The 72,089-nt window shown below is 42.0% G+C and overlaps 3 protein-coding genes across 3 annotated transcripts; 1 reads left to right on the forward strand and 2 right to left on the reverse strand.

Annotated features, from left to right (window-relative positions):
- Positions 1-6,362: 6,362 nt before the first annotated feature.
- BLOC1S6 (biogenesis of lysosomal organelles complex 1 subunit 6) lies at positions 6,363-16,851 on the reverse strand. The gene is made up of 5 exons (XM_075276198.1): positions 16,441-16,851; positions 13,674-13,818; positions 12,548-12,635; positions 9,805-9,891; positions 6,363-7,476 (listed from the first exon to the last, which is right to left on the reverse strand). The coding sequence occupies exons 1-5, from the start codon at positions 16,514-16,516 to the stop codon at positions 7,357-7,359; spliced, it is 516 nt and encodes a 171-aa protein (XP_075132299.1). The 5' UTR covers positions 16,517-16,851; the 3' UTR covers positions 6,363-7,356.
- A 113-nt stretch (positions 16,852-16,964) lies between these two features.
- Positions 16,965-34,937, forward strand: SLC30A4 (solute carrier family 30 member 4). Its single transcript, XM_075273403.1, has 7 exons — positions 16,965-17,424; positions 19,027-19,173; positions 22,268-22,421; positions 23,083-23,290; positions 26,385-26,490; positions 31,193-31,327; positions 33,500-34,937. Exons 1-7 carry the CDS (start codon positions 17,061-17,063, stop codon positions 33,646-33,648), a joined length of 1,263 nt encoding a protein of 420 aa, XP_075129504.1. The 5' UTR covers positions 16,965-17,060; the 3' UTR covers positions 33,649-34,937.
- Positions 34,938-35,030: 93 nt separating this feature from the next.
- On the reverse strand, positions 35,031-54,084 carry AFG2B (AAA ATPase AFG2B). Its single transcript, XM_075273384.1, has 9 exons — positions 54,040-54,084; positions 44,039-45,094; positions 41,137-41,322; positions 40,231-40,389; positions 38,554-38,763; positions 38,252-38,473; positions 37,073-37,207; positions 36,784-36,909; positions 35,031-36,403 (listed from the first exon to the last, which is right to left on the reverse strand). Exons 2-9 carry the CDS (start codon positions 45,092-45,094, stop codon positions 36,251-36,253), a joined length of 2,247 nt encoding a protein of 748 aa, XP_075129485.1. The 5' UTR covers positions 54,040-54,084; the 3' UTR covers positions 35,031-36,250.
- Positions 54,085-72,089: the final 18,005 nt, after the last annotated feature.

Genomic DNA, 72,089 nt, shown 5'->3' on the forward strand with positions numbered 1-72,089 from the left:
TTGCGGAAATGCAGCTTTTTTTGTTTTATATTTTGTTGCGCTTTTTATAGAGCCAAAGCCAAGAATGACTACAGAAGGAATGGGAAATAAATAGGAAATACTTATACTTCTACCTTCTGCTGAATCCACTCCTGGCTTTGGCTCGAATATCCGCAGCAAAATCTGCAACAAAAAAAGCTGTGTATACGCAATGTGTAACCTTAGTCTTTTTAAGGTTGTGAAAAAAATTCAGGCCTCACATTGCAGCTAGCTACATTTATATTGCAGATTTTGCTGCATTTTATTGAATCAAAGTCAAGCGTGGCTTCAAATGGAATTGGAAATATAAAAGAAAGCTCTTATACGTTTTCCTACTGCTGAAGCCACTCACCCCTGGCTTTGGATATAAATAATATCATTGGGTGGTTTGTCCAATAAAATTAGTTTATACTGTTGAAGACTCCCATTGATTTCTATTGGTTTCTGCGTGGAAAACGGAACCCATTGAAGTCAATGGGAGGCTTTATTTCCGCACACATTCTGACGCAAGTTATCACGCCAGAATCAGCGCCAACTTTCTCTGTGTGAATGCCCTCTAAGAGCTGCAGTCAGACCCCTGCCAATCTATCTAAACCTGATGTCCAGTTGTCCACAAGGAAATTTTTTTTAAGATGCTGATGCATTGGTACAACACGCCAGCTCTTCTCCATTCCTTTGATGAATCTGTTCCAGATTGCTGCTGGCGTTGTGGTACCTGCGCACATCTTCCATTTTTTTGGTCCTGTCCTTGTCTCCAGCCCGACTGGTGCTAGGTTCGGGATCTCTTGGAACGAGTGATGGGGGTTAGTTTTCCCTTGTCTCCTAGGACCTATCCCCTTCACTTGCCCCCCGTCAAATTGCGTAAACATGCCCTATGCCTATTTTTTACTCCTTCTCACCTCTGCTAGGTGCTTGATTGCCAAGCACTGGCATCAGCCGGCCCCCCTACGTTTGGGGAGTTGTATTCTAGGAACAGGAATGCGCAGCCACTGGAGCATCTGACAGCTGTGCTTAACAATGAGGAGGAGAAGCTCTGTGCTGTCTGGAATTTGTGGGACATGTTTTGGGCCTCTCAGCCTATGTGATATGCTACTATCTGGATCCTCCTTTCCCCTGTCATTGGTTTCCCCTTGTTGTCTTGCTCCTCCCTTGTCTGTGTTTTTTTTTTTTTTTTTTTTTTTAAAAAGGGGCTCTATCACTAGGAAAAGTCATTTTTAACTAATCACATCTTTGCATAGCCTTTAGAAAATATACACAAAAAACTAGGGCAAAAAGGGCAGAACTATATGAATATTTCTACTGTGCCTGAATCAGGCGAATTGCCATAAACATCCCAAAAATTGTGAAAAAATGTTGTACTTTATTAAATTTAACACATTAAAAATACACAATAATAAATGTACAGGGGATAGTACAAACCACATAATACATGGAGGTTAAGTTGTAATACTGCATCAAAGGCTGTAGGTGTAACTCTTGTTACATATATATATCAGATATCATGGTATATCTGTGCGTCTGAACAGCACTTCATTAGTTTAAACGTGGTTTACATAGAGTATATACACATAAACAGAATTAAGGTCTTGCAGGGTTACATTTACCTATAAGTAGACCTCCATGTACATGAACGCGCCCCGACGCACGTTTCGCCACTACCGTGGCTTCGTCAGGGGGAAAAAAAGATGATGATTTAGGAGAGAGGAGGCTGCTGGGAACTTCCTGTACTGGCTGAAAGCTCATTACCATATGAATAAAAACGGACTTATTCAGACACCACTGAGGCAATTTACATACTAAAGGTAAGTGTGAAGTAGCATTTCTAAAGCCTATGCAAGCATGTGATTAGTTAAAAATTACTTTTCCCAGTGATAGAGCCCCTTTAATGTAGATTGTGAGTGCCATATAGGGATTATAATGTACATTTTTTTCCTCTTAGTAAGTCTTTGAAGAATGGGAGATAATTCACGCAAACACGGGGAGAACATACAAACTCCTTGCAGATGTTGTTCCTGGAGGGATTTGAACCCAGGACTCCAGTGCTGCAGTGCTAACCACTGAGCCACCGTATTGCCCCAGTGTGTTTTTTTGTGTGTGTTGATCATTTTTCTTTTTTTTTTAACTGCCTGATACTGTTTGATTTGTTGTTACAGTCATGTGCTTTGCAGATTGATACAGGCTTATCAATCTTGTTGTTTATTGTTAAAAACCATTAGATAAACAATTTAAGGCTCCATTCACACAGAGTAACATCAGGCGTCATTTGTGTGTAATTTGTGTGTCTTTTACGGCCGTCATAAAACGTTTACATAGAGTTCTATAGGAAAAGACGGCCGTAAATGACGGCCGTAAATGACAGACGTCTTTTCCTATAGAACTCTATGTAAACGTTTTATGACGGCCGTAAAAGACACACAAATTACACACAAATGATGCCTGGCGTTACTCTGTGTGAATAGAGCCTAAAGGGGCTCTATCAGCAAAATCATGCTGCTAGAGCCCCACATATGTGTGCATAGCCTTTAAAAAGGCTATTCAGGCACCGTAAAAGTTATATTAAACTACCCCCCCCCCCCCCCCCGTTTTAAAATAATAACCTAAAAAAGAATGTGCTCTACTTACCGAACGTGCACGCTGGGCGGGCATTCAGGGTGCACCGTCTTCTTCATCCACGCCTCCTCTTCCTCTTTTGTCTTCGGGTCCCGTCTTCCTCCGGCGCTCGCGGACACTGATAAAAAAAAAAAAATAGCTTGGGTGCATGCGCAGTAGCACGCAGCTTCTACTACGGCTACTGCGCATGCGCCCAGGCTATTTGTTTTTTTTATCAGTGTCCGCGAGCGAGCGCTGGAGGAGGACGGGACCCGAAGACATCGGAGGAAGAAGAGGCGGGGATGAAGATGAAGACACACCCTGAATGCCCGCCCAGGGTGCACGATCCGTAAGTACAGCACATTCTTTTTTAGGTTATTATTTTAAAACGGGGGGGGGGGGGGGGGGTAGTGTAATATAACTTTTACGGTGCCTGAATAGCCTTTTTAAAGACTATTCACGCATATGTGGGGCTCTAGCAGCATGATTTTGCTGATAGAGCCCCTTTAAAATTGATGTCCTATCTTATGGATAGGAAAATAAATTGAAAACTTAGTGAACCGCTTTAGAGGCCCCTACCTAGCCCTAGTATTTGTTTGAGAAGTATTTCAGATATGACAAACTCAGACAGGTTGAGGGCGGGTTCACATCTGCGCCCGTGTGTGCTTTAGCCAATCCAGCTGGGTTTCTGTCTTCTGCCCCAAGAAACTGGACAGGAGAAGGAAACCCGGCAGTCAGTTTTCAAACCCATTCACTTGAAAACTGACTGCTGGGTTTCCGTCCCCTGTCCAGTTTCTCAGGGAAGAAGACAGAAACCCAGCTGGATTGGCTAAAGCACGCACGGGCGCAGATGTGCACCCGCCCTGAGGGATGCCGACAATGTATGTTGCTCCATGGTAGTTCAAATAATGCAGAAACATTTTGGTAGGTGTAGCAGGGAGTCAAAATACAACAGTACTATCTGTCTACAAAGAATGTACTGTAATACTAAAAGTTGTCTGAATCCAACATGGCAGAATTCTGCAGATAATATGACTTTAATCATGTGTTTATGCAAAAGGCATAAATTAATGCCAAATAATCATTTGAAACAGGCAAAAATCACTAAAATGCTGCAGTCTTCTTTCCCTAACAATAGACAAAAAAAAAAAGAAAAAAAAGTACTATTTCTGAATTCATAATAGGTCATGCTGGATATGGCAGGTTTGTTCTTTAAGAGGGTTTAGCCACTATAGACACTTATTCCCTATCCATACGAATGGGGATAAGTGTCCAATCTCTAGGGGGCCCAGTTATCAAAAATCTCCCTTAGGGAGCCTTCACACGGAGTAAACGCGCATGTATTTTTGCAAAATACACGTGTAAAAATAAGACTCCCATTGACTTTAATGACATTTTACAGGCATATTTTTACATGTGTAAAAAATATCATTGAAGTCAATGGGAGTCTTATCTTTATACGTGTATTTTTACATGTGTATTTTGCAAAAATACATGCGCGTTTACTTCGTGTGAAGGCTCCCTAAGGGTGCATTCACACTAAGTAAACGCTGAGCTGATTCTGAACGTAAAGCACGTTCAGAATCAGCGCGTACAAAGCAGATCCCATTCATTTCAATGGGAGCCGGCATACGAGCGCTCTCCATTGAAACGAATGGACTGCTTTTTCCCCTATTGGTTTCAATGTGATACGCGCGTATGCCGGCACCCATTCAAGTCAATGGGATCTGTTTTTTACGCCACTCACTCTGAGTTTTACATTCAGAATGAGCGAGCGTAAACTCTGTGTGCAGGCTCCCTAAGGCCTCCTTGTGAACAGAGAGCTGACACGCTTGTGCGACTGATGCTGTTAGGACTGTAAACTCCAGAAGCCTGCATCTCCATAGATTTGAATGCTGCAGCACTCTCGCAGAGGCACTGATGCTCTGTTCACAAGTAGGCTTAAGGGCTCGTTCACATCTGCGCCCGGGACTCCATTCTGCAGGTTTCCATTTCCTGCACAAAACAGGACAGGAGACGGAAACCTGCAGTCATTTTTCAAACCCATTCATTTGAATGGGTTTGAAAAGTGTCCGGCCGTTAGCGGCGGTGAGCATTTTATGCAATCCGTGGCGAAACAGTTTTTTTTCAACTGGACACAGAGTCGGACATGCAGTACTCGGTGTCTGGTTTAAAAAAAAACGGTTTCGCCGCGGAGAGCATAAAACGCTCACTGCCGCTCACGGCTGGATTCGGCATGACAGGTTTCAGTCTTCTGCATGCAGAAGACGGAAACCTGATAACGGAGTCCAGACGCTGGAGTGAACCCAGCGTGAAGGGGGACTTTCAGTCTCTCATCCACCTGACCACAGAACCAGCGCTCAGACACTTATCCCCTAGGATGGGGAATAAGTGTCCATACCAGTACAATCCCTCACACTATCCAGGAATTCACACATTTTCTCTAGATGTAAGCAGGTACTGTATGTAGGGGAGACTAGAGAGAAGTTGTTGTCCACACAATGTTAATTCTTCCATATGATCTTGTACAATCCCAGTAAATGCATCATCTAGATCATGGGTCTCAAACTCAATTTACCCGGGACCACTGGAGGTAGAGTCTGGGCCGCATCAGGCTTTCCACAAGCTATGCGCGCTGTGGCAAATTTAGCCCCACCCACTTTTGTTTTGACTCCACCTATTCTCACTCATTTTTTCAGGTGCCCCCCCACATACACACACACACAGTATAGTCCTCCTACAGTCACCAAAAAATTAAGATAATCCTTTAAAAATCCCACAGTGGGGAAATTTCAGTATGTTACAGCAGCATAGTAATACAGTTGCAGTTAATGTCCCCACATTATAATGTTCCCTTCCAACTGCCCCACAGTATTAAGTCCCTCTCCTGGTGCCCCAGTTTAAACTGGGGGAAACTAGAGGGGACTTGAAACTGGGGCAGCTGCAGGGCGACATTAAACAGTGGGGAGCAATAAATTAATGACAGCTGAAGTGGGACATTAAACTGGGGTAACTAGAGGGGGACATTAAACTATGGCAGCTAGAAGTAGACATTAAACTGTAGGGGTAGCTGGACGGTGACATTAAACTGGGGGCAACTAGAGGCAGACAGGTCCCCCTACAGCTACTCCCACGGTTTAATGCCCCCTCCAGTTGTCCCCAGTTTAAGTGCCTCCCTTCATCTCCCTCCACCATTTCTCCCCAGTTTCATATCCCCCTTCAGCTGCCCCATTTTATGTCCCCCCTCCATCTGCCCCCAGTTTTATGTTGTCCCTCCACCTGCCCCCAGTTTTATGTTGTCCCTCCACCTGCCCCCAGTTTCAGTCCCCCTCTCCATCTGCCCCCATTTTCATGCCCCCCCATCATCTCTGCCCCCAATTTCATTCCCCCCCTCCATCTGCCCCCATTTTCATGCCCCCCCATCATCTCTGCCCCCAGTTTCAGGTTCCCCTTCTATCTGTGGCCCTAGTTTCATGTCCCCCCTTATCTCTGCCCCAAGTATAACGTTCCCCTTCCGTCTCTGCCCCTAGGTTACTGAGAGACACACACACATTCTCCACCCTGCATCTCACATTCCCCTCCCCTCTCAGTACCTTTAGATGGCACATCCCTTCATCTTCCGGCGGGCACACTAAGACACGTATCCCTAGTCACGTGATGTCTGACGTCACACATAGGTCCTTCAGTTTACAGTAGTACAAGCCTTCCACCGATCACCCATCGCTTTTATAAGATCAGGGGGAGATCGGAGGAAAGTTTGTTATTATAACACTAAAGGGACATAGCGGGACATGCAGAGAGCTGCGAGGGACAGGAGTACAGGAGTATAAAAGCGGGACGGTTGGGAGCTATGTATTGAAGTGGGACCGCAAACTATTGTCCCAAGGGCCGCAGTTGGCCTGCGGTCCCTGAGTTTGAGACCCCTGATCTAGATAGTTAGAACTTGGGTCACTTCACCCCTTTACCCACTGTGTAGTATGTTACACAAAACTTCAAAACATATAGAAGAAATGTTGGCATACACAAAATGAGGATGTTACTATAAAGCAACATTTATTTTAGGCTTAGTATTTACATATAAAATGGATTGTTCTCGATCCACCTGACATACAGTTGGAATATATTAAGTCTAACCATCAATCTAAAGATTATCATGTAAAACCCGAAGTGCAAATGGTTTCATCCGGGTATAGGCCTTTAGGAAATATTGTGCCACCTGGTGTTTAAGCAGAAAACTGCTGAGCACATACTGTATGATATCAAACTAAAACTGTCTTCTTGATGGCACCAAAATGTCTGAAGGCTTGGGCCTGGATGTATGAATAATACACATGGCTTTAGTTTAAAGTGGGATATTTTCATATTTTTAGATGCAACTTAACTTATGTATAAAGCTAATATCTGAAGAGTAGTCTATGGCTCAGAAAAAGACTTCTGTATTTTTTTTATATATAGAGTCTTGTGGAGCTTGTACCTGTGGAACATTATATTCAGAATCCATTACTACTAGGCTTTTCACCAATAGCAGTCCTGCAATGGAGTAAATTCTATCTGGCTACTAGGCAGTGTAAACTAGGCAAGCATGCAAACAAAATGATAGAATAAAAAAACCCCTAAAATCTGATATTCCTCATCTTTAAACACATTATAACATACAACAAAGAGGGCAAGATAGAGCAGTTTTTCAAGGAGTCTTAAGTTGAGCTTTGCATTAACTGGTGTAGGTAAGGCTGAAGCATATACTAGGTTTCATGTCCTTTTTGCTGGCTTAGCAGTTAACTGTTTCTCCCTTTCCAGCTCCCGTTCTCTTTGCTGCTCTTGCTTCAGGTTTTCCTCCTGCTTTTTCTGCTGGAGCTTCAATGCTCTCTTCTGTCATAAAGAAAGAATATCATCAGTACCATGACTCAGATTCAGACAATGGGGCTAATTAGTGTGCAAAACCAGTGCAAAAACAAAGTTCAAACCAAGACAGAAGCCCCAGGCTTGGCCTCCGACTATAACCATAGACATCAGGTTTTTCTAATGTGTATTTTAGCTTTGTCAATATACAGTTTAAAGGGAACCTGTCAGGTGATTTTTTTCCACCATAAACTGTCCCCATCATATACAGGATGATGTAACTCTCTGGAATCTTACTGTTGCAGCAAAGTGAAGTTATAAATGTATAAAATCATAAAAAGTCATATGTATATTAATCTAAGCAGTCACAGTGGTTGGGGAGAAGCTTCAGCCTAGTTACATTGTCTTCTTGCTAAGCGCAACTCCTCCCTATGATTTCAATGTCAATCATGCCCAGGACACGAGATTAGAAACAAGATCACATGACGAGACTGCTCCCCATTTTTATAGTTTTAAACATCTATAATTTCACTTTTCAGCAACAGAGAAATTGATCACCAATGGTCACTAACATTTGGCACACGATAGGGCCAGTTTATGGTGGAAAAAGCACCTGACACAACCCATTTCTACATGTCCTGGCAGGAAGAAGAGATGACCTGTACAATGGCCTCCCACAATGGCAGGCTTGAACCATCCATGTATCTGAATAACCACTATCTAATACTACACAGTGGCAGCTGCAGGAGAAATGTCTGCCTGGCTACTCCCCAACAAATTCATGTTCATCAGAGACAAGGAAAAGTGTTGCATGTGCAGACTGAGCACATCAAGTTACTGCAACAAGACAAGTCCTTCACGGAGACTGTTATGAAATAACTTATGACAAACCAATTAAAAGGGTTATTGAGTTTCAGCAAATAAATGTTATTTTTTGTATAATGATAAATTTTCCAATATACTTTCTGTATCAATTCCTCACAGTTTTCTAGATCTCTGCTTGCTGTCATTCATTCTGCTTTTTCCCAGTTGATTAAAATCAATCCATGGTCATGTGATGTATACCGATGCACAGCTCGTTAGTCACAGCCCAGTAATCAGACATCTTCCTAGTAACGAGTTGTGCACCTGTGTGTTCATCACATGACCATGAACTGATTTTTATCCACTGGACGTAAGAAAAATGACAGCAAGCAGAGATCTACAAATCCACAAGGAATTGATACAGAAAGTATATTTGAAGATTGTATAGCTCTAAATTTTTCAAATAAGATTTATTTAGAAAAAAAATCTTTAGGGTCAGTGGACATGCAGTCTTTTGGCACCGATTTTAACGCCTCAAAATCAGTCCCCCCCCCCAAAAAAAAAAAAGCCTCCCAATAGAACTCTATTGGGAGGCTTTTTTTGGAGGCTGATTTTGAGGCGGATTTAGGGTGCATTCACACTACTGATACGCTTCCTGATTCTGAACGTTAAAACACGTTCAGAATCAGGGCGTATTAAGTAGTTCCCATTCATTTCTATGGGAGCCGGCATACGAGCGCTCCCCATTGAAATGAATGGGCTGCTTTTTTCACTACGAGCGCTCCCATTGAAGTGAATGGGAAGTGCTTGCGTGTACGGCTAGCTCTGCTCAGTCCGAGCCATACACGCGAGCACTTCCCATTCACTTCAATGGCAGCGCTCGTAGTGAAAAAAGCAGCCCATTCATTTCAATGGGGAGAGCTTGTATGCCGGCTCCCACTGAAATGAATGGGAACTACTTTATACACGCTGATTCTGAACGTGTTTTAACATTCAGAATCAGTCAGTATATACTCAGTGTGAATGCACCCTTACAGTCAAAATCAGCGCCAAAAAAACTCAGTGTGCACTGACCCTTAAAATGTGAAATATTGTTATTCACAGCTCTGGGAATTAAAGCAGGTACTTCGGTTCTTCTGCCTGGAGCTGGGTATGTCCAGAAACCACTCTACTAAACTGCACCTGCATTCAACTAAATCAAGAAAGAAGTCCACAGCCAGTGCCAAGAATTAGTGCTTTAGTATATTTACAGGGGAAGCTCAAACAGTGCCTGGAAATAGTGCTACAGTATATGTATACAAGAAGTACACAGACAAAGCCGAGAATTAGTGACACAGTATATGTATAAAAGAAGTACATAAACAAAGCCAAGTAGTGACAGTATACGAACACAGAAAGTACACAAAGCCAAGTAGTGACACCGCACATGTACACAAGAAAAGGCCAGAATTAGTGATACAGTATATGTACACATGAAGTCCAAAGAGAGTGCAGTGGATGTTATTGCGATTTTTTTGTGTTCAGTACAGAACAATATTACAATTTAAAACTTACTTTTAATTTGGAAGTCTTTTCATGCAGCAGTATCATTTCTTTCCTAATGTTCACTAACTTGTTGTGGTAATACTTGGCTTCTGAAAACTAAGCAAAATTTAACAGGAAAACATATATATTTTAATTATGTTGAGTAAATGGAATATATAACAATTTAAAGGGAATGTCTAAGATTTTAAAAACATGACATGACTTTCTTCCACTAGCAGCACTACACTTGTCTGTGCTTTTTTTCTGATATTGCAGCTCATCAATAAATAAGTAAGCAGAACCAAGCTGCAATACCACACATAACCTGTCGACAGGTGTGGGGCTGATTTTAGAAGAAAGCAGCCATGTTTTTCAATCCTAAGCAACCCCTTTACGTTTTAAATATAGCACATGGTGTACATTAATCTCAGTGCATTGTAATCGCTAAGGTTCTACGATAGGCTGGCTAGAGCAGCCTGTAATAGAACTCATACAATTACAAGTCTAGCAGCCTTCAATAGGTGAAGGTTGGGAAAGGGTTAAAGCTACGCATACCCTTTTGGTTTCTAGTGGATAAATTTATAACATACCTCCCATTATTTTAAAAAAAAAATTAAAATAAAAAAAATCAGAAATGAATAGTACAGGCGAAAATAAGAAAGCACATCAAAAACAAGAACCAAGACATTAACCAGCCGCCTTCTGCTGAAACCATAATGTATATCACATATATGTATATCACATACAAAAACACAAAGAGGGAAATAAAATAAAGCAGAAAGCCAAGGAAAGAAAATAAAATAGAAAGAAAAGGGAGTAGAGGGCAAAAATATAGTAATCTATCTCATCTTATTTGACATATATGTTGTCTTAATTTATCAAATTGAATTAGTTTTACAAATTAGTCTACAGAGAAGGGAGGGGTAGAAGGATACTGGAACACACACAAAGATGCGAATACATTGTGCTGTTCTGTCATTGAGGGGGTGCTCCCTCAATACTACTATGCTAGAGATAAGAGGCTACCAGAGCACAGAATGAGGCAATAAAACTATTAACAGAGTTCTGTGTGTGAGCAGGATACCCTACTGATTCTATGCAAACATACAGGAGGAGAAGGAAAAGTAGTCTAAGTGGAAAAGAAAACAGATCTTTTTATCTGATCAGATTTATAACTAGAGGTATTCTTTAAAGTCATTTCACTTTTTTTTTTTTTTTTTAACTACTGGTGTCTGGTGAGAATTTTTGCAATGTACTTTGTTAACCTATTTTACTTCTTTTCAGTTGAAACCAGTCTCTAATGTTATCTGTATCAACACTCTAAGGGACCAATTAACACGGGCACAGAAGGGGCGGATTATGGCATGGAATCCACGTCATAACCTGCGCCCTCACAATGGTGGTTTGTGGAGACCGCTCACAAATCTTTTTTTCTGCTAGCAGCATGTTGTCGCTAGCGGGAAAAAAGAAGCAAGCTGCCCTTTCTTCATGCGGATTCCACGGCTCATTGAGCCGCGGCATCCGCCTCGCAGCAGCAACCACAGGAGTCAGCCAATTCAATTGAGCCTACTCCGGAGGGAAAAGCTGCGACTGTTGGAAGCCGCGTCAGTCGTGGCAGGCAGATTTTGGACTAAGAGTGACGCGGCTCCCTGCGTCACTCTCAGTGCCAAAATCCACCCTTCCGCTCCCTGTGTGAACGGGGCCTAAGCGATGACAGGGTGATATTTTCTTTATTCACTGTGTATTGCCAACACGTACAAAAACTGTGAACTTTCTTTTAAAGCACAGTTCATAATGTGTTGGTTTTTTTTAGTATGCAGCATATAATAGTGGGTACAGAGGTAGCAGTTGCTACCGGGCCCTGAACCATGAGGGAGCCCCATAGGTTCCTCTGACTCCTAAATTATACCACTTTTGTAAATGGCATATAGTAGGTAGGAGCACCATTGCAGATTTGCATTAGGGCCCAGGACCTTCATATTACACTTGTGCTTGAAAATATTTGACAGCTTCCCCCTTTGGCAACTGCGATGTCACTTTAAATAGCAGTAGAAAAAGGTTTCTCGCGTCATATGACAGCTGAGTTTTTTGTTAAATACAGTGCCTTGTGAAAGTATTCAGCCCCTTTGAACTTGCCTGGTGTGTTCCTTGGTCTTAAACAGAACCCTGAGACTATCACAGAGCAGGTGCATTTATACGGAGACTTGGTAACACACAGGTGGATTCTATTTCTCATCATCAGTCATTTAGGACAACATTGGATCATTCAGAGATCCTCACTGAACTGAACGGAGTGAGTTTCTGGGACTGAAAGTAAAGGGGCCAAATAATTTTGCACGCCCCACTTTTCAGTTTTTTATTTGTTAAAAAAGTTTAAAATATCCAATAAATTTCGCTCTACTTCACAATTGTGTCCCATTTGTTGTTGATTCTTCCCCTAAAAATTAAAATTTGATATCTTTATGTTTGAAGCCTGAAATGTGGCAAAAGGTTGAAAAGTTCAAGGGGGCAGAATACTTTTACAAGGCACTGTATATGCTGCATATAAAAAAAACATCCCCACTGTGTTTTTAGGGATTTCTCAGTTTTTGTTGTAACTCAACTTCAATCTTAGACTCTTCGCTTTCTTATGACACCAGGGGTACATTTCTGGGTGGCAGAGAGCCGAAAATTCAGCTCTGAAGTGACCCCCCCACACACACACCTTGGCTACTGTTATAAGACATTTCTATATTCACACATGCATTACAAAATAAAGTTATAGAAAACTTACCAGAGCATTAATATCAAGAATTGAATTACACTCTCTAAATTTGGAAATTTCTTGCTCAAGCGTGTCTAATAATACCACTTGATTTTGCCTGCAATAAAATACATAGTAGTGTATACTGTAAAGTTTTAAAAAAAGTTAAAAGCAATAAGCAAATTTTATACCAACTTCTGAAAATCACATATATGTAGCTTCAGTGATTCTGTTGTAGTGGTCAAAGAAAAGGGGGGGAGGGCAACCCAGGGGCTGACTGCTGTCTCAAATCACATGACATTTTTTTTTTTTTAAATTTTGTTACAAATTCCAGGTTAATACCTTGAATAGAGAAAATTCTAATACATTTTATTAAGGGAAGTATTCTATTTTCATGAGAAAACTTAGAAAAGATCTAACTTAGCACTGCTAAAATCCAGTACACACCATAGCTGCAGTTACTGTGCACGCAAAAGCTGTTTCTTCCATCTGCTGTTCCTAACATAACAAATTTAAACCTTCTTCCTGCCTCTGCTATAAAATGAGTCTAAGCTATTATCCAATGTCTATACCTGTCCCTGTGACCAATAAAGCACACTGATGTCTCTCCCTTACTGGAGCTCAAGGACATAAGAATTGCAGCTTCCTTTACAGCTCATATAGACATAGATAAAAGTTTAGATTCATTATTTAAGTAACTTAATAAAGGCATTAAGGAAAGCAAAGGCAGGGAAAGCCTCTCCATGTACAGTAACTCCAAGACTTAGACTATTGCTAAGGAGAAACTTCATAGGCAGCTTGTTCATCTAGGTTAGGGCTGCATTACAGATTGATTTTAACTACTGAGTGACAGCAGCAGCCCACAAAAATAAATACAACTAAATGCATCCAAGTGGTCTGCAGCTATAGCGCAATAATTAAAATTAATCAGCAGTGCTACAAAAAGTGTCACAATGTAGCCCGGCCTTAATAGGGTATACCTTCATTAGAAAAATACGGCTGCTTCTGTCCAGAAACAACTCCACAATCCTTTAAAGTGTATCTTTCATTTGGATGACACTTGTTAAAATGTTATGAATTTTCCACCTGCAAACCGGTATGGAATATTTGCTGTGTGTGAACATAGGCTACGCAGATTAAGTACCGTAATACATACGTGAGTTCCTGTAAAGCAAGCTTTGAGTTTTGAAGATTGGGCAAGTAATGGGAAATGAGTCCTTCACTCAGCTGTTCCACAGTGCTTGAGTCCAGTGAAGGCAGATCGTCTGGTAATCCTTCATCAATGACATCAAGACTTTCCCCTGCAAAAAGAAAAATATAGAATTTGAGCAACGAGCATAATAACCAGAAGATGAATTATGTAGTTCACACCATGCAAGGCTGTGGAGTCAGAATGGGAGAGCCGGGGACAGTTTTGGGAGGAGAAGGAGTCGGAAAAGAGTTAATGACTCTGGTTTCAAAATAAAATGATTAATTATATTATACAATTATTGATTATTGATATTATATGATTAAAGGGGTTGTCTGGGACTGTCATAGTGATTGCTGTGCTTTGGCCTACCAACTCCACAGCCCTGCACCATGTACTAATAATACAGATTAGACCTTATAAGGTTTCTCATACATTCTCAGCCCCTGTTCACATCTGCATTCGGGTTTCCGTTCGGGGGGCCTGGTTGGGAACCCCTCTCCAAACAGAAACCTATCTGCATAAAGCAGTTACCTAAGGAAACCTGCAAAACCCATAGACTATAATGGGGTCCGTGTGGTTTCCACACAAAAAATGTGGAGGGAAAAGTGCAGCCGGCAGGACTTTTCTCTCCGCATATTTCATGCCGATAGGGGAATGGAATAGCCTGAATACAGATGTGAATTGGGCCATACAATTAATTTTCAGGTGTGTTTCATAAAGCAAAACATACTGACTTATTATTTGAGACTAAAAGGAACAGTACATTACATTGTTAGAGTAATGAAAGAAAAAGAACAATCAGCAAATATCAAAAGTAAAAATATAAAACCTACAGTATACTCATCTGTTCAGTCCCCTGCATCGACACTGATGCTTCTGTGGTCCCCATCAGGCTCTGTTTACTGACTTTCAGCAATAGACACATAGCCGCTACAGTCAACCACTTGTCTCAGCATTCACATACACCCTACATGCCTAAATCATTGCTGAGGCCAGTGATTGGTAGATATTAATACAAATGCAAGTGTCTGAAAGAACAAGCAGTAAATGCCAATTCCCCTGCTGATCTATCAGCCATCATATAGAAATTTTGCATAAATTAGGAAGCGTGAGGTTACTTATAGCACCACTGAGGCTCTGTTCACACCACATGTCAGCATACCCAGGAAAAATCTAATTCACTCAGCTTTCTCTTTTCTCAGCTAGGTTCACACTACCGCTGGGTTCTCCATTATTCAGATCCGCCAGGCGACCTGTACAACGGAGATCCAGTTAGCTAAAACAGCGGTTACCCGAAGATCCCATAGACTATAATGGGGTCCGTCATGATGTTGTTAATGGTTTACTATAGTCATAATGAAGCTATATTCATGTTTCCATTAAGGCTACATTCACTCCGTTGCAGATTCCGACAAAAATCAGCGGGTAGAGAAGTTCTGCATGGAGGACTTTTCTTTCCGCTGTTTTTATACTGAAACCTGCAGACTGTCGAAGATGTGAATGTAGCCTTAATGAAAACATGAATAGAGCTTTCTTATGACTATAGTAAACCATACACAACATATGATCAGAGAGAAAAAATATGCACCCATCCACTGTCACAAAAGAGCCATTATGTATGTACAGAGGCACAGAGTTTTTAAAATTCCCATGTGACGGAGTAGAGCCATGTTTATTTCATTACAATATGTTAGCCCATTGGAAAGAATTAGCAGTCTGCTGAAAGGGTAAGAGGGGAAAGAGTCCGTCAGCTGGAAAATCGGTATCAAACTAATGACAGTACCTTATAGGCACTTTCCATAGATGTCTTTTTTTTTTATTCTGCATTGTCATGAAAATCTGTGTTTTATTTTCATGCCAATTAGCTGAATAGGTCTGAGTGTTTCTTTTACTGCGAAAGAAATGACCCTAAAAAATTTTGCAACTAATTTGCATAATAAGAATAAAAAACTGATTTTTTATAAAAATAGAGCTGCAGTGCAGAATAATGCAGACATCTGTGGAAAGTGTAAAAGCTTCCGTACAAGCTACTGACATTAATTTGATATCAATTTTCCTACTGACAAACTTTCTTTAACCCCTTCCCGATATCTGCCACAATAGTGCATTGGATGCTGGGTCTTTCAGCACCGGTCTCTCCTGCAACCAGGAGCGATACAGTGATGTCACTTCATCCCAACAACTGCTCCCAAAATACCAACAGCAGAGACTGGAGTGGACTATGGGGTCGAGGAGAGTATTATTGATTTATCTTGTTTGCATTTTACTATTGGGGTTACAAGGGGATATTATTTATACTCTGTGGGGACCACAGGATGGGAACATTACAGTGTGGGGACCACAGGATGGGAATATTATAGTGTGGGGGCCACATGGATGGGTCATTACAGTGTGGGGACCACAGGATGGGAATATTACAGTGTGGGGACCACAACAGGATACTTGTACTGTGGGGAGAGTTGGGGAGACTGTGGAGAATGTTATATTGTGTGGGGCCACAAGGGGGACATGATACTGTTGGGAGGGATGTTATACTTGGTAGGGTCACAAGAGGGGGAGCATTATACTGTTTGGGGACCCACCAGAACTGGGTAGGATTAGGTGGGGTATGGATGTAGCTTTATCCCATACAATATCCCATCTTGTCAATGTCTGCTGTACTGAGCATCTACTAATACACAGAGGATATCTATTTTTCCAGCAAGTGTGCATTACAATGCCATACACCAACCTGCTGCCGCATCGTGCCCTTGGGAAGATGTGCTGCTATCTACTGCTTGGCCATGACTCTTTCCCCCTTCCTCCATGAAATCCAGCCCTTGCTTCCTTGGAGACGACACATACAAGTGATTTCAGCTGCAGCCCGCCTGTGATACGTGATCCACGGGGCTAGAAACCCGGAAACAGCTCGTTTACTTTTTCATACGATTATTTCTGTTCATTTAGAGTGCCTTTCAATAAAGCTTGACCAAAAAAAATGTTTCTCCTCGCTAAATCTAAATCCTGTACATACGCCTATCCACCACCAGAGGTCTCCAATACACGACCGTGATACATAGAAATGGAGCGTCTCCGATACCGATCTATTCCGCCGCTGCGCGTTCCCGAGCTGTCATGTGAAGCTCCTTAAAGCGCGCACACGCGGGCGAAGGACTCTTCCTGGAAGACAGCATTGCGCGTCCCCGCTAATCATGTGACAGGAATAGTCATCTGATCTCTTAGCAGGGCGTGGTCACTGTGTGGTCATGTGGTATGTTGTTTGTAGCCGAAACCCGGAAGTGGCAGTGCCAGGCACGTCGGGGAGAGAGACGGACGGGTCTCCGGTCTGCAGAGTGCTGAAGTCCGGCTGCCATGTGGCGGCCTCACGCCTGGTGGAGCGCTGTACGGTTAAAGCTCCGCAGAAGTGACCAGCCTCCTTACCTCAGCGATGACGCCGGCTTTGACTGTCCGGATGAGGTGGCCGATGAGGACGAGCTCCCCCGCTTCAATAAGCTGAGGGTACTGGTGTCGGACGATGCTCCAGCCGTCAATGGCGGCCCCCAGACCTTTTCCTCAGATGACGACTCTCTACTGGAAAGAGATACCCCGCAGCCCCGGGCAGAACCTTGTGAGGGCTGCCGGCAGGAGAGAGACAAGAGGAGGCAGAGCATGGTGAAGAAGAGGCTGGGGCTGGCGGCTGTCCTCTACCTACTCTTCATGGTGGCCGAGCTGATCGGTGAGTCTCCTGTACAGATTGGGGTGGGGGGTCTGCTGACCCTGGACAGACTTGGATCTAAGGATTTAGAATGCTGTGTGCCTGGGCCAAGGCTGTCCCGTGTGACCTGTCTCTATAACTATCCAGAACAGTAAGGCTCCTGTTAAAACATGTTCACACTGCTCCTTTCCTTGTGGCTGCTGGTGTGTATTCTGTGCTGAAATCTGGCCACACTTTCCCAATGGTGTCAATCCAAAATCTATACCGCTGTTCACACAGTACTGATTGGTTTTCTGTGAGAAAGTGATTGAACAACTCTATGTAGTAAATCCCATGTGGACGTTATCCGTTCTGCTATAGGAGGCTCAAAGTCGCATGTAGTCTAAAGTAAAATCCGTGTCAAGAATCCTCAAGTCAGCCTGTGTAATAACCCCAGTGACCGAGCCTTCACAGCCACGTTTGTGGTATACAAATACAATATATATATGTTTGTGTGTGTATATATGTATCCATAGAGCTCCATTTATTGGACAAATACCATGGGTCGTCTTCGGCATCGGTCAGACTGGTATACGTTGCCCATAGACGCAAATCCAATCACAGTTACCGCCTCACACACAGGTCAACAAATAAAGACCGTGATCTCATGGGTCAGCAATGACTTTACATGATACTCTACTTTTTATATTTTGTGGTAATATTTAGAATGTGTTTCAGGGGTTCCCAACTTGCAGCTCGTAGTTCCAATCCCCCTACCCCCAAACATTTGGATCCAATGCTTGTCTTTTTATGGTTGCTATGTCAGAGAGAATGGTGTCCCATGTTTGGCACTCTATGGCTGTTAGTGGTGGTTGACTATGTATGTGACACATGGGTATATATGGTGTTCTCATTGTAGTGCTATTTGGCAAGATGGGGTCCTCTATTCTTCCAGTAGGTGGGAGTTCAAAGAATGAAGCCTGCACCCGTCAGACATTTTTGACACATACCTACAGGATATAACAAGTGTAATACTCCTATAAGTTTTATTGCAGCCTTTGGTTGTTTTTTAATATGACAGTGTGGCCCTTTGACCAGAAAAGGTTGTGTAAAAGTGCTAGATTTGGATTTTTAAAAAATTTATTTTATATATGGTTTTGCATAGAGATGTGATGTGTGCACACTAATCCATATGCAAGTTTCCCATCCCATATATTCCTAAAACGCCTACTCATTCACATTTTGGAAACTCCCCAGGTCAGCAAAATATTAATTGCAGCCAAATACTGATTGCAACAGAAAGAGAAAGAAGTATCTAAAAATAATTGTTACCCTTGTTCTCCTCAAACAGGTTTCACTGAGTGAGAACGCCTTATAGTATCTTTATAATATGTCATCCGATCTATGATCTAACAAGGACACCTTACTAGATGTCTGGGAATTTGAATAAAATTCATGCTTGGTGGTGTTTGATGCCCGGACAGAGGTTCCTAGCACCCTATTCAGTGACAGACCACCTTTGTTTTCAGTAGGGCCTTGTCTTCCTTGCTCGATGCTGCAATTGTTACATAAGCATCGTGCCTGGTAACGTCTTATTGAAAATCTAATTTCAGCGTACTTAACTTTTTAATCCTTTTATTACAGGCGGTTATGTTGCCAACAGCCTTGCGATCATGACTGATGCACTCCATATGCTTACTGACCTCAGTAGTATTATTTTGACCTTACTTGCTCTGTGGTTGTCTGCAAAGTCTCCAAACAAGCGTTTTACCTTTGGATTCCATCGCTTGGGTAAGTTTACATTGCATTAGCTACAGGGGATGTCTCGGTGGAAGAAGATGTTCTAGAAACGGTGCAGAACTCATTAACCAACATGAAATCGGCATTACTCACCTTGACAATTCCTAGGCTGTTCTGGTGCTGCCTGGGGCCACCTGATGTCCCCTACTGCCTTGTCCCTCTGGACACTCCAAAAATGACTGGTCAACCAGCCACCGTCCACAGCAGTGACCCGCCACAGCCAGTTATTGGTTCAGCACACTTTTCTAGGCATTTACTAAGTGTATACTAGACCAGAAAGTAGAGACTAGCAGGGACTCAGCAGGTGTGCATCAGTGAAAGAGTAAGATGATTGATGGGGTGAACAATAATTTTTTTAACCCATTTTGCACCTATTCTAAAAACACGTTATGGCGCGGGACTACCCTTTTAATTGAAATAAAATATTTGTCACACTTATCACAGGTCTTTATGACTTATAATGACTTGTCCAAAGCCCTTCAGTGCATCTGGGATGTAACATTTCTAGCCTATGTGTGATCTGACGGGTGTAACACCTGGGATTCCTCTCTGGTTAGAAGTGGTACCCGTGAATTTGTCTTTGAAACTTGAATAGGGTAGTGCTGTAGTACAAGACAAACCTAGACGGGACTGTGGTTATTACTGCACTGAAGAGGCCCCTTTGTTTCACCGATGGGTGTGGGTGCCAGTCATGCACTGATTACCTTTCCTAGGAAGAAGCCATCATTGTTCTATCCTAGAAAAATCCTGTAAAGTTGTTGTCTACTATAGAACACCTTTTAACCGAATTCTGAGCTAAAATGAGTAGGTCTTTTATTTGTGGCCGTCATTTCTTGGCCAGGGTAAGGAGCAGTTACAAAGAGCTTTTCTTGCTTTGTAAGGACCTGGTTTGTCCTGGATTACACAGAGACATTTTTGACTTTAGTGGGTGCTGTGTATTGCCTTTTCCTGTGTTGGCACCGGAGGGAAACGAACCATTTACTGCCAGGTTTTTATAGAGAGGTCTCCAGCAGAGGGGACACTGTTATCTACGTATGTGAACTAATGCATCCAACCAGTAAACCTCTCTCTGCCAGGAGAACTTTAACATTTTCGAAAAGCACAAATAAAATTTTAAAATAAAACAAGTACTGTATATTATTCAGTTTTTTCCAAATCATAGCATTTTGACACACATAAGCACCTGCTAAAAGTAAAATTTCAGAAAATGCAAAGATCATACATGTCAGTAATGCTTATCTCAGCGTGCATATTTCACAAAATCATCAAAACAGAATTGACAGATGTTCTCGTAAGTAGGTGAAATGGGTAAATAGATGTTCCCACTTCTTCAGCCTATATATTGGTAATAATTCTGATACCAAGGAGAAAAGCTCATGGGTTGCCAACCCAAACCCAGTCAGAGTCACTGGAGGGTGTACAGAGGGAGAGATGATGCCGCTTGTTGCTGTTCCTCTTCCACCTCTCCATTACAGAGAGACATAGAATATTTTAGTCCTCACAAGAGTTTAACATATGGCTTATGAAAGGGTTAAACATACCATTAAGGGCTTTGAGTATCAAAATGGGCCTGGGTAATAAGTGTCTATGTTGCCAGGGCTGTGCAATCAGTCATATAGTCACGGTTAGTTTTGGGTGGCATTGGAGTAGATACTGTGTAGAGCTTGTTGCGTACTTGGTTTCATAGGAATTTAGGCAAGTTTAGAAAGGTTACTGCTATATATGCACCTTATGTATTGAAAGTCTGATGTCCTTCTATACAATTGATATTACATTTCTTCCAGAGATTTCTTCCTTTTTTGGCCACTTGTTGGAGGTTTTCATAAGAATTCCTGAATTAGAGAAACTTTGTTCCTACTATATGAGCCTGTTTGCCAAGACTCCTCACTCCCATGGTGTAGGCTGAATAGGCAAATGTTCTTTCACCGTTCAGCACCGTTCTGTGACATGAGTTCTGCAACCTATAGATATTCACCTCTTCTTGAAGCTCCAGATGCTGTTTCTAGATAGTTGTCTTGTATGTGTTTAAGAGGACCTTTCACCACCTCCACCAAATCCGGTTCTTAGCATCTGTCAATAGGCTCCACTGTTTCCAGCACATTTGTAACTTTCTCTCTAGCCCCCACCGTTCCTGAGTAACAAGCACAGTTAGTGGAGCCGCAGCTATTGTTGTAAGTACCTGGACTTGTTTGTGGTGTAAGGTCCTCTATAAGTCAACTTCCGCAATTCTTTCACCACCTAGAGTGGTGGGAAGATAGCAACTTTTGCTATGCTATGGAGAAGAAGAATTCTGAGTTAGAAGTTTGTCTTACCAGAAGCACAATCTTGCATATTACCCATTCCACTGGGTAACATACACTAGAATAATAGAATCCTGTTACTTTAGCACCATATAGATTACAGAATAGTCTATAAGATTATTGTAGGTTGATTTGTCTCCTATGGCATATAGAGGACAATAATGGAAATGTAGCTTTATTCAGATGATTGTGTTATAGCTCCCAGTGGGCGATATGCGTTTTGTTTCTGTCACAGGTTTTCAAATTAGTTCATACCATAAAATCCAGAGTTATAGAACTGTAGACAGCAGTTTTTGGGGGTGTTTTCACCTTGTCAGTACAGCGTAAGGTTATTGGACTGCTGGATGAGATGCCTTAGAAGCATCAGGGGGGCTGCTGCTCATTGATGAGACACAATGGCGTGTATAGACCTATTTTTCAAACAATACTCCATATTTTCCAAAATCCCCCTGACTGGATCTCAGCCCAGTTTTAGAACTTCTTCATCTGCATAATTCCCTAATAAATACAGCCTTGTCCCTTCCTTGACTAGCAGGAGTCTTTCTGCTGGCGGCGCCATCTCATGACCCTGTCAGCAGACTGCCAGTTTCATTAATCACCTGTGTCTGCTGATTCATGGAGAGAAAAATTGCAAAACACTTACTTTGTCAGGCAAATATTTCTTGTATTGCCATAGTACAGGATACCCAGAAACCCATCAGACTCACCTGATCTATTTCTGTATATATGTAGTTGTTTGTACATTGTCTTAGCTTTGTCCTCACTTTCTCTTATTGTCCTTGCAGAGGTGCTGTCGGCCATCATCAGCGTATTATTGGTGTATGTTCTCACTGGGTTTTTGCTGTACGAAGCAATTCAGAGAACAATTCACATGGACTACAGCATCAATGGAGATGTAATGCTGATAACAGCAGCTGTCGGTGTTGCGGTGAACCTCATGTAAGTTAGTAACTTGACATGTGAAAATGATTTATAATACAAGTTATATTATTTGCGTAGGATGGCACCACCTGGGAGTCAGATTGCCTCACATCTTTTTTTGCTATGCTGACATGTATGCTGGGTCAGCTGTCTCCAAAGCCAGGTCAGTGTAGTGAATTTCTGCTTACTACAGAGCAGACAATGGAAAGTTTTCTGCTTTGTTTGTCAGGGAGGGAGCAGAGCTTCTGTAGTAGAGACTCCATTGCAGAGTTCATTAACAATTATCAGAGGAAAAAGCCCTGTGCAGAGGATTTTAGTTGTAAAACAATGGAGTTCACTGTGCTCAGTGTGTAATCGCTGTTTTAGTGGTCTGTTTCTCCATTGTTTGGGGCCCCCCATGGACCCAGAAAAAATATGAAATGCAATGCTAGTGTGAATATAAATGAAAACTCCTCTGAAGGGGGTAAGATGTTGGCTGTCAGAGGAGGAAAAGCGGCTGGTTCTGTACAGAGCCTGCCCACTGCTACACCTCGGGGGAACACCTGGAAACTAATGCGACAAATACAAATATGAACCTTTCAGAACTGAGTTATAGGATAATTTCACTTCTACTATAAATCTCTATCTGTTGTGAAGGTAACCCTTCACCTTGATTAAAAAACATATTTTATTTTTACAGAATGGGATTTTTGTTGAATCAGGCAGGACATCCTCATTCACACTCTCATGGTGGTCCTTCACAGCCACCCGCCACTGCTCACGGCCACAGCCATGGCCATGGCCACAGTCATGGTAGTCTGGCAGTACGAGCTGCATTTGTGCACGCGCTTGGGGACCTTGCTCAGAGTGTCGGTGTACTTATAGCTGCTTACATCATTCGTTTTAAGGTAAGAGTCCAATTTGTAAATTGAAATCTAATACATTTGCATTGCAGAGTGCGCACTCTATTGTATTCTACTTGGCCATGTAAGCAGGAGCAGATCCAATCTCAGGTTAATGGATTAGCTGTTTACCAAGCATCAGTAGTGTGTATCAGTTTCAGGATTATTTGTTACATAACAATTCATGTCAGAGTCACTGAGCGTTATGATCCTGCTGGCAGGTATACAATACAAAGGGTGCAAATTAACCTTTCTGGCTGCTACAAAGAAATTTATGTTGATTGGATCCTTTATTATTGCTCATTGTCAATCAGTGGAATGGGAATCAGAGGTGTGAGATGTCCTTTGTGTGTGGACTGTTTGGAGATCCCTTATGTCTTAGGGGCATCAGGTCATCTGTAATGGCAATCTAATGAATACTTACTCATAATTGCCCTCCTTTTGTTCAGTGCTCACAATGCAGGGATTCCAACTGGTACTTGCACACTAGATCCCTCTTGAAGACCCCACTTTACGGGTATGTGCAGAATTGTCTTGATGAGTGTGAGGAGGCTCAGTAGATCTATGGCACTTGTAGAAGACATCCTCAGTGTAGTGCCCATGTCTGGCATTAAGATCTCTGGGATGAGCAGATGGTATCTAAAATGGGTCAGGATTGAGGTCCAGCAGCACTATCAGATTGTGCTCAAACATACCGTTTATTATTAAAGCTACTGATTTACCAATAGTATACAGCAACATGTATGCTATGATGAATATACCCCAATAGTGGTAATGGACCTGATTCTGCTGCATCTTCACTTGTCCCTACCACAGTGTAAGACAAAGCTTTCTTGTCCTACTCTACAGCTGCACTCTGCTCGGCCTGTTAAGATCACCATATCCGGTGATACAGAACAAGGAGATAGGTGCCACACAGAAGAGTTCAGGGTGGGGGCAATATACTCACATTACAATCGCAGTCCTGAGGATAGCTTTGCTGGACTGCCCATTTTAGCCTCTGATTGGAATAAATATATTTAATTGGCTGGCATCAGAAAAAAAAGGATGGAGACTTCTGTGGAAACCAAGGATATGGCAAGCCTGGCTAAGATGGGATTATGCAGTTCTTTCTGACTGTCAGGTTGGATGTTATCGATACCGCTTCACTTCAGGAGATCACAGAAGGATAGCATGAGATTAACAATTTAAGGCTGGGGGATTGAGAAAATAATGGTTAATGTTTAAACATGTGGGAACACCTTCAACCATCCAAACGGGGGTACACGGGTTATGGGCATGACACATTTACAAGGAAGTGATTCAAGTCCTCCAAAACTCACAAACAATTCTTGTCTTTAATGTCTTTCTCTTTTCTGATAGTTTGTGCTTGTATAGAACTATTATGTCAGGCGATGTCGCCTATATTTAGGTGTTGGTTTTGCTTTGTACCTCCTGTGAAAGTTTTATTAAAAATGTCCATCCAGACGGTATGGCCATCATGTTTAAGAGATGTGTTCTTCTATATGCTTATTCCAATTCTTGTTAGCTAAGAGTATTAAATGGGTTGCCTAGCCAAGAAAAATGTATTGGCAAACAGTCTAGCTTGTTATAAAATTGCAAAAGCAACTTTACTGGTCTTGCCAGTCTCTGCCACTCCTGTTCCATCATATCCAGGTCGCTTGCTGATCTCTGTTCTTCCTGGTCTAGTAGTGATGTTTCAACAATGTTATTGGCTGGAGTGGTCACATGACCATGTCAGAACCTCACCCCTAGACCAGAAGTACAGATACTGGCAGAGGATCAGAAGGTGAGGGTCTCTTTTATTGGTATGTTAATAATCTGTGATGCTGTTTGCCAGTACATTTTTCTGGATTGGACAACCCTTTTAACCCATAGACATTGCTAATCTGCCTTTTTATGTCTCTTTATCTGATGCCCAGTGCTGCAGTAACTATTTTTTTTTTTTTTTTTTAATGTAGTTTGTGAGCCCCATATAGGGATCACAATGCACGTTTATTTTTTCCTATCAGTATGTCTTTTGTAGACTGGGAGGAAATCCATGCAAGCACGGGGAGAACATACAAACTCCTTGCAGATCTTATTCCTGGCAGTATTCGAGCCCAGGACTCCAGCGCTGCAAGGCAGCAGTGCTAACCACTGAGCCACTGTGTTGTCCCGGTGCTGCAGTAACTTAACCTGGAATTTACTGCTGGATAAGTGCGGGCATCTCCGTGCTGAAGTTACTGTCCAGGAGTTACTGTGATAAGGGAAGCTTTAGGACTTTTATCATCACTTTTATCAAAAAATGTAACTCTTTATGGTGATCTATAAAGTGAAAGACACTTTCCACTCACATTTGTACTAGCAGGACTTGCTCCCCTGTCCCCTCTCACCATCACGTACTTCCTGGATGTGTGCTCAGTCTCAGCAGGGAGCCTAGCCAAAGATAACACCAGCAGTTTACAGCCCTCTACTACACTAGACTACTGGTTAATTTACACATGGACTAGAGGTCCAGAAAATAAACCATACTGAATATAAAAGCTCATTTTTGTTGAAAAACTATATTAAAAAAAACACTATATAAATGTGTAGCCCCTGTGATCAGAAGAAGTAGGAAAGCGAATTTTAATCCATTTAGATGCAATAGTATATATAAAAACAATTTTGTTTTAGGTAAAAGAAGCAAAATTTACTTTTATATTTTATTTTTTAAACCATTCTTCTACTTCTAGCGAAAAATATATTCAACTTATTTAGCAAATAAAGCTAGTTACTTCAAACCTTATGTGTCCTGGTAAAATAGTTGAGATTTGCAAAGGCATTAAAAAGATAAAACTATGTAAAGCGATGCATACAAAAGTGCTAAATTTAGCCTGAGCACTGGGGCATCAATATCACCTGTAAGGGTTAATGAATGTATGGATAATTTTGTACATCAGGGTTGGCTCAAGTTCACTGTCCTGTTTTGGCTGAAAATTTAGTTTTTTTCCTATTAATATATAGTTGCTTTTACGATTTGTCGCATGTGGATATTAGATAAAGAGATACAAACAAATTTAAGGTCAGAAATTTTCTACAAATGATGGCTAACCTAACGTTCATTTTTCCACTTCAGCCAGAATACAAGATCGCTGATCCAATTTGTACCTACATATTTTCAGTACTTGTCCTTTTCACTACCGTGAGACTTGTAAGAGATACTGTACTTATTATACTTGAAGGTGAGTAGATATTTTGCTTTATTTTTACATATTTATGATCAGACATGGCAGAACAAATCTGCAGCATTATAAAATGTAATATTTGGTTGGGAACACCAACATACATGCAACGATGTAAAGTATAAAGCACCATCGTTTACAGGAATCAGACTTGCAGTTCTTTTTAAGGTATGAGCCTGGATCTATTGTTAGGAGACACCCCGATACATAACTTGAAGCTGCTGGTCCCCAATGCAAAATGTGTAATAGGGTCCCCACTTATAGTGTGCAAGCTATAATACAGCTGTCTAATTATGTTGTCAAGAGACACTTGGCGTCCCTTTAGGCTCCAGGGTCTGGTAGTGATTGTTACCTGTGCACCCCCTATAGCTATGCCCTTGGAGACCCACTGTATAATATGCTTATTTTCAGAATACTGGTGATTACAGGGTTATAGGTGATGTAAATAGAAATAATTTTCTAATGGGATTTATTTTTTTATCATGTACAGTTACTCAGCTATACTTTCTCCTCAGATAGAGCTGAAGAACTCAGCAGAAGTCTTAAAGGAGTTTTCCAGGATAGATATAGATATATCCCCTGTCCCCAGTGCTCCGGTGTCTCCCACTGCAGTCTGGTCCTCATGCTCTGGTGTTTTCTTCTAGCAGAAGGCCCCCTCTGCACATGCCCACTTAGGCTACCATATTTTACGGACTATAAGGCGCACTGGACTATAAGCCGCATTGCCCATGAGCGCCTTATAGTCCGTCTCGGTTCATATATAAGGCGCACCGGACTATAAGGCGCAGTCCGGTGCGCATTATATGTTATTGAAAGCGGCGGCAGGCAGACTTTGCCAGCGGCCGCTTAACCCCCCGCGTGCCAGACGCTTCTATTGGAAGCGCTCGGCAGGCGAGGAGGGGCTCTATCAGCAAAATCATGCTGATAGAGCCCAACCGTAAAAGTTATATTAAACTACCCCCCCCCCCCCGTTTTAAAATAAAACCCTGAAACAGAATGTGAAACTTACCGAGCGGTGCAGGGTGGGCGGGCATTCAGGCCTCCTCTTCCTCCGATGTTCCGTCCTCCTCCTCCAGCGCTCGCTAACTGATAATGGCCTGGGCGCATGCGCAGTAGCCGTAATAGAAGCATTATGATATTGCGCATGCGCCCAGGCCATTATCAGTTCGCGAGCGCCGGAGGAAGTGGTCAGGACATCGGAGGAAGAGGAGGCCTGAATGCCCGCCCGCCCACCCTGCACCGCTCGGTAAGTTTCACATTCTGTTTCAGGGTTTTATTTTAAAATGGGGGGGGGGGGGGGGGGTAGTTTAATACAACTTTTAAGGGTGCATTCACACTACGGAACGCCAGCGTGTATCACAGCCGTATACGCTGGCGTTACAGCAGGGCTGCCAGACACTTCCCATTCATTTCTATGGGAGCCGGCATGCGAGCGCTCCCCATAGAAATGAATGGTCTGCTTTTTTCCATTCATTTCTATGGGGAGCGCTCGCATGCCGGCTCCCATAGAAATGAATAGGAAGTGTCCGGCAGCCCTGCTGTAACGCCGGCGTGTACGGCTGTGATACATGCCGGCGTTCCGTAGTGTGAATTCACCCTTACGGTGCCTTTTATGTATGTATGGAAGCGGCACGCAGACTTTGCCGCCGCTTCCATCCATATATAAGGCGCACCGGACTATAAGGCGCACTTACGATTTCTGAGGAAATCGTAGGTTTTTATGTGCGCCTTATAGTCCGGAAAATACGGTAATAAGCGGCCTAAGGAAAGGGTCATGGGCGTCACAGTGCGCCCAGCAAAATTACACAATGGATGCAGCAGAACCAGTCCACACTGGGAGACACTGGACACTGGAGCATCTGAGGCAGGTGAGAGTGTTTTTTTTTTTTTTTTTTTTCTTTTTCTTTCTCCCACCCCACATTGTCTGGCCTAGTATATACAGATGATCCTGGACAACCTCTTTAAATTGCAAGCAGTGGAACTAATGCTATGTTCACCCTAGCATTCTGAGTCTGTGTAAGAGATTCCATCTTACATTCCACTTAAGCTCGGCAGAGAGAAAATTCCTACAAGGAGGACTTTTCTCTCTGTCGTTTTCAGTAGAACCTGGGAGACCCCATTATAGTCTATGGGGTCTGCACGCTTCTGCATATAACCATTTTTAAAGCAGATAGGTTTTCTGTCTTTCGGATTCACAAATGGACACGAAGGATGGAAACCCGAATGCTAGTTTGAACCAAGGATAAGTTGGAGCGGTCTCTTTAGTCCCATAAACGTCATGACAATAGTTAATGATCATCTTTTACATTCAGAACGCTAACTTTTATTGGTGTCTATGGCCAGTTTAATTGGTAATGTTTTAATATGTCTGAACAAACAGATCACCTAGTAGTAAGGACTTTGTCATCAGTTAGAGGGTTGTCCAGGATTTATTTTATTTTTTTTAAAAAAGCAATTTTTCTAAACTGGAACAATGTCACTCATGTCTTTGGATATTTGCTCTGTTGCAGTTAATAGCGTTAGACCTGCGATCGGGACTGTGGAGTCTGAATTGGAAAAACAGACTGGCTTCAAAATAAAATTATTTTTTTCATTCTATTATACAATTATATGCATACTTTGTTGTAGATTTACTTTCATAGAAATTCAGTCACTAGCTAATTCATGAATTAGAGGAGCTTTCCTTTTTCTGGCAGACCATGCCTTTCAGCCATTTGTGAAGGAGTAGATTTAGCCTACCGACTCCACAGCCCTAGCTGAAATACCACAGACAACCTGTTCTAGTTGTGCCACTGCTTTTAGAATAAAGTCACCATTTATTTTTAACTAGCATCTGACCACGACTTTGTCCACGTGTTGTTTTCGGCGACGACCCGCGTATACGCCTGCAGTTGTTGCTGGCGATGATCTGCCTGTGCCCGTGTCTCGGCTCTGCTACATCTCTGTATATGCGCAGTATACCCAGGTGTGCCCTGGCCCCCCACATGCGCAGTTCTCTTGCTACCTGCTGTACAAGGAGCCACCACACAGCAGAATACATGTATTACTATCTCTATTGCATGTAAGTCATGAAAAATAGCACATTTTTTGCGCAGACATTTGACTTTTTCTGTTTTGCGCCAACCTCTCCACTTTCCTGAAAGGGAGCATGGCATAGGCAGGGCCACCAGCCACACCAAGTATATGGTCATATTCCCTTATAAATGAGGTGCACCCTATGCTGGTGCAGAGGAATATATATCCTGGTGTTAAAATCTTGCTCTGTAAGTTCAGTTGAATAGGCTTGGATTGCAGTTCCCTTCACATCAATCTCTTGTTCTCAATTAGCAGTGCACCACAAATGGCCCTCTCGTCTTTTATCCCTAGCTAACTACTGCCCTCTCCTCTCATGCCTGGTTGTCTCCACTTTTTAGCATTATTTCCTTGATCCCACTTTCTTCCCTTGTATTGCCTCATAACAATGCCCTTTGTATGTTCCTCTCTTTGGTGACTTCATTGCCAGCTTGTTTTTAATTTCCTTGGACTTTGCATTAATTAAATTTCCGTACCCCCTAAGTACAGCTAGTTTATAAGCGATGGATAATAACCTAAGTGCTCATGCCAGGAATCTTACACAAGCAGCTAATAGTGTGTCTGTTGTACCGAGTACTTGCGAAATCATCTTAAAGACATTGCAGGAGAGCTACTATGCCAAGCGTAACAGAATTCTGGCTTTAAGGTGTTTTCCAGGACTATCATATTAAGCTTTACTTCCTTTTCTCAGGCCAGTTACAACAGATCCATTGGTTACATGGCTTTCCTGCAATACCAAGGACAGTCCCTATACAATGTATGGTGCTTTAAACACTTTGAGTGCAGAATATGTTGCCACTAAATTATCTAAATTCCCTATCAGTATCTCATTTGGAGTGTAGAAGGAAACGGGAGGGGGACACCAAATTTATCTTCCAACAGCAGCCACTATGATATATCATATACTGTCTACATATTGGACACTCTTCATGAATCTGCCCCACTGAATGTTTGACTTTAAAGGGGCTCTATTATTGGGAAAAGTCATTTTTTAACTACTCACATCCTTGCATAGCCTTTAGAAAGTCTATTCCACATCTACCTATAGTATGTAGATTGCCTCAGTGGTTTCTGAATAAGTCCGTTTTTATTCATATGCTAAATAGACTGTTGCATGATACATCGTGCACTCCTCTCCTGTTGTTTCCTATGAGAGGCTGCTGCTGCTGATGACTGAGCTTCCTGTTTGCACACACACATAGGAGATAATAGCAGAGAGGAGCCTGCTGGGAACTTCCTGTACTGGCTGGAGGCTCATTACCATCTGAATAAAAACTGACTTATTCAGAGACCACTGAGCCAATCTATATACTAAAGGTAAGTGTGGAATAGCATTTCTAAAGGCTATGCAAGGATGTGATTGTTAAAAATGACTTTTCCCAGCGATAGAGCCCCTTTAATGTTCTGGGAAATATGCAAATCTGTTTTCCATTATGTCATTAGGAAAACCCCTTTTTTGCTGCCTCAGAGGTTTTCCTAATTACATCATGGAAAAGAGATTAGCATATTCCCCAGAATCCCCCAGTGGAGCATCAATGGCTTGTAAATCTCCATACGCCTACAAATGGCACTCTCCTTAAGGAGTTTTCTTAGTCCCTGAACCTTTAATGTTCTGATAATTTTTTTCCAGGCGTTCCAAAACACCTAAATGTGGATCAAATCAAAGATGACTTGATGAAAATAGATGATGTATATTCAGTAGAAGACCTCAATGTCTGGTCACTGACAACCGGAAAGTCCACTGCTATAATCCGTTTACAGCTAAGTAAGTACATCCCTTGCACAGGACCTTACCACATTACTCTGCATGATACACCGAGCTGTATATAGTCTGGGTCATCTGGTTGTCCCCAGTAAAGCCTGAAAGTAAAATTTAGAGAATGGACAGCTTTGTAATGGTATATAACATGCCTGTATTTAAAGGACATGAAAGGTCCTATATAAGAAGTCTATCTGTGCAGGCCACCTTTCCATGTACAAAGTACTTACATTTTGCATATTCGTTCTCCAGTTTTAACTAATACAGTGTATTAATGGCATGACTTAATGGCTGAAACAAAAAAACATTCCCTCCAGGGCCACAACCCTGTAAAGTCAGTGACATAATGTCTTACGTCATAAGCAGTACAAAGCCATCTGTACAATAAAGAATTTTTCTATAATACAATGAGATATTGCAATCCCTTTAAATGGGGTTATCAGAAATGAGCCAAAATGTAGGTACTGGGGATGTTGTAAGAAAAACCAAATAAGCGTTACTTACCTAATGAATCGCCTGCTGATCTAGTCCTGCAATATCTGTCATCCCTGCTGGTCTTTATATACAGTACTGCATTGCATCTATGACAAGTGACTGCTGCCTCCAATCACTAGATCAGGGGTAGGCAACTTTTTTTTGTACAGCATGCAGATTTATATTTAAAGATGAAGTACTCAGAGCAGCGGACAATAATTATTAGGCTGACAACTCCTATACCAAAGTTATATACCACAAATCATAGCACAAACGTGCTGCCACGAGATGCTTCAGGACACATGCGCTTACTGCTGTTTCCTGGGACTCAGCTGTACTTTTCTAATAGAAGTTTTGAGTGTACATGTGCAGCCTTTCGTGGCAAATGTATGTGTCCAGGAGCACTGTATAGCAGCATCCTTATGGTAGAAACACACTATGTATCTGGATGCAACTATAGTTGCATCCAATCCTAGGTCACTGGTAGTTTCACGTTACTGTAAAGCTGTATGGTGCACAAAAAAATCATGCATTTTTATTGGAAATGTGCCTGCGTTTTTTGTTCAAAAACATACATGTGATGGGGCCACACGGTGGCCCAGTGGTTAGCACTGCAGCCTTGCAGTGCTGGAGTCCTGGTGTTCAAACCCCGCCAAGGGCATAAAACCATCTGCAAGGAGTTTGTATGTTCTCCCGGTGTTTGGATGGATTTCCATCCCATATTCCAAAGACATACTGATAGGGAAAAAATGTACATTGTGAGTTCCATGTGGGGCTCACAATCTACATTTGAAAACAAATAAACAAAACCAAGCATTTAAACACCGCCCCCCCAAAAAAACAAAACAAACAAAACAAAACACTGATTGGCTCTCAGGGGACAGGTCGGTGTTGTTGTCATGCGTCATGACATAGATGTGACCCCTGAGTCCCTATCGGCGCCCTCTGACGTCCGGCGGAAATGCCAAAGAGGACACATTGTTTTTTTTTTTTTTTTATGTGTCAACTCTCCTGGGCCCACAGTATACCAGCAGTTTCATTTTGGCTTTGTTTGGTCCAATGAAACTGGTGGGTGAGTTAGTCTAAGTGCCGTCCCCTCAGGTGGCTGTGCCAGAGAAATATGCCTATCGTGCCACTCTTGGCACATGTGCTAGAGGCCAATAATTGGCTGCAGCAGTCATATGTTGTCTAAAATGCCACAGAACAATGTGAATCCATATGTACTAATCTTTAGGCTTTTTTTTTTTTTTTCTTACAATACCAGCGTGAAATACTTAATGAGTGCCACTTTGTCTTGCTCTGCATCATGTATAACAGGGTTAGGAAAAAGAACACAACTGAATTTTTTTTTGACACACACACAGGAACGATAGGCGTGTTTAGTATACCATGAATTATGCCAATTGGATTATAGAATATATGACACCTTGAGAATGTTGTACCTTAACAGTGATGATGTGAGTACTGCGCTCCTACAGTCTTAAATGGGACACAACCTCCACAATTAAAAGTAGGGTGATGTAGCTTATACAACAGCTGCTCTGGGGGCTGATCCTGACACTCTCCTGGGTAAAACATGTAATATAGGGAGTTATTTATTTATTTTTGGAAGGGATGAAAACAATTCATAAGCTCATTTAGCAGTAGGATGAACTTGGCCATTTTCTTCATTTTCTCTCATTGTTGTGCCTTCTCTTCTTGTAGGTCCAGGGTCATCATCAAAGTGGGAAGAAGTGCAAAACAAGGCCAGACACATCCTGCTAAATACATATGGGATGTACAAGTGCTATATACAGATGCAGAGCTACAGACAAGAAGAGAACACAACATGTGCTAACTGTTCCAGTGCCTAAGTCCTGTGGCTTGCCGCCTTACCACACACCCTCCAGAATACAGCAATATTTCTGACCTTGGAACTTCTCACAGAAAGGGATTGTGTATGTTGCAGTGCACAGTGCCAGCAGAAGCACAGAGGTTTTTCTATTGTAACCTGTCTGAAGTAAGGAGTCACGCTCCACCATGGACTCGCAGGCCATTTTTAAAGTGCTGTTTACAGATTAAAGCAAGTTTGCACATATCTCAGATCTAGGGTGCCTAAATAAAGCCCTGCTCTGAGGACACAAAGTACACTTTTGTGGTAATCATATCTAGTCATTAGTTTTATTAATTCTGTGGTTTATTTAATAGAATATTGGTTTGTAGCAGCATATAGAGGTTAGTACATAGGAGCAAACCAATCGACCATTAAACTCTGCCTATTTCCACGTCACATGCCTCTGAAAAAGGGCAGATCCAACAAGAGCTTGTATATGACTGCATTCCAGAACATGCACGCCCTCCATGAGCTACCACACAATAGCTTACGAATATACCTTTATAGCCTCAGGAGGTCATGGTCACAAACCCTATATGGGACCTTTGATCGTGTATTTTCTATTAGTGATACAGCAGTGATATAACCTTCCCTATCTTAAGGGCCCACTTGTAAATCTTGTGGTGTATATTAACTACGCTTAGATTTTTATGCTTTGGGATGAACCAACTCAATGCCAATAAGGGAAGCTGAAGTGTCTTCTTTCTCAGTGTTGTTGAACTTTGCACTTAACCACTGCTGTTAATATACTGACCGTGAAACGTACAGCATAGCGTAAGTAAGGTCATTGAGAACAGAATGGACCTCGAAGGTGCTGTCAAGTGTTACACCGCTACAGTTTGTATAGAGTAGATCAGACCAGTGTTATGGTAGCAGAAAGCACATACACTCCGTATGGCTCGGCATGTGAACTGTACCAAGATTATTTCTAGTAGTATTGAGTTGGACGTTTATAATAATTTACTTGGCCACTAAGTGGCGCTGTTCTGAATTAATGAATATTTCATTTTATCCTTCTAGAGCAAGAAACATGACTGCTCACTCTTATTCGTACAGGAAAATATGCTGCAAACTAAAAAATACTGTACAATAATATTTCCACTTCTCTCATTAAGTATGTATACCTTAAAGGAAATAAAAGCACATCTGAGTCGGTTCATGTTCAGTGAGCACCATATATTTTACCAGTATTATACCCAGCTGGAAAGACTGCATTTCTAGGTTGTTGTTTTTTTGTTTTTTTTTTGGTATGTATGACAAAGGTTCTTTTCAGTGAGTTCAATAGTGGGTAAATATAAGCCTTGAATTTACACAGTGTGTGCACAGAGGAAAACAAATGGATGCCAACATTATTTTTTTTAATTTTTTTTAAATTGATGGGATTTATAGAAGACATGTGGCCACTTTTGACATTAATACATCAGTACGTGCTTGCATTCTTCATGCAATAATAGTGGGACATCTTTTCTTAGAATTTTTAAAGAATATATTAAACACTGCTAAAGTGCTATTTTTTTTTTATATAGTAAATATGTATTCTCCAGGAAATCTTATCTTAGAACTCTGTTAGGGTCCATTCACACAGAGAAAAATGGTGAGGAATTTGGTGTGGAATTTCAGTGCTGAAAAAAAGCCTCCCGTTGACTTCAATGTGTTTTGTTTTTTTTCTGTGAAGTCAATGGGAGGTGTTTTTTTTTTTGTTTTTTTTTCAGCTCTGAGATTCCACACCAAATTCCTCACCATTTTTCTCCGTGTTAATGGACCCTTAGACCGTTCCTCTGTTTTTCCTCCTACAGATTTGTGAATAAATGGACAACTGGGGGTTACTATTCCCCTTGTACAGGGATACAGTCTGCCACTGCCAGTACTGAAGGAAGAGTGTCAGACCCAGTTGTCATTTTATTCATACATTTCTAGAAAGAATAGCACAGTGTAAAACTCTAAGACGAGATGAATTTTATAGGCATACAAATCCAGTATTAAAAAAAATAAAAATTAAGCCTCCAGGTCCTCTTAAACAACTGCGTGTCACCAGTTGGGCTGTCCAGACACATTTCAGTATTGTCCAATCGGTACCGACTGTGGTGACAAAGGACATGGTAACATTTGTCAACCTATTCCTAAAAATTTAGGAGGTTTAAAAGAGAAACTGCTTAAGAAAAGAAACCCCAGAATTATTTCTTGAGAAATTTGAGTATTTACTTGCACAGACATGTCCTCTTTATCATGATAGGAATACAGCGAGCTGCTCTTCTTGTGTGACATGAAGCCTCCCGTCGTCTTCATCTTTTTTTGAAGTACAAGTCTCTATATGCACTGAACAGGTATATGAAGTCTTTAGTGATGCAGATACACCAGGAGAACTATTGTAATTTCTGTTCATTGATTGTATCAATAATTACTGATAAATGTTCTTTCCTTTGCAACAGATTTGCTATGTAAAAATTTGGAAATTTGTACTAGAAAGTTACTGAGTTTATTTCTGTAACAATGGAAAAGATGGCATAGATGCTGCACAATAAAGTGTGTTATAATAACCTATTTGTTGCATGGCATCCATGAAGCTGGCAGTCATTAACTGTCTATAGGATTCCTGTATGGCCACAAAGTTTTTTAAAGGCAAGGAGGTCCTGAGCCTTCAAGGATGGGCTGTTTGTTGCTAAAGCTTGTTGGAAATGTTCTTTATTCACACATGTAGCTTGTAATCCACTTGTATTTAATGCAGTTAGTGCAGCCTGCAGGTAAAAAAAAAAATCAAAAAAAAAAATCATCAGTTTCATACACCCAACCCTGTAATCATTTGCATCTCTACGTACATTGCATTATGACAAATGCACATACAGAATCGTGGCTCAGTTTGTGACAGGAAGACACATTTTAAGCAGGAAGTGGTGTAGCTTGAAATGGGATACTTTGCTACACAATTTTGTAACAAAGTAAGCCAACAAATAGATGGTGTAATGCTAAACAAAGGGCTCTAAAGATGCATCCGATTTATTATATGGCGAGACTTGGATTTTCCGCCACATCACTGTGTGGAGCGCAGCAGTGGATAGTACAATAATGGCGATATTCTTTAAGCCATCTAAACATCCAACCAAATCTACAATCTCACCTCTTTACAAAGGTTTTGAAGGTCCGCTCCAGAGTAGAACTGTGTAGAGGCGGCCAGGTTCTCCAGGCTCACATCGCCGGCAAGTGGCACATTTGTAGTACATATTTTTAGAATTGAAAAACGGGCCTATAGCACATAAGGATATAGCAAAAAAGGAAAGAACTTAAGAGACGTTATGGCACCATGGGATTTCTGAGCAATTTTAAGAAGTGGTAACTACTTTTATTCCTTTTTATGAATATAGTTCTATGAACATTTCTTGGAAATTATGGCATCATGCCGGTTTTACCTTCTCGTCAGGGGGTGGGACGTAGAGGAGTTTGTCCAATCTCCCTGGCCGCAGTAAAGCGTCATCTAAGACATCTGGTCTGTTTGTTGCTGCAACAACCATGACAGATTTATTCAGAACTTCCTTATACTCGAGCTGAAATGTAGAGGGAAAAAAATAGGAGAAACAGCTGTCATCTAGCAATTAAAGGGGTCGGTGAGGATTATAAAAAAAAAAAAAGGGTCTTCTGTTTTCCCAAAACAGCACCAATCCTGTCTATACATTGTCTGGCATTGCCACTTCTACCCACTGAAATGAAAAGAACTGAGCTCTGCAATACTTGACACATCTATAGACAAGATGCTGCTTATGGAGGTTACATTTATCAATCAGCAAATCAATAAGGTTGTTTTGCTGACATATGGTTAAGAATTTCTGACATATTACCACGGTTTTGTAGTAAACATTGTTGTCTTTTTCAATGAGCATTACAAGATGAGATTTAGTGATGTCTGTTAGTTTATGCTGACAATGTAAAAAACAATCTCTGTGCTATGACTGCTTGAAGTTACAGGGCCAAATATGAGCGCACCGATTTCCACAATGCCGCATGCAGCGTTCTACCAACCAGGTCCCACAACACTCCAGTCAGCATATGTACCCATTAGGAGAGGCTAACTGACACTGGGGATATTATTATACAATCCATGGATCACTTGGAGGACATTGGTTTCATCATTATAAGGAATATGCAGTAGTCTATGTTTGAGCTTGAATATATGACCTTTTCTTTACAGTCTGAGGAAGGCCTGGATATTGGTCGAAACGTCATGTACTGAACACTCTACTGTACCACGTATACTGGAAATAAATAACAATAAGCATTTTTGGAGTGGAAATAAGTGCCTATTCACCGACAGAGAAAATGACACACTAGCAGCCTTCAGCCATGGACTGGCTCAGTAAGCATTACCTGTGTGTGAAGAGTAAAAACTGCTAAAGTGTCAGAATCGGTGTTGCAGGTGATATATGAGGTATTGCTTCTATTTATTTTTAACCCATTCTGAGCACTTTGACAATTTTTTCTCCATCAGAAAACCTCTTGAACATACAGCAGACACTAAACTGTCAGAAAAGACTAGTAAACATAGCTTGCATTGTCACTGTCCTCTCCCACACTGGGATGGTTTGTTAACTAACCTCTTCATTGTGGCAGTGGTCATGTTCACCCTCTAGAAGTTTTGGTTTGCCCCTGCGTTCAGTAACCTTACGCCCGACTCCATCCAGTTCATTTAGTAGCACAGAAAGAATTCTCTCTTGGACTCCAGACCCCGTTCTAATTTCTGAGCGGCACCCCACTATTGCATCTATCTCGTCTAGAAATACAATCGCTGGAGTGCTTGCTCTTGCTTGCTGGAACAGCTGTGAAGGTAAAATGAACCGTGGTACAAATCCATGTACATGTGCCAAATCTTCAGCTGATCTGTAGTCAATATTCTTACCTGTGCTAAAGTCTTTTCTGAGTCCCCCACATAAGGTGAGAAAAGCTCTGCACCACTAATGGAGAAAAAGGAACAATGGCAACTGGTAGCCACAGCTTTCACCAGGGTGGTTTTGGCACATCCAGGAGGTCCATATAGTAGAACTCCTTTGGGCAGGGTTAACCCCATCCTCATGAAAGCATCGGGGTGCTTCATGGGCCATTCAATGCTCTAGAAAGAAAGACAGACTTACATAACCATATACCAAGTTATCAGCGCTATAGAGGAAAAGATCTGGCTCCATGGCAATAGAGATGTACACGTTAGGAAATACTATATAATGAAATACCAACAATTAATCTGAAATACTTTAATAAGATGAGTATAGATGTAACAAATCCCTGTCAGTCTGCATAGTATTTCACTTGTTAGGCTTCAGGGCTGCTCTTAGTACTGTAACTGTGGATAGGAAGCTATCTACTAAAGATCTGTTTGTCAATCCGTATATTTGAATATATGTTTTTCACATCTTCATACAATTCCTACATATTCTGAGTACAGTGGAAAAATCTGAAAACTGTTACAAGTTATGCAAATAAGTCAAACAAACAACTTTGCTAGTAATACTTCATGTCACAATAAGCTGTGGGCCAAACAGTATATGCAAATATCAGGAATAAAGCCCACAGCAACATTATTAATATAGAACATCTTTACTTATACAAACGTAAAAGTCAAAAAGAGACAGTTCATAAAGGGGGAAACCGGGAATCAATCCACATACAGTTATGAAAATAAGCTCTCCGTGCACCAAGGACTTGGCTGTGTCTACTAGAACGTGTTTGTCTGGTCGCTGCCCATCACCACCACCGAACAAAGATTAGCATGTCCTGATCTGTGGTGACCACAGGCAGAAATGGGTCCTCTGCCCAGATGCAGCCACACTCCAGGTGAGCCAAATAGCTCATACTCTTACAGATTAACAGTCGATTTCCTTGGCACCGAAATGGAGCTTTCAAAGATACATTCACTATGCCACAAACATTACTACAACAGTATATCAGTGGTTTAGAAGTGATTTTGGTGGCTGTCGACTTCCTTTTAGGCCCTGCACAAACCATCTTTAGTCTGTGCTGCTGGTTGTGCTCTGCTGCCTTAGTAACTGTATTCCCGCAGTGCAGACTTCAGGGGGTTTGACCAAACGTTTAACACTTTACTGCAATAATTTAGAAAAACAACTATAATGAACATTTTCGCACTATAATGAATTTTCTGGTGCTTCAATGTTTCCACGTTCAGAAATCTGTTGGACTAAAAGATCCAAACAAATACCTACAGTGCAACATATATTGCACAAAACCAAGTCTCAGACAAGTTGGTTGGCCAAAACCATCTGTGCAACCTGTATTGCAACTTGCTGTCACATGACTATTTTAGGAGCTGCAGTTTGACAATAAATAAAACAAAAAACAAATCAAGCGGAAGGCAGGACACAGTTACATGTGCCTTGTAGACTATGATGGCAAAGTCACAAACAAAAATTGGAGTTGGATTTTGTTTTTGTGACATTTGCGTTGCAGTTGAACCAGTTAGCATGTGACATTGCAACACTATTGAGAGTTATTACATGGGATGTTACATTGTGACTTTGCAATCATTGTGTCACCCTTTGGCCCTAGCGTAAAAAAAACCTGTTACCTGTTTTAATGAACGTTTAATATCTTCTAAGCCACCAACTTGATCCCAGTACACGGGCTTAAACTCCACCTTTCCTACAGCACTACGTGCAGATGTAGGGCGAATCTTCTTGACAGCTTCATAAAAATGTTCTTTTCTGATTTGGTTTACTTGACCGTCCTAAAACAGAACATAGAACTCAATTTTTAATGTAGTTTTACTTCTGGATAGGATTACAGAGAAACCAATTATTAAGCATCCCATTATATATCTCTAATACCTAGGAACATCTATGGTCGGCTGCACCTCTCTACCACTGGGGGTGGAAGTTATTACCATACATTTACAGTATGTCATGAGAAAAGTGGCCCAAAGACTTTGGAAGAGACAGCGAGCAGGATTTGGGGCACGTACAAGTGTAGTCCTAGAAAGTCGACCAAGCTTACTAGTAAGGAACTACAGGTGCCACTGTATGGCATATTGTATGAAAAGGTCTGTGTTATAAAGCATACAGGTTACATCTTGTTCAGGAGTTCAAGCACTGAAACATTGTGACTTTTGTGTTAACTTGCATGTCTGGGTGGAAGAGGACGAATTTGCTGATAGGCTGGTGTTGAGTGATGTGGCTACCTGTCACCTCAGTGGAAAGGTCAATCATAGCCACAACATTAAAATTTGGGACACATAAAAGACTCCCCCAAAGGCCAACGCAAGTCTACGGTCTTTTTTTTGCTGAGGATATTGTCACTGGCCACTCCTACCTGGACATGTTAAAAGGAATAACTTCTGCTACAGACAGATGACAATTTACCAAATGTAGCCTATCAGCAGAATGGTGCATCTCCACATTTCCGTGTGGACACTCACTAATGGGCCCTATGTATGACAAGTAAACGTCCCCTTTTATAGAATGAACGTGCTTCTTACCTGTTGGGTCTGACGTACTACTTGCATGGCAGCATCTCTGCAGAGGGCAGTAAGGTCGGCTCCTACATAACCCACCGTCATCTCAGCCAAAGCATCTATGTCCACATCACTGTGTATAGGAAGGTTTGACGTAAGAACTTCTAGGATGGCTCTTCTTTGGCTTATTGTAGGAGCCCCAATAATGACCTGGAATGAATAAAGCATGCACATTACATTACAGAGCAGAACATGGATTTCTAGCAGTTACATTATTTTTAGTGTCTTTATAATATTTTATTTCTTCAGTTTGAGAATATGGAAGCAAATTAGTCGGTGAGTTTTAATTTAATATGAGGGGCTGTACAGTACAGTGGAGACATGGCTCTGTAACAGCCATATGTATTATAAGCTTGGAGCTGCACATTCTGAAGAAGTCAGACATATTTGAGGCAGGCTTCCTTGTCCTATCATCCAACTATTGAGTTCAGTAAAGAAACTGCTGATCATAGTTTGCCGAGGCTGCATGGAATATATCAGACTTTTGGGCAGGGCTAAGAGCGATTTCATGATGCTGAAAATCAGAATTATTCTTGATTGAAATGGTGAAAAAACTGAATTCAATGAATTGCTCTCGTGGGAATCCATCCTCAGGCCTCATTCACACGGCCAAACACTGACTCTGTGACATGTGAGTTCCATGCTATTCACAGACCACACCCCATCCTGCTCATTTGTGGGTGGTGCGCTTTCCATGGTTGATCCACTTTACATATCTGTGAAAAGCAGATTGACATGAATGTCATCCATTTTATTCACGGACCATTAGACTTTCATTGGTGCAATGCGTCCATGATGCATCAACAAAAAAAGGACACGGTCTCTGGTCTACAAAAAAACCACGGATGTCTGAATGCACACACTGAAATTAATGACTACGTATGGCATCCACATGTACAGGACTAAGGCCTTTGAAAAGGTTTGTGAACATCACATAGTTGCAAAAGTCATCACTGACTGCAAAGTCTGAGAAGTGAAACAGCAGGATTAGGAATACATGTCAGGTGAATGGATCTAAGCTGCAGTATCAGACAAGATTCTTGGACAGGAGCGGGGCTGTTTCTGGAAGAAAGCAGCCATGTTTTTCAGATCACGGACAAACCCATTAAAAGAGAAATCCTTGCTTCAAATTGCATAAAGCCGCAGCAAAACGTGGTAGTGGTTCAGCTTAATACAAATGTAAAGGAACCCTAATAGGTTACTGTTACTAGTTTACAGCCAACCCACAGTCACCAAACTGGATTACAACTAACTTGTGCTGCACCTACAGGATGGGTTTATAACTACAGTAATGCCTGGCATGTGTATAGTAAATAGCATTAAACTGAAAACCTAAGGTTTACGGCTTATCGTCATATAGGTGACAGGCCTAGTAACATGGGCTACTCATTACTACAGTTAAAAACAGCATGCAGTTCTTCAGCAAAAAAAGTGCCGTCTAAACTCAGCCATACTTGCAACTAGAAGCCAAGGCATGTAGAGGCGTTTGTGGAAATTAGTAGTAATTTGGCTTCAATCCACAGGTCACAATAACACTGGTAAAAGCAACTTATGACACTTCCTGAGAAGAAAGTCACCACGTTTTCGAAGTCCCTACAATGGATTACAGAATCTGTTATAGTCTACACAGATCACGTTTTTACGTCTGTTTAGCATACATTTACATAAACATCGATTTCACAAAAAACTGAACACTGATCTGATTCTCTCTGTTTTTCTTTTTTTATGAAGGACACAAAAACATATTATACCATATGGTTAAGTCTGTTCACAAAAACAGACAGAAACATATCCATTGTTTGGGGGTTTTTAGGCGTTGAAATTTTTTTTTTTTTAATCTGATTGGACATGTTCTCTGTCATTGGCGAGGCTTTTTATCCCCTATGTGATTTGTTAATTACACTTGCGCCCCCACAGGTAGTGACATCTCAGGCCTTTTGCTGAGGCCGCTGATTGGCCTCAGCGGTCATGTGTGACTTGGACTAAGACCGGACCGCACTGGGAGGCACCGGAGCATTGGGGAAAGGCGAGTATACATATTTTTTCCACTGCCCCCAGCCTATTTAAATAAATGTAATATCCAGTTTTACCTGGACAACCCCTTTAAGGCCAGAATTCAGACACTGCCACCATGGTAAGTTCCAGTTGACATAAGTTTCTGGGATCATTTACTACAGTAAACTGGTGTAAAAAATCTTAAGACTGGTGCACCCCCTTCAAGGAAAATGGTAAGGGGAACCCAGAAATTAAAAAAAAAAAAAAAAAAAACTGGCATAGAAGGCATAAGAAATCTAAAATGTGTTATTGTTGGGTCTGACTTATGTTACACACTAGTGTCTAGTATTGAAGCTCAAAACTAGTTAGTAAAACCTAAGTTGTGTGGGAAAGCATTACTAATGAGAAGCGCGGTCCGTTATCCCTAGATTGTGGAAATCCATGACGCCCTACTTCTCTGTTGTCTTGGTTTCAGGAGGTCTTATGCATCCAGAGCATGCAAACAAGACGATAGAGCCCACCAATAAACATGGCGTCTATGGAATCATTTTTATTACTCTGCTGAGTTCCAGTCTGCCGTACCCTCTGTGTCTTCTTAACCTTCCTTTCTCCCTGTTCTCTAATCACTTTCTATTTTATTACTACGATTTACCTTTCCCTTTGTTCTTTTTATTGGATTTATTGTTTGAGTCTGGTACGACACAGCCTTTTTTACTCCCAACCAAGCCATTCCCTGTTGCCCCCTGATATTCCTTGCTCCCCCCTCCTTTCCCTTGTCCACTCCTATGTAACACCTCAGTAGAAACTTTGTTAGATTTGTTTTTTGTTCTTAATGTTAAATATCTTAAGGGAGGATATACAAGCTATTTACCTCTCTACCAAATCTTCCGGGTCGCCTGAGAGCTGGGTCTATGACATCTGGCTGGTTTGTAGCAGCAACAATAACCATCTTGTTGTCACTGTGAATCCCATCCATAAGTGTCAAAAGTTGGCCGACAATTCGAGCTTCAGTGGAATTATTAGAGTTCCCACGTTTAGGACACAAAGAATCGATCTCATCAATAAAGAGGATACAAGGGCCAATACAAGAAGCTTTTTTGGCTTTTTCAAAAACCTTCCTTAAATTCTCCTCAGCCTCTCCAGGTCTTGATCCATGAATCATCGGCCCATCAAGGCTAATAAGATAAGCACCTACTTGTCTTGCAACAGCTTTTACCAGGAGAGTTTTACCAACTCCGGGTGGCCCAATTAAAAGCAGACCTTTAGGACACACAAGACCGAATTTCGCTATGGTCTTTGGGTAAAGAAAAGGTAGACTAAGGATCTCTTTTAGTAATGAATACGCATCATCCATTCCAGCAACCTGATATTGAGAGCGACTGTCCGATACGTTCTGCAACCACTCCAGTGTGACCGTCTCTTTAATATACACACTTGTTTTTGCTGTTATTAATCCTGCTCCTTCTGTTACTGGGTCTATGTCTAGAATTTCCACATTTGCAATAGGTGAATTTGTTAATACATACTTAGGTAAGACATAAACATTTCTTAATAAGTCCTTGACAATCTCAAGCAGAGTGGTTTCTGATACAGTTATTTTCTCTTCCATATTTTTCAGTATAACTTTCACGGTCACTTTTTTTAACTTGACAGATTCAATTTTTTTTAGGTGATTTAGAGAAACAGAGTCTGTATAATCTATGACTGGTTTAGGTGATGTGGAACACATGAGGTCAGCTTGTAGGAAGCCATTACAAAGATCTTTTCTCGGCCAAGCAGTACAGAGGCAGCTGCCACTGGGCAAAAATACGACAACTGGGAATCCAATCTTAAGTCCCAGATCAGACATTGCTTTGGGTCCCATCCTACATCGTTGGGTTCCATGGTCTTCAGGATTTAGAGGCAAAAACCTAAGCGCCATGTCCATCTGTAAAAAAATAACACTATAATTACTTACAAAAGAACAAATATTTTCAACATACTGTACAAAATCCGTATGCACTATTCCTGCAATGCTCGAGTCTGGCTGTTGTGCCCTACCTTGGATATAAATCCCTAAACAACTCTGTCACCTGCTGGAACCTGCCCCTATACTTGAAGGCTCTACCTATTATTTATTATGCTTACTTATATAGCGCCATCATATTCCACAGTGCTTTACAGATATTGACGGTCACTGTCCCATATAGGGCTCACAATCTAAATTCCCTAACGGTATGTCTTTGGTGTGTGGGAGGAAACCGGTCCCCGGAAGAAACCCACGCAAACACGGGGAGAACATACAAACTCCTTGCAGATGTTATCCATGAAAGGATTTGAACCCAGGACTCCAGCGCTAACCACTGAGCCACCGTGCTACCTATCAGTCGCAAAAGAGAAAAAGATTCCCATATACCATGTTTTGCCCTTGCGAACAAGGCTTATCAGGGGATAATAGCTAAGGGACAGTGGAGACTAACACCAATACCTAAAACATGTGTGGTCAAATTCTGCTCTTCCTCTCTGCATTTGATTGCACAGTCTGCAGGTGCCTGGGTCACATGCTCAGTAGAGATGGCACTATCTCAATCTCTACTGCGCAGTAGTCACAGGTGCTTCCGGTCTCTGCACATGCTAGGAGAGTGAAGGAGAAGTGTCTCCAGCCTGCGCACAGTAAAAAGAACGAGCCGTCTCTCAGAAAGGAAGATAGGTAAGTATGATGCTACTGGTGGTGGTGGGCTGAGTTAGTTAGTTAGTAGTGAGCAGGATAGCTTAGCTAGGGAGGAGGTGTAACTGAGTAAGAGAGGAATGGCAGCAGTGAGAGGGAGGTAGTGTGGAAGGTACACAGGAAGCTACACCATGTAAACAAATGCAGAGAATGCCAGGAGCTTCCATAGACACCCAGAAATCACTCAAAACACTGCTAAAGGTATATGGGTAACCCATTACTAACACACCTTTAAAAAAAATAAAGATTTTTTGCCCGGAAAGTCCATTTAAGGGTGCATTCACACAGAGAAAAATGGCAAGGAATTTGTTGTGGAATTTCAGCGCTGAAAAAAAAAAGCCTCCCATTGACTTCTGCTAGCAGAAAAAGGAATCCATTGAAGTCAATGGGAGGCTTTTTTTTGTGTTGCAATTCCACACCAAATCCTTACCATTTTCCTCTGTGTGAATGGACCCTAATAAAGAAATTTGTTTCCTCCTTCTTTTCACTCTGTTCTTTAATAGCTTTTGTATCCATCTTCAGCCTCACATACAGAAGTCTGTGAGGAGAATTTATTAACTAATTCTGTGCAGTGATAGAGTCTTACGCTAGGTTCACACCTGCGTTCAGGTTTCCATTCTTCGGGTCCACTTAAAGACCAAAAAAAAACCCGGAAACCAATGTGCTTAAAAAACGGTTACCCGTGGACCCCATAGACTATAATGGGGTCCGAAGGGTTTCCACTTGAAAAATGCAGAGAGAAAAGTCTTGCAAGCATTTTTTAAACAGAATGGGGAACAGAATCTCCCAATGGAAACCAGGTGCAAGTGTGAACCTAGTCTTAGGGTTGGTTCACATCTGCGTTTGGTAATCCATTTAGGGAGTCTGCATGGGGACCCCCCACCGAACGGACTACCAAACGCACTGGCAAGCGGTGTGCAGTGAAAGCACACGGACCCCATAGACTATAATGGGTCCGTGCGCTTTCCGCAAGATCTCCGCACAAGTCATGCGGACAAAAAAGTAAATTGTGAACTACTTTTCTGTCCGCATATTCCGTGCAGAGGTCGCGCAGAAAGCACATAGACCCATTATAGTTTATGGGGATCCCTGTGCTTTTACTGCACATCGCTTGCCAGTGCGTTCTGGGGGAAGGGGTCCCCACACGGACTCCCCAAACGGATTACCAAGCGCAGATGTGAACCAACCCTTAGTCTCCCCTCTCCATAGAATTCTATATAAAAAGTAACTGATAAGTGAAGGAAACATTTTTTTTAACCCCTTAGCGACCCTTGACGTAACTGTACGTCATGGGTCGCATGGGGATGTATGGAGCAAGCTCACACGCTGAGCTCGCTCCATACACGGCAGATGCCGGCTGTATAATACAGCCAGGACCTGCCACTAACAGCAGCGGTCGGTGCCCGAGCTGATCACTGCTGTTAACCCTTTACACACTGCGGTCAAACGTGACCGCAGTGTGTAAACGGCGCCGGCGGCACGGGCGCCGCCATGTTTTGCCGATCGCCGCCCTCCTGAACGTCACAAGAGGGCGGTGATCGGTTGCTATGACAGCCGGAAGCCTATTGAAGGCTTCCAGGCTTGTCTCTGCACGAGATCTATTAGACGATGCCAGAGGCATCGTCTAATAGAAGTGCTGGGATTCTGCTATTCACTGCAGTACTGTAGTATTGCAGTGAATAGTATGAGCGATCAGACCCCCTAGGTTTCAAGGTACCTAAGGGGTCTGATCATAAATGTATAACAAGAAAAAAAAAAGTTTTTAAAAGTATTAAAAAAATTAAAAAAATATAAAAGTTCAAATCACCCCCCTTTCCCTAGATTAGCTATAAAAGTAATTAAAGAACATTAAACATAAACATATTAGGTATCCCCGCGCTCCAAAATGCCCGAACTATTAGAATATTAAAACATTTATCCCGTACTGCGAATGGCGTAGCGGCAAAAAAAATAAAAACAGCCAAAAAGCGTTTTTTTCAACACTTTGCCTCCTATAAAAAATTGAATAAAAAGTGATCAAACCATCAGATCTTTCCCCAAATGGTATCAATAGAAACGTCATCTTGTCCCGCATAAAAAGACACCACAACCAGCTCCATACATGGAAATATGAAAAAGTTACAGGTGTTAGAACATGATGACACAATTTTTTTTTTCTATTTTGCAAAGTTTATCATTTTTTTAAAAGTATCAAAACATTTCAAATACTATATAAATTTGGTATCAGCGTGTTCGTACTGACACGTAGAACACAGGTAACATGTCATTTGTACCAAACAGTGAACGCTGTAAAAATTAAACCCATAAGAAAATGGCGCAAATGCATTTTTTCTCCAATTGCACCTCATTCTGAATTTTTTTCCAGCTTTCCAGTACATTGCACAGCATATTGAATGGTGCCATTACAAAGTACAATTTGTCCCGCAAACAATAAGCCATCATGTGACTCTGTGAACTGAAAAATGAAAAAGTTATGGCTCTTGAAATGTGAGGAGGGTAAAACGAAAATGCGAAACCAAAAAATGGCCTGGTCCTTAAGGGGTTAATAACATATGTTACAAAGTTTCTTGTATTTTGTACTATATGTTTATGAAAAGATGTTATAATAAAAATTGTCTGCATCCTGTTATTTTGTGACTATTAAAGCTGTGATTTGTCTGTAAAAGTTAAAAAAACAAAAATAAAGATTCAAAGTGACAGCCAAGTTGCAACTGAACAGGATTTGCATGTGTAAACTTTACATAACTGGCACCTCGGGGCCAAAAATCTATTTGACTTTTTTGCAACTGCTGTGTTAGAAACACGTTAGTGAACATTCTTACTACCATTATGGACATCCGTTGCTATCATCCATCATAGGATGAAAGCTATGGACATTAACAGTAGTAAAGTAAAACACATAGACAGAGCCCCCTCTGTCTGGTGTCTGTTATCATTGTATAAATATATATATATATATATATATATATATATATATATATATATATATATATATATATATATATATAGTACAATAGTACAGACCAAAAGTTTGGACATACCTTCTCATTCAAAGAGTTTTCTGTATTTTCAGGACTATGAAAATTGTAGATTGACACTGAAGACATCAAAACTATGAAGTAACACATGTGGAATTATATACTTAACAAAAAAGTTTGAAATAACTGAAAATCTGTCTTATATTCTCGGTTCTTCAAAGTAGCCATCTTTTGCTTTGATTACTGCTTTGCACACTCTTGTCATTCTCTTGATGAGCTTCAAGAGGTAGTCACCAGAAATGGTCTTCCAACAGTCCTGAAGGAGTTCCCATAGATGCTTAACACTTGTTGGTCCTTTTGCCTTCACTCTGCGGTCCAGCTCACCCCAAACCATCTCGATTGGGTTCAGGTCTGGTGACTGTGGAGACCAGGTCATCTGACGTAGCACCCCATCACTCTCCTTCTTGGTCATATAGCCCTTACACAGCCTGGAGGTGTGTTTGGGATCATTGCCCTGTTGAAAAATAAATGATGGTCCAAATAAACGCAAACCAGATGGAATAGCATGCCGCTGCAAGATGCTGTGGTAGCCATGCTGGTTCAGTATGCCTTCGATTTTGAATAAATCCCCAACAGTGTCACCAGCAAAGCACCCCCACACCATCACACCTCCTCCTCCATACTTCACAATGGGAACCAGGCATGTAGAGTCCATCCGTTCACCTTTTCTGCGTTGCACAAAGACACGGTGGTTGGAACCAAAGATCCCAAATCTGGACTCATCAGACCAAAGCACAGATTTCCACTGGTCTAATGTTTATTCCTTGTGTTCTTTAGCCCAAACAAGTTTCTTCTGCTTGTTGCCTGTCCTTATCAGTGGTTTTCTAGCAGCTATTTTACCATGAAGGCCTGCTGCACAAAGTCTCCTCTTACCAGTTGTTGTAGAGATGTGTCTGCTGCTAGAAATCTGTGTGGCATTGACCTGGTCTCTAATCTGAGCTGCTCTTAGCCTGTGATTTCTGAGGCTGGTGACTCGGATTAATTTATCCTCCGCAGCAGAGGTGACTCTTGGTCTTCCTTTCCTGGAGCGGTCCTCATGTGAGCTAGGTTCCTTGTAGCGCTTGATGGTTTTTGCAACTGCACTTGGGGACACTTTCAAAGTTTTCCAATTTTTCGGACTGACTGAACTTCATTTCTTAAAGTAATGATGGCCACTCGTTTTTCTTTACTTAGTTGCTTTTTTTCTTGCCATAATAAAAATTCTAAGAGTCTATTCAGTAGGACTTTCAGCTGTGTACCCACCTGACTTCTATACAACACAACTGATGGTCCCAACCCCATTTATAAAGCAAGTAATCCCACTTATTAAACCTGACAGGGCACACCTGTGAAGTGAAAACCATTTCCAGTGACTACCTCTTGAAGCTCATCAAGAGAACGCAAAGAGTGTGCAAAGCAGTAATCAAAGCAAAAGGTGGCTACTTTGAAGAACCTAGAATATAAGACGTATTTTCCGTTGTTTCACACTTTTTTTGTTAAGTATATAATTCCACATGTGTTAATTCATAGTTTTGATGCCTTCAGTGTGAATCTACAAATTTTCATAGTCATGAAAATACAGAAAACTCTTTGAATGAGAAGGTGTGTCCGAACTTTTGGTCTGTACTATATAGTTGTTTTTTTTAATGTTTCATCTTCTAGGACGTCCTCTGGGATTTATCAATTTCTGGAACAACCCCTTTAAACCACATACCCTTTTAATATAGTCTTGAGAAATGGCCTATAACTAGACATTGTGCTATTTTAGGCCGCAACACATAGTATGGTCCCTTAATATGCTCTGTCTGACAGGGGAAGCCTCAATTGTTGTGGCCAGTGGGCACATTGTTCCTTTAGAGCTGTCATTTTCATTCAAACAGGATGTAAATGAGGAAGAGGAGCAGAAGTAAAGCCAAAAGGGAAACACAATGGGGTAGATTCATGAAAACTGGTGTTACTGGCTCACAGATTTCTGGCATAAATTATGAGAAAATCAGCTCCTGCCTGTCCCCTTTTGAGGGAATTGGCGATGTTGGCACAGAAGTAAAAAAAAAAAAAGGTCACAAAACGCTGATTTGCACAAAAAAAAAATTGTGACTTTTTTTTTTGCGTAATAGGTATAATATAATCTGCTCCAGTGAGTGCAGGAAGTTAAAAGGGTTGTCCGAGTGCTGTTGATGGGCCAATAACACAAAAAGCCATTATTCACTTCTCCTCAGTCCTCCATTTTCAGCAATTTCACACAAAGTCACACAACCGTCTCCAAGATTTCTCCTGTGCATCTCCCATACTCTGGAACTCCTTACCAAGACACATAAGACTGACCCCCACAATCACAGGATTCAAGAAGGCGCTGAAGACTCACCTATTCAGGAAGGCCTACAACCTCCAATAACACTATCACCGCACTGACATCTATACAGTCTTCCCCTCTCCTTCTGTCTCTATCCCCCTTCCCTCATAGATTGTAAGCCCTTGCGGGCAGGGCCCTCTACCCCACTGTGCCAGTCAGTCATTGTTAGTATTACATCTACCTGCATATTCTGTGTACTGTATGTAACCCCCAAATGTAAAGCACCATGGAATTAATGGTGCTATATAAATAAATAATAATAATTTCAGTTCTCACGTCCCCTGGCTGTTTGTGTGAGGTGACCACTGCTGCCAATCACAATCGGCATGTAAAGGGATCACCACTGAGGCCTGTGAATGGCTGCAGCAGTCACTTGACACAAATGGGATGTCACAACTGACATCCAATGGAGCATGAAAATAGAAGACTGGTTCTACTGCCGCTGGTAATGGGGGATTGAGGAGAGGCAAGTAATTTTTTTCTTTATGTTACTGGACCTATCAGCAACACTATTCTTAAAAATATAAGTTGGGCAACCCCTTCATTTTTGAGTCTAGTAGAGTGCACAGACACCGTAGATCACAGCAGATTACAAAGTCCTGCATGTCCGACTATGTGTCCGGTTAAAAAAAAACAAAAACGGTTTCACCGCGGAAAGGCACAAAACGCTCAGCAGTAGAGATGAGCGAACAGCACGCACCCATAGAAATGAATGGAAGCACCTGTGACGCCGGCCGGCCGCCGGCAAAGTCAGCGTGCCAGGTGCTTCATTCATTTCTATGGGTGCGTGCTGTTCGGATCGGCTGATCCGAACAGTGTTCGCTCATCTCTACTCAGCAGAATTGCTTAAAGCGCACATGGGCGCAGATGTGAACCCGCCCTCACTTGCTTTTTTTCCCTGCTAGTGACTTTTCAGCTAGCAGGAAAAAGAAGTGGCATGACCTATCTTCCACATCTCGAGACTCACCCTGGATTAGGCCCATTCATCCGGGCCTAATCAGGAGTGGGATGCCGTGTGGAAAATAACACAGGATGGAAAATGTTTCCTCTGTGTGAACTTAAATTGGATGGTATTCATAGTTGTAACAAATTTGTTACTTAAAAAAAAAAAAAAAAGTATCCTTATGGAAGAATTGCAACTTCCTCGCATAGTGACAAATGGAGAGGTATTAGAAATCAGTAGATTAGACTAGTAGATCATGATGCAGTCATAGGAAGATTTCGATACTAATATCACACATAGCAGCAATATTACATGACTGCACTGTGTAATACTATTGCCAATATTATTTTGATAACATTCCACTCCTAGAAACACTGCCGTGAAATCCGTGGCGGTTTACAGCACATGCAAAGTGGAAAAGGTTCTGGCTGCACAGAAATACCCGTAGTGGTGGAAATGCTGCAATATCAAAAACACTGGCATTTTTGTAAAACGCAGCATGTCAATTATACCTATTGAAATGTTGTAGTCTTTTCCGCAGTGCCACGCATGCCCTTAGCCCCCAGGTGGCGGAAAAGAAGCTTTTTATTGTTCCAGACTTTTCTTTTGAGCCAATGCCAAGAGCAGCTACAATAAGTATAGAAAATATATAGGGAATACAAAATCTGCAACAAAAAGAAAAAGCAGCTTTTCTGCAATATGGGGGCAAAGGGCAGGTTCACACCTGCACCCGGTCTCCGCTTTCAGGTTTCCGTCTTCTACAGAGACAAACTGGACAGGGGACGGAAACCCGGCAGTCAGTTTTCAAGCCCATTCACTTGAATGGGTTTGCAAAGTGACCGCCTGTGTGCATCTTCTGCCTCTCCACGGCAAAACTTTTTTTTTTTAACCAGACACAAAGTCGGACATGCAGGACTTTGTGTCCGGTAGAAAAAAACAAAACATTTTCGCTGGGGAGAGGTAGAAGACGCACATGGGCAGTTTCTCTTGGTAGAAGACAGAAAACCAAAAGCGGAGACCGGGCACAGGTGTGAACCCACCCTTAGTCTATAGGTATATTCCTACCTATAGAAACTGTGTAACAAGAGTTGTTGTTTTTTTTTATGCTGTAAAATACACATCATACTCATCCCCCACTACTCCTATGTAAGGGGGCGTTCACACTACCGTCGGTGTCCGACATGTAGTGTCCGCTCCAAATCTGTCACGGACACTAGGAGCGGACACTAGCTGTGTCCGTGACAGCTGTCATTTATTTCAATGGGCATCGGGTGCGTTGTTTTGCACTCCGTGCCCGTCCTTTAGAACGCACCCGATGCCCATTGAAATAAATGACAGCTGTCATGAACACAGCTAGTGTCCGCTCCTAGCGTCCGTGACAGATTTTGAGCGGACACTACATGTCGGACACTGACGGTAGTGTGAACGCTCCCTAACCACTCAGTTTCTCTAACCTGAGCTCCAGTAATGACATTTCAATCCAGACAAGCAAACACCATGTAAACAAATACACAAGATGCCAGGAGCTGCCACAGACACCGAGCCATCACTGCTGAAGGTATATGGGTGCACTTATTAACCCATTACTAGCACTAGCAGATCTTTTCCCCGGAGAACCCCTTTAAGCACTTCATTCCAGCACGTACTAACATGGCGAGTATGACTACTGTTATTTCACTGCAGTCTAAAGCTTTGGATGAAGACTTTCCTGGACTGACACCGCCTATAACGGGATGTATATGAGAACGTTCGATCATGTCCAATACTTGAGGCGACATTACATCTACTACATTGCTACTACAGCCCGACCCCACGTGTACTCCACCCGTGCACGAGCAGTATCACGCCTTACCACAATGTCGTGCGGAGCTGCGCCTGTATGTATGACGGCACGGGAAGGGGCGGAGCCTCTCCAGGAGGTGGGGGTTGCCTTGGTAACCGGTCAGCGCTGAGTACAGGAAGCGTGAGAGGAGCACGAGCAGCAGTGGGGCAGTGGGGGAGGAGGGCGGTGCTGCTGCAGAGGGCTGTATAGCGGATAGGCGTGAAGGGACAGGCCTGGGGTGTTTTACATAGGACTGCATATTGTGGAGGGGTCTGAAGGGAAAGCCTGATGTGTACAGGGAATTGCATGTGGAGAGGGCTGAAGGAAAATTCTTCTGTTGTTTATATGGGACTAACAGGTTGGAGAGGCCATTTACATGGGACTGCGTGTTGCAGGGGCTGAAGAATAGAGATGCTGATGTTTACTTGGGACTTCATGTTGGAGGGGGGCTGAAAATTGAGAGGTCTTTATTTATTAATGTGGGCCTGTATGTCAGAGGGGGCTGAAGTGAGGAGTGATGTTTAGGTGGGAGTGTATGTTGGGGGTTTGAAGGAAGGTAGTGATACATATTGGGGACGGTATATTAGGAGGGAGCTGAAAGGAGAGCGGTGTATTGGATGGGCTGATGGGTCAGTGGTGACGCTTACATGGGATTTTTCAGTAGAAGTCATTTGGTGATACAGGAGACCAGGAGGAGAGCTGCTGCCCCTAAGCCAAAAAGTGTCAGTGCCTCCTCCCCACTATAGCCCTCATGCAGACAGTGAGCTACATGGCTTACATAGAAGGGAGACCTCCCGGCTACTGCAGGAATTCTTTGTATTATTACTTTGTATTTTTGATCCTCTCTTCTGTATAGGTCAGACATAAATGTACAAGCTCCTCCTGAGGTGTGACTGTTTGTTTTTGCCACTTGCGCTGGTTCCCCAATTTCTATTCCTTAAAAACTGCCTCTCAACAGGAATCCTGGAGTCAACTGTCCTAGAAACACTGCCCTCCTGCAATTTCCAAGTGAAATTCAGGGGTAGAATAAGCCTGAGGCCAACAGGCACTACTTCTTTCAGGCTGTGGCCAATCTTGTTCCTCAGGGCATGGTTATTTTTGCACTTTGAAATGCTTCCAAGGGTTTTAGTCAAATCTATTTATTTTTGTTTTATGCCTTGATTTGTCCAAACTTGACTCTCAAGTTCTACAACTACTTTGTTGGGGTTCTCCACTTTTTATGGACTTTCTGCAGCCAGTCATTGCCTTGATGGATTAGAGTGAATTTCTCTGTTCAGTGGATATCAGGGACACCTACTGTACCTTTACATTCCTATCTGCCACTCCCACCAAATATTCCTCCACTTAGCAATCTAGTCCCACCACTTCCAATTTGCATCTCGGCTCTTTGGACTAACTATTGTGCCTCATGTGTTTGCAAAGATCCTAGCCATAGTCGTGATGGTTCTTCATTCTAGCAGGATTTTCATCATTCCCTCTCTGGACAACATCCTGGTGAAAGCTGAATCTCAGTGCTTGGAGAGCCTCAAGATCACTTTAGATATCATAACTTGTTTCAGGTGGATGATCAACTATTAGAAGTCCTGTCTCACTCCATCAAAGTAGATTCACTTACTGGGGTTCTATACTCTTTCCTTCAGAATCCTGCTCCCTAAGAACAAATGTCTGTCCTTGCAGCGCCAGTTCCTTCTCGTGTTCCAGAACCTTTTAATCCTAGGTATCCTCCTTGGAGGCCATTCCTTAAACCCCAGTGCCACACTCACCCCCTCCAACAAGTGATCCTGGACCAGTGGGACTTCTACCCAGTGTTGGATTGCTCTATTCTTCTCTCTGTCTCTGCATAATGCCTTAAGATGATGGCTGTCACCCTCAGCCATTGTTTGGGGGTGTTTCTTTCGTGCAATTCAATTGACATTCATCACAAGCGATCCCAGTTTTCTCTGTTGTGGCGGTGTCTACCTCTCCCATGCTGTTCAGGACACCTGGTCCCTGGAAGAGATGAAGTTTCTAATCAACATTCTTTAACTTAGGGTGATCTACCTCTCCTTTCTTCACTGGACTCCCCTCTTGAAGGGACATCTCATCGGGATCAGACTGACAAAGTGACAGCCATTGCTTTCCTGAACCACCAGTATGGAACTGACAGGTCAGCCTTGATGGCTGAAACTACAAGGATCCTGATGTGGACAGAGACTTGTTTACAGGCCCTATTGGGTCCACATCTCTGATGTGAACAACTGGATTGCAGACTATGTCAGTCTGGAACAATTAGGCCCATGCTAGTTGTCTCTTCATCAAGATGTCTCCAACTACCTTTGTGCCCAGTGGGGCACCCTAGATGTGGTCGTCATTAGAGATGAGCAAACACTATTTGAAACAGCTGTTTCGAATAGCACGCTCCCATAGAAATGAATAGAAGCTGTTGGCACGCAGACTTTGCTGGCAGCCAGCCAATTAACCCCCCGCGTGCCGGCTACGTCCATTCATTTCTATAGGAGCGTGCTATTCGAAACGGCTGTTTCGAATACTGTTCGCTCATCTCTAGTCGTCATGGCTTCCAGGTTGAACCACACGCTCCTGACTTTCTTGTCTTCGGCACAGAATCTATTGGCCCAAGTCGTGGATACCCTGGTGTACCATTCAACCCAGTTCTGTCTCCTTTATCTCTTTCCCCTATTCCTTCCCAGGATCATTTGGATAATCAAGTCAGAAGGTGGTCTGGAGATTGTCATTATCCCAGATTGGCCCCAGTGGATCTGACATACGTCTCCCACTCCAAATTGTTTTTGTCTTTCAGGGACCTATCTTTCACCAGATATGTTTCTCATCTAGTAAGGCTAAATAGTATGGTCCGTTTGTCGAATGCATTTCCTGTTCCGACTGCAGCTTATAGGAGTCACATATTGTTTTAGGATGATGTGAGATGATAAAGTAACATGGTTATACTGTACAGTACTGACATTATGCTGTGAATACTGTACTCTGTAGCCACAATAGCTTTGAAGCTCACAGCTTCATAAGAGTATTTACATGTATACAAGCTGTGGTCAAGCCGGGAAAATTGGCCAACAAATGGACTATTTTTCTCAGCCTACGTTTGTGTGAAAATGGCCTTATAGCATATTCAGTCAATACTGATGGACATTAGCCATGAAAAATGGATAAAACTGACCATTTTTCATGGCTAATTTGTATTCACGTGGCACTTGTTTTCATGGACCAATCATAAACTTAAGACTATGAATGATCTGTGAAATAGGGCAAGTCCTACTTTTTGATAGGCCGTTTGCACAGTCTGTCAAAACAAAGGACATGTCAATAGCCTGAGAAAATGGCCATTTTTCACATTGAAAAGTGAAAGTTGTTCACAAGAGGAAAAACATTTCACTCTACACGTAATGGGATAGTTCATACACTTCTTGAACATCTGCTCATGTAATGATTTCTTTTTTTTAATGCAGATTGTGAGCCCCATATAGGGATCACAATGTACATTTTCCCCCCTATCAGTATGTCTTTGTAGAATGGGAAGAAATTCACACAAACAGGGGGAGAGCATACAAACTCCTAGCAGATGTTGTTCCTGGCAGGATTCGAACCCAGGATTCCAGCGACACAAGGCTCCAGTGCTAACCACTGAGCCACCATGTTGCCCCTTGTAATGATTTGTAATATCTGTAAAGTGCTGAGGAATATCTCGGTGCTATACAAGTAAGTAAACTTAATAGAAGAAGAACTTAATAAAAACTACAGAAAACAACAAAACCTTGAATCCTAGTTAGTTCTGTAGTAATAGATAGAATGTTGGATGGAGGACGTACTTTGTAACCCCTACAGAAGGCACTGAAACTCTATCCTTGTCAGTTTAGGAAAGACTGAAATAAAAGCATCGCATAATGTCTCAAGTTTACACATACACACACGTTTATCAGTTTACAGCTGCTTCCTCTTTCTGCAAAACATGGGTATACGCTACAGTTGCTTCTCCCATACAAGGGCTAATCGCATGTCATAACATATTCAGAGGTCCTTTAGCCTACTGTACAGAGATCACAGTTATCTCTACGTTTACTGATCTGCCAGGACTTCTTAGCCCTGCCCTCTCTACATGAACAGAGCTAGAGCTGCTAAAGACCCCATTAATCACTTCCAGTTACAGGCAGTTTTTGATTTTTGTTTTTGACTTACCGCCTTTTTTTTTTTATTATTATTATTTCTCCTCAGGGCTCAATTTTTGTTGGACAAATTGTACTTCTTCATGGTACCATTTAATATTCTGTATGACGTACTGGGAATGGGGTGGAACTGGAGAAAAACAGTGCAATTTTCTTACAGGCTTCGTTTTTACAGCATTCACTGTGAAGTCAAAATGGCATGTTATCGTTATCGTATCGGTATCGTTTCATTTATGTTTTAACCCCTTTTACAAAAATAAATTTTGAAGTTTGAGTTGCAGGTCTGATCATGAATCAGGTGCATTTCCGCTAGGCCATGTGCCTCAACAGAGATCTACACCAGCTGGCATGCATTTCTGTCGTCATTTATGTCACAAAAATGAAAGTGAATTACCGTATATACTCGAGTATAAGCCGAGTTTTTCAGCACAGTTTTTTTCAGCACAGCAAAGTAGAAAATGACTGTGACACACATACACATTAGATATCCCTGTGTCTGAAAGTGCCCAGTCTACTAAATATAGGGATCTGCAGTGATCCTATTCCGTCGGGAAGGGGTTAATAGGAATACTGCAGATACCCTATATTCAACCAGGCTGAATTCCAACTGGGGGTAAAAAAACCCAGTCCTCAAGCTCAGGGAAGGGGCAGACAGACAACCAAAACACCCCCTCCCCTTCCCCAGTATCTACTGCACCCAAGAACTCGGCCATTTTAATTTTTTAAATTTTCCAGCAGCTGCTGCATTTCCCTCCTAGGCTTATACTCGAGTCAATAAGTTTTCCCAGTTTTTTGTGGTAAAATTAGGGGGGTCGGCTTATATTCGGGTCGGCTTATACTCGAGTATATACGGTAGGTGTACTAGTAGAGCCGACTGCGCATGGCGGCCGCTCTTGCTCTTGTAGTTCTATGCAGGAGTGGCCTCCCAAAAATGGCCGCCGGCATGCGCACTCGACTCTGCTGGTGTCTCACTGGCAGAGCCAACTGCGCAGGCATCGGAGGTGACGCAGGAGGAAGACAACAGAGAAGGGGAGGGTCCAGCTGAAGATAGAGGCGTCGCAGGATCGTGTTCTCGAGCAGTAGTGGGGACGCCCCTATCGCATTTTCAGCGCTGGGGCCCGCCCCCATCGCTGTGAAAGAACTAATTTGCATACCGGTATTTCTAAGGAATGGTGTGGAGGAGATCACATATAAAGGTAAGAAACGAATAGCCTTTCTAAAGGCTATTCCAATGTCTTATCCACAAAAAAATAGGTTTTAATGGTAGAATCCCTTTAACTGTATATCTCAGGTATGTGTGTGTACCTCTGGTATATATACATCGGCCTCCTGGTCAGGAATGACTGACTGTGCTCCATGATCCTCCATACAGCTGCAGCATCCCAGTGGACACTGCTAAACAGAGACATAACTTGAAGCTCCTGGGTCACATTGTAACATTGGTAATGGGGCCCCTACCTACTAATATTTTTTGGAGAGGGCCTCTCAGGGTCCAGACCTTGGTAGTGTCTGCTACCTTTGCACCACCTATAGCTACGTCTCTGCTATGGTGCACTGTTCCTTTTGCATTTGTCATGTTTATACACATTATGTAAATAGTTTTTCGTGTATTGTCCCCTTAAATGGGCTGGTTCACTGTGTATGAGGATAAACTGAGTTGGTGATAGTTTCTATCCAGCAAGTTCAGATAACTGGGAGGAGACCTTGGAGTCTACTGGCAGCCTCCTAAGAGGAAGAGTGTATGAGAGCTTATCTGTGCCTGAGAACTGCTGCCATATCCGCATGAAATATGCGGAGAGAAAAGTCCTGTAAGCAGTACTTTTATCTCCACATTTTTCATGCAGAGACCACACGGACCCCATTATAGTCTATGGGCTTCGCTGGTTTCCTTAGGTTACTGCTTTTTTCTGCAGATTAGGTTTCCACCAAGCTCATCCCAGCCCCACAGTGTACCACTGTGTAAGAACTGTACCTCCATTCTTGTGGAAGGTGTGGTTTACTACATTGGATATCCACTACAGTTATGTGTGCACTGGCCCTCCTATGGGTACCTTCTTCAGGCAACTTCATTTTAGTTATTTCAGCAATGAGCTGTCTACATTAGAGTTGTTTCTAGTAGGTCCTCCCCCCCAACAACTCCATTCTAGTTGTCTCACTAGTGAAAAGTTTAGAATGAAGATGTTCCTGGTAGGTCCTCCCACCAGCAACTCTACTGTAGACTCCTCACAAGTAAACTGTCTGGAACAACTACCACAATGCAACCAGTGCAAAGACACTGCAAAAATCACATTGTTGTAAATATTACACATACAGTATGTTCAGGATGTATGTGCATGGCAGCTGCTCCCACATGTTCCACCACACAACTTCCAGCTTGTCAATGAAGGCTGTGAGATGTAGTTTTACAGACTCCGCCACTCTTAGGATTAGTAGTGTGTCTTCGTAGATTGTGACTTTCTGGGCACTTCCAGGTTTTGTGTATTAATTATATTATCTCCAAAATATTTCTTCTCTACATTAGCTTTATTTTCTTGACCAAAACCAAATGAAATTCCATCATACAACCACTAGGTGGCAGCATCGGCCATCTGTTTCATGAGAGTACAGTATTGTGAGGCAGCAGAAGATGGTAGGATATCCCAGCGGCTACAGGTTAACACTTAATGGGTGAATACTTAATTGCTGTTGGACAATCACATTTTGCACAAGGTAAATGCATGTAAAAACTCAACAATGCTTTTTTTCTTATCAGGCAGTACTATAATCCTGCATTTTCATAAAAGTCATTTTACACTAAGGCCATACGGAAAACACAGATAAAAACTTCTGATGGGGAAAAAAGCTGCAAAATGTTAAGGGAAAAAAAATACTATGGAATTTGTATTTTTGGGTGCATTTTACCATCTTCCAAAGCATTTTGGCAATTAAATCTTACTGATTTTTTGATATTTTTTTCCACACTGTTTATTTCTGTTGCATTTCTGTAATATATTACTTTAGCTAGTGTTGGACTGGGGTGCCTAGGGCCCACCATAAAAATCCCCAGCTAGATGCAAATATTACCACCTTCATGAAAGTGCCTAGTCCTTACCTTGGTCTGTTTCTGCCCTGGGGGTCCTGTTTATAGTTAGTGACTTCTTGCCATGTACTGTGGCCTCAGGAAGTAGCAAAATATTGTAATAATAATAAATTTTATATATATAGCGCCAACGTATTCTGCAGCGCTGTACAATTTGTAGGGTTCAAATACAGACAGAAAGATGCATTACAAAGAAAGTCATTTCACACAATGGGACTGAGGGCCCTGCTCACAAAAGCTTACAATCTATGAGGTAGAGGGGGTGACACAAGAGGTAGCAGGGGCAGCATTGCTTATGCGGAAGTCAGACACTTTTGTAATAGAGGTGACTGTCATTACACAAACATAAAACTTTATGAGCCGTCACTAGTCGTATCCTTTAACATGTGGATGGAGCTTGCACCTATAAAGTTATCCTGATATGATATCATGTGGGGAAATATGGGAGCGGGGACAGAGGAGGGTTAAATTTTGAGGATTCTAATTATAGTACGGAAGGGTTTACGTTAGAAATTATGATAGGTCTGTCTGAAAAGATGCGTCTTTAGTTTGCGTTTGAAACTGTAGAAATTGGGAGTTAATCTGATTGTCCGGGGTAGAGCATTCCAGAGAAGTGGTGCAACTCGGGAGAAGTCTTGTATACGAGCGTGGGAGGTTCTGATAATAGAGGATGTAAGTGTTAGGTCATTGAGTGAACGGAGAGCATGGGTTGGGCGGTAGACAGAGATGAGGGAGGAAATGTATGGAGGTGCGGCATTATGGAGAGCCTTGTGGATGAGAGTGATAACTTTATATTTTATTCTATAATGAATAGGCAGCCAGTGTAGCGACTGGCACAGACCCGAGGCATCGCTGTAGCGTCTAGCCTGATAGATGAGCCTGGCCGCTGCATTCAGAATAGATTGTAGAGGGGCGAGTTTAGTGAGGGGAAGACCGATTAGTAAGGAGTTACAGTAGTCAAGGCGAGAATGAATCAGAGAGACAATAAGTGTCTTTAGTGTATCTCTGGTAAGGAAAGGGTGTATTCTGGAGATGTTTTTGAGGTGGAGGTGACATGAGCGTGCGAGTGATTCAATATGAGGGGTGAAGGAAAGGTCTGAGTCAAACATGACCCCGAGGCAGCGGGCCTGCTGCCTAGGAGTTATAGTAAGGCCTGAGACTACAATGGATATATCAGGGACAGATGTATTAGATGGTGGAAACAGTAGTAGTTCAGTCTTAGAGAGATTTAGTTTCAGATAGAGCGAGGACATGATATTAGAGACAGTCACTAGTGTTCTGTATGAGTGCAGGGGTGATGTCACGGGAAGATGTGTATAATTGGGTGTCATCAGCATAAAGATGGTACCTGAAGCCAAATCTGGCGATGGTTTGTCCAATGGGGGCTGTGTAGAGAGAAAAGAGCAGGGGGCCGAGGACCGAGCCCTGAGGAACCCCAACAGCAAGGGAAAGAGGAGAGGAAACAGAGCCCGCAAATGATACACTGAAAGTGCGGTCTGAGAGATAAGAGGAGAACCAGGAGAGCGCAGGGTCGTTGAGGCCAACTGAGTGGAGCATAGTGAGGAGGAGTTGATGGTCAACAGTGTCAAAAGCTGCAGAGAGGCCCAGAAGAATAAGAAGAGGGAAGTCACCATTAGATTTAGCCATTAGGAGATCATTGGAGACTTTTGTGAGAGCTGTTTCAGTAGAGTGCAGAAACCAGATTGTAAGGGGTCAAGCAGAGAGTTAGCAGAGAGAGAGCAGATTAAACGAGAATAGACCAGGCGTTCCAAGAGTTTAGAGATGAAGGGGAGGTTAGAGACGGGTCGATAGTTAGCAGCATAGGACGGGTCCAGGGAGGGTTTTTGGTTTTTTTTTTAAATGTAGATTGTGAGCCCCATATAGAGCTCACAATGTACATTTTTCCCTATCAGTATGTCTTTTTTTGGAATATGGGATGGAAATCCATGCAAACACAGGGAGAACATACAAACTCCTTGCAGATGGTTTTTTGCCCTTGGCGGGATTTGAACACCAGGACTCCAGCGCTGCAAGGCTGCAGTGCTAACCACTGAGCCACTGTGTGGCCCCTCAGGGAGGGTTTTTTCAATAGCGGAGTTATAACAGCATGCTTGAAGGAGGATGGGAAGATTCCAGAAGAGAGAGAGAGGTTAAATATTTTAGTAAGGTAAGACGTGACAGCAGGCGACAGAGATTGGAGAAGGTGTGAGGGGAAGGGGTCACTACTGCAGGTTGTAGGGCGAGATGAAGAAAGTAGCTGGGAGACGTTCTCTTCTGTAACAGGTTCAAAAGATGAGAATGGACAGTCTGAAGTGCGGTTGGTGAGGGGATCATTGCTGTGGTAGGTTTGGGAATCAATGCCACCTGGGGCTTGGGCAGTTATTGTAAAATTATTAATGACGATGCAATCATGCAGTGATGGAAAGATACTGGTAGGCCTGTCTCTGTACATTGTTCATGAAGGGGAAAGGTCTCAGCATCCCACCAGAGGATTTACCTGTTACCCTATGGGACAGTCTGAGCCTGACCGTAGCTTTAGGCACACATAGTGTTGATTAACCTCCTCTAGTCTAGAAACTGGGCCGGGTCAGACCTAGTATTTCTATCACCTCATTAAACAATGTTTATGAACGTCATGTGATGTCATCCATATCATTGACATCATGATGATATTGCTATGAAGATATTTAAGCATATATTCAATCCCTTTGGTATCCCTGTATATATAACATTATCGGAAACAGGATGAAGATGATGGAGACAATCAGTGTCACTATTGTCACAGTCTATCAAGCAGTTCTACTAGTTGTAATAAGATGCATCATGAGATCATGGATACATCAAACCTCCTCTGTAGTGATTGAGGAAATTTCCCAGCTGTGCTTCATGCTCAACATGAAAATAAATGACATATTGAAACATAAGGAGAACAGTGTTAATAGAGGCTATCATGTAGAAAGTCTTTATTGGCTGTCTAGACCAGACACAATGATGCCATTCCAGTATATGAAATTGTGCAATCTGAAGCATTCCTAGAGATACTGGGTTTTATGGTGATATGAGATGTTGGAGCAGTCTTCTACGTACCAGTTAAACATCTGAGAATATTTGTTACTAGAGCACGCTTCTAGAGTTTTTGTAACAGTAATAATTACAGACTTATGCTGAAGGAGACTTGTAAGATTCCTGTTCACCTTGAGCTTTCACGGTTGTAATACAACCAAAAAGTTCTACAGATTGATTTAACAATTTTGCAATATAGCAATAGCTTTGTTCCTGCTGTTCCAAGCCACAGAGGAGACCATTTCTGGGGGAATTATATTAGTTATTTTTTTCTTCAGTTTCTGACATAAGGGGCATCATACTGTGGGTGGGCAATACACTACGAGTGGGGCATCAAGCTGGGTGGAAGTCACTAAGGGTACAATATACTATGTTGGGGCAGTAATGGGGCATTAGTCAATATTGTATGCTACATAGAGAAGAGCACTATCACTTAATGGGGGCACAAAGGGACTGCGTGGGATTGGATAATGTCAATAGGGGAATTCAGCAGGTCTAGAGGTGAGCCTTAACATATGTACTTTGCTGCAGAATGAGCAGTGAGACACAAAGCTTGTCCCACTTTTTGTCCTCTGAAGATTAGGAAGTATGTCTGTGTAGGCTTGGATTGGCCAACAGGGGAGCACGTGTAACCTGGATGGACCCTCAAGCCATTTTCTTGTGGCCGCTTACCCCAGCTTACTGTGTAAGCAGCCACAGGAAAATTGCTGCAGGCATGTGCAGTCGGCTCTGCTGCAGGCATAGCTGACTGCGCATGCGCAGAAGTTTGAAGCCAGCACTGGAAGAAGACGCAGGGAGAGGCCGTTCCAGGCAAAGATAGAAGCGACGCTGGAGATTTCTCTTGCAGCATTGGGGATGCCCCCAGTGCTGTTTGAAGCTGGGGACCGCCCCCAGTGCTGCAATAGAACTCATTTGCATACACAAGAAAACTGGGATTTCTACCAAACAGTGGCGCGGAGAAAACATCTAAAGGTAGGAGAAGAATAGCCTTTCTTAAGGCTATTCCTATGTGTTAGGGACAAAAAATAGCATTAATGATAAGAATCCTTTTAACTCATTTTCCCACAAAACTATACTGTATATCACTCTGCTTGGCTACTCTTCCTCTATTACCTATAGATTGTCTTGCCTTTTCATGATGACAGGTTTGCTTTAAGTTGATCCAACATCAAAAAATATAGCAGGTATTCTTCCCTTGGAGTATTGCCTTTGTACTTTGTGACCTAACAAAAAATATGAAAAACCAGAAACAGAATATAAAAAAATGGATGGGTGAAACTACCCAAATCTACTAAAAAAACAAACACTTTGTACCATACATCGCTATAAGATAACTTTTGTTTGCAGACCTTTGAATAGATTAACTTCTCGTGGTAGTGAAAGCTTAACTCACTGTCCTTCTGCCAACCAAGTTCACCGACAAATTCTTGCAAGATTAAAAATGGAACAGCATTCCTTTGTTTCCAAAGCTTAAACCAAATGTTAAAACCTTGGATGTGGGAAATGTTTTACTTTAAAACAGGGAGTGGATCAGCTGCCAGTTATAGGATTCTCAAGGTGGCTTGAGAAGAAGCCGATGAATATTTGATCATTGCAGAGGACATTTAGTATTTTCTTCTTTTTCAAATTGAAGCGCTATCCTAGGAAGCAAATATTGTTATAGCAGTCATAATGTTTAAAACTGCAGTAAGCCCAATCCGAGGAGAGAGCATTCCAGGTCAGAGTAGACTTGCAAATAAACATCACGTTCTTCTAGGCACTATTCATACTGTTTAGATGAGCCTGGATTAGGAAAGCTTTCACTTGGAGATGAAAAGTTACACAAAAATTCAGTTTCACATGAAAGTATTAGATGTTCTAAGAAATGTGGTATTTTAGAGTTCATTAACCACAAAGTAATTCCGTATTTCTGATAGAAGATTAAGAACTAATATTCTCAACAATTCTATGAATAGGTAAGACGAAGCCAGTAATGGGTAACAGACAGCAGGTTATGGACCTACCATAATAAAAAACTTTTTCAGCACAACAGAACCAATGTCTTATTTCCTTATTTTCTTTAAAAAATAACTTTTATTTTCAAATATTAAAACATCCAAAATGCCTTTGGTATAGCACCAGACACAAAACAAAAATAAGTGGTAAACGCAGACACAGAAAAAAACTTACGGCATGTGTGTGTACGGCATTAGGAGCTAGCCTACGCGTTTCGGGACGCCTATCCCTTACTCATGACAGGCGTCCCGAAACGCGTAGGCTAGCTCCTAATGCCGTACACACACATGCCGTAAGTTTTTTTCTGTGTCTGTGTTTACCACTTATTTTTGTTTTGTGTCTGGTGCTATACCAAAGGCATTTTGGATGTTTTAATATTTGAAAATAATAGTTATTTTTTAAAGAAAATAAGGAAATAAGACATCGGTTCTGTTGTGCTGAAAAAGTTTTTTATTGTGATTTTGCATCGTGACCTTAACCGGAGGAAGTCTTTTTCGGGCACACAGAACCGCAACTGAGTACAATGAGATAAGATGCATTGAGCTGTGGACTCTTGTTTTGTGCTTATGGACCTACCATACCAACTAACCAGTTTGACTTAGGGCCATTCTCAATGGTGCTGTCAAAGAAGCCTCCCTGGTATTCACCCTTTAACCTCTCTACAGGGTTCTGGACTTTGTCTCAGGAGGACAACCAGGTCACTATGTATCTGAGATGGATAGTGATGGCAGCTAGACAAAAACTGAAGAGATGGGGGTGTATAGCAAAGGGGTTTGACATGTGAGTAGTTCAATACGAGCTTAGTTTTTGGGCAGGCAGATACCATTCAGAGTTGTAGACAAAATGAAGGTCTGGGCAGCCAGCATGGGTTCAGTAGGGCATAATACTGTTTACAGGGGCCATTATGGGGCCTAATAGTGTGTGCAGGAATGCGGGGTAGGGGGCTGAGGTCAGTCAGTCAGGGGAGGGGGTGTCATGTCAAAAGTTAGTCACAGGCCCCCGCCATTGGATGCGTTCACACGATGTACCGCGGAGTATGATCTGGCACGTGTATATGTGCCAGATCACGCTCCACGTTACATCATGTGAACGCACCCTTCCTAGTTACGCCACTGTCAAGGAGGATCAGAAGGAAATGGATGGCATGTGAGTAAAATATGAGTGTCACAATAAAGGGTCTCAATACATATGACAATGTGATGTTTTAGTTTTTCTTTTTTAATAAATTTGCAAAAATATCTACATTTCTGTTTTTTCCTGTCAAGATGGGGGGCTGAGTGTATATTAATGAGAAATAAAATGAACTTTTTTGACTTTAGCAAATGGCTGCAATGAAACAAAGGGTGAAAAATTTAAAGGGGTCTGAATACTTTCCGTACCCACTGTATGACATATCCATATGATAGGTCATTAGTATGTGATCTGTGGGGGTCTGACACCCGGACACTGCACAGATCAGCTGTTGCAGCAGGATGAGTGGCAGAAGCAGCTAGTGGACAGGGAGTGTGCGCAAAATCATTCCTATTCAAATAATAGGAGCAGCCATGCGATTGCCCAAAAGCATTACTATTAGAGATGAGCGAGTAGTATTCAATCGAATATCTTCCCACCATAGGTTTCCGTGTAAGCGGCTGAACACCAAGGGGTTAAACGCATTGAAATAATTCAATGCGCTAAACCCCTTGGTGTTCAGCCGCTTACATGGAAACCTATGGCGGGGAGGTATTCGATCGAATACTACTTGCTCATCTCTAATTACTATGCCATGGACAGGACTGCTGTGCTGCTCCTATTACTTGAATAGGAGCAAAGGTGATCTGTGTGAAGTCTGGACTTTGGACTTGGATCCACAAGATAGATTATCGATATTAAAAATTGATTTACTAAAGACATGTAAGAAGTGATGACACTCCAAATTGCTCACAATTCATCTTCCTGTCTAGTCGGTATATCAGGAATATGTCTCTATTTCCTAATAAAAAAATGGATAGGAAATAGAAAAGAAGCTAATTATTTGCTCACATTTTTTTCACTCCTCCCCCGCACAATTCAATATAATCTATTAAGAGACAGTTAAATGACAGTTACTATATCATGTCAATATTGCTTAGATGCACAGACTACCTCCTTTAGGCTGAAGTGGAAACGCAGTTTTTATTGTTGCAGATTTTTTTTTTTAGCTAAATGGAGAGGACTGAACAAAAGGTAAAAGAGTAAGAGCTTCCTATATATTTAATATTCCTTTTGTAGCCATTCTTGGCTGTGGCTCAAAAATAAAACTCTGCAAAATTTTCAACAAAAAAAAGTTGTGTATCTGCACAATGGGCATTTAAGGGAACCTGCCAGGTGTTTGTTTTTTTTTACCCCAAACTGGCCTCAGCATGTGCAGGAGCAAGTAATGACCTTTCCTCTGGTGACTTTCACTAAGTTTTCTGTTACTGAAAAGTTAAATTGTACATTTTTAAATCTTAGAATTACATATGGAAATTTACCTTAACTAGTCATGAGGAGCAGCTTCATCTAGTCATACAGTCATTGTGCTAAATCACACCCTCTGCAGTATGACTGACATGCCTGTTACTGTTGGATATCAGCCTGATACCCTACTTAAATAGCAGCCACACAGGGTGTGATTTAGTGCAATGCCTACATGACTAGATGATTTTTATATTTTTATAATAGTACAGAACTCCCTGTATCGCCCTCTCCCTGCATGGCTGACACCTTTTCCTCCTCTTGTTTGCTTCTTCTTTTGTATCCCACAAGTTGTTTGAAAGTTTAGTTCTGCAAGTGCACCGCTCCTCTGATTCTGGCACAATTGGAATTTTTTTCTGTTGCCCCCACCATTCCTAAGCAATGACTGCAGTTAGTTTTGGTGTCCCATATGCTATCTATACTCTGGACTGTCAGGTGAGCAGTGTCAGGTAGGAGCAGGAAAGGGGAGTGATTCAGAGCTCCATACAGAGGTGGACAGTGTCAGAGCTCAAAACCACACTCCTTTCCTGCTTCTCCCTGACACTACCCACCAGACAGTACAGAGTCTAAATAGTATATAAGTCACCAAAACTAACTGTACCTATCACTCAGGAATGGTAGGAATTAGAGAAAAAAAAAATTCCAACTGTGCTGGAATCAGTGGAGCAGTGCCTATTAAATGAGCCAAAGAATTGGACTTGGTAAAGGTGGTGAAAGATCCCCTTTAATTTGGAGAGGCTGCAGTACTTGAGTGAGCTTTTCCAACCTTTGTTTACTTGAGTAGGTCTAGCTGCACACCATCTATTTAATAGCAGAAGTGAAGCTTTGTACTGTTCGCTTGAATGAGATGAAGCTGAGAAACCCTGAATGGTTGTTACTATGTAGATGGCATGTTGTTACTAAGTAGACAGGCCAAGGTGAAAAATTGAAGAGGCAATTAATTGTGCCTGAATCCACTGACACATTGTAACAAAACTCCTATTATATGATATTTACAGTATGGTAGCATTCCTCATCTCCTACTATTGCTTTTGTTGAGCATTCTCAAATATTGCAGATTACTTGAATAGTCAAGGAACAGCCAAGGTTGCTACATCATTACTTTTCTGCCTTGAGTTGATTATTCACATTTTTCCTCCTCCTCAGTGTCATCATTCTTGCTGTTGTACTTCACAACATCCACTACAGACTGTGGCCTGCTCTATGGGCTATCTTATTATTCATTCTATAATAGAAGCAGCTTACTGTTACTATCTTTTCCACTTATCCACTTTTTTTTATACCTGGATCATTGTGGGTGCTCTGTACTATCAGGCAGAAATACAGTACATCTGAGGGACATGCATGAGAACTCTTCTACATTTATACTACCTCCAGGTACATGATAATTATGCAGTTGTGTTGTTAAAAGTAATACTTTACATACAGGTTCAATAAAGAGACTAAAAATCAAATATGACTAATATGCTCACACGTGCGGTTATGCTGTCATCTACCACTGTCTTTTACAAATGGCACAGTGGTCTATTGGGTCAGCATAGGGGAGGGCAACAGGAATCGTGCCATTGGAATTAAAGGAGTACATTGCTTTTTAAAAATGGTGCCCTATCCATAGAGTAAGACATCAATTTTAGATTTGTAGTGGTCAAACCAGTGGTGAACCTAGCCTCTCTGCTGCCTGAAAAGACAAAAGACCCCCCCAACTGAATACCTGGAAGGGGGGACAATGATCATCTTGTGATCGTCCACCTCCGGGGGGGGGGGGGGGGGGGGGGGGGGGTTTGCTATAGTGGTAACATTGAATACAGTGAATACAATGTAGTAATATTTTGTGCAGTAATACTTACAGGAGACATTTTCCCACATTTCCCATCTCTTCCCTTTGGACCGCCATGACCACTTCTTCCAGCTGTGACTTAACTCTGTAAAGTTTACAGGTTTACAACACAGATATCTTTGACTCCTCACTTCTCCACAGCGGGCCCTGCAGCCTATATTATGCCCCACAGTGGCACAATATACTGTAGGGCATAATAGAGGTTGCAGGGGGGTCGCTGTGGGGCATAATAGAGGTTACAGGGGCCTCAGTGGACCCTGCAACCTCAATTATGCCCCACAGTTGGGCACCCAACTATTATGCCCCACAGTGGCCCACCCATGAACTATTATTATACTCAGGGGTCTTTTCAGACCCCCGAGTATAATAAAGACCCAGGGGAGGTGAGGGAACATAATAAACAGTTTTACTCCGATGTTAATCCTAGCAGGCTACAGGCCTGTATGGTAATTTGCCAGGCGTCACGTGGTTTGGGACATCACCATACAGGCCAGAAGCCTGTGCTAGTAGTAACAGCCTGTTACTGCTAGCGCAGGATTCAGGCCTGTATGGTAATGTCCCAGACGTGACAGGCCCGTATCCTAGAAGGCTTCAATACAATAATAGCAGTAGTGTGATCATGGCCTGGGCCTGTTCACGGCCGCCCCCCGCGTCCTACAGTAGAAGGGTAAGCGGGGGTGGCTATGAGCAGGAACTGGTAGGTAGGTAAATAGGCCGCTACCTGCTGGGGATACTCCAGCAGGTAGCGACCTATTATAAAACAAAAAAAAGTATTTAACTTACCGACCTCGCTGCGGCTCCTGCTGCCGCTGCCTCTTCACTTTCCCGGCAATAAAATGTCTGCTTAGCAGCCCAGGAGGCGTGATGACACCACCTGCGCTGAGACGCAGAGGTCTAAACCAGCGCAGAAGAGGGCCGCTCGGGTTGTTTTCAGAGCGGCCCCTCTCCTGCGCTAGTTTAGAAAAAAAGGAAACAAGTCTGATTGCTGCAGTTGCCGTCCCCCCGGAGTACCGCCTGAGGCCACCTTACCTCATTAGTAGTGTGGCCCTGGCTCCAAATAACAGGACTCACGTAGATCAACCTCATGTCATCAAAAGTTATAGTGCTCACTTGCTATACTATTAATAGTGAGTACTATTTATGTGAGACTCAGGCTATGAGTAGGAAATCAATTTTAAAAACTGGATATCCCCTTTAAGCCAGGATACTAGTTGAATCCCAGTTTATCAGAACAATGCACAATGCTGTTTAAGAGATACTATGAAAGAGATCATATTTGGTAGCATTCCGTATACTGCATTGTATCACTGAACTATTATAATTCACGTTTCATAATGCAGGCTTCCTTAATTACAACACGTTCTATGTTTTATATCCCCATTAGAATTGAAGCTCCCATCACAGTGATAAATTATTTAATGAATAGATGTTACCCCTCTCTTGACAGTTATATATC

This window comes from Leptodactylus fuscus, chromosome 5 (genome assembly GCF_031893055.1).
Source record: "Leptodactylus fuscus isolate aLepFus1 chromosome 5, aLepFus1.hap2, whole genome shotgun sequence".
NCBI classification, from domain to species: Eukaryota; Metazoa; Chordata; class Amphibia; order Anura; family Leptodactylidae; genus Leptodactylus; species Leptodactylus fuscus.

Bases quoted from the DNA above. Each gene is read 5' to 3' on its own strand.
- BLOC1S6 (XM_075276198.1), bottom strand. From the start codon at position 16,516: ATGGAGGAAGGGGGAAAGAGTCATGGCCAAGCAGTAGATAGCAGCACA. The intron at 12,636-13,673 runs GTATGTATTACG...ATTTTATTGCAG, and splicing joins CTTGCTTTACAGGAACTCAC to GCAAAATCAAGTGGTATTAT. The intron at 9,892-12,547 runs GTAAGTTTTCTA...AATTTTGCTTAG, and splicing joins TTCTTGATATTAATGCTCTG to TTTTCAGAAGCCAAGTATTA.
- SLC30A4 (XM_075273403.1), top strand. From the start codon at position 17,061: ATGTGGCGGCCTCACGCCTGGTGGAGCGCTGTACGGTTAAAGCTCCGC. The intron at 17,425-19,026 runs GTGAGTCTCCTG...CTTTTATTACAG, and splicing joins CATGGTGGCCGAGCTGATCG to GCGGTTATGTTGCCAACAGC. The intron at 31,328-33,499 runs GTAAGTACATCC...CTCTTCTTGTAG, and splicing joins TATAATCCGTTTACAGCTAA to GTCCAGGGTCATCATCAAAG.
- AFG2B (XM_075273384.1), bottom strand. From the start codon at position 45,094: ATGGACATGGCGCTTAGGTTTTTGCCTCTAAATCCTGAAGACCATGGA. The intron at 41,323-44,038 runs GTAAATAGCTTG...TATTCATTCCAG, and splicing joins CCGGAAGATTTGGTAGAGAG to GTCATTATTGGGGCTCCTAC. The intron at 36,404-36,783 runs GTGAGATTGTAG...TTTTACCTGCAG, and splicing joins TTCAAAACCTTTGTAAAGAG to GCTGCACTAACTGCATTAAA.